At 34.7% G+C, this 70,992-nt stretch overlaps 8 protein-coding genes across 10 annotated transcripts; 4 read left to right on the top strand and 4 right to left on the bottom strand.

The window, feature by feature from the left end:
• Nucleotides 1-13,597: 13,597 nt before the first annotated feature.
• LOC132628838 (uncharacterized) lies at nt 13,598-14,832 on the bottom strand. The gene is made up of 4 exons (XM_060344602.1): nt 14,743-14,832; nt 14,280-14,662; nt 14,025-14,196; nt 13,598-13,936 (listed from the first exon to the last, which is right to left on the bottom strand). The coding sequence occupies exons 1-4, from the start codon at nt 14,830-14,832 to the stop codon at nt 13,598-13,600; spliced, it is 984 nt and encodes a 327-aa protein (XP_060200585.1).
• A 42-nt stretch (nt 14,833-14,874) lies between these two features.
• On the bottom strand, nt 14,875-15,543 carry LOC132628837 (uncharacterized). The gene has a single exon (XM_060344601.1). It carries the CDS (start codon nt 15,541-15,543, stop codon nt 14,875-14,877), a length of 669 nt encoding a protein of 222 aa, XP_060200584.1.
• Nucleotides 15,544-22,708: 7,165 nt separating this feature from the next.
• On the top strand, nt 22,709-27,085 carry LOC132627006 (lysM domain-containing GPI-anchored protein 1-like). The gene is made up of 5 exons (XM_060342054.1): nt 22,709-23,642; nt 25,734-25,851; nt 25,927-26,088; nt 26,197-26,228; nt 26,570-27,085. The coding sequence occupies exons 1-5, from the start codon at nt 22,991-22,993 to the stop codon at nt 26,845-26,847; spliced, it is 1,242 nt and encodes a 413-aa protein (XP_060198037.1). The 5' UTR covers nt 22,709-22,990; the 3' UTR covers nt 26,848-27,085.
• Nucleotides 27,086-32,575: 5,490 nt separating this feature from the next.
• On the top strand, nt 32,576-37,641 carry LOC132627005 (filament-like plant protein). 3 transcript variants are annotated; one of them, XM_060342052.1, is made up of 5 exons: nt 32,576-32,727; nt 33,593-33,750; nt 34,966-35,161; nt 35,628-36,928; nt 37,028-37,641. In XM_060342052.1, the coding sequence occupies exons 2-5, from the start codon at nt 33,628-33,630 to the stop codon at nt 37,430-37,432; spliced, it is 2,025 nt and encodes a 674-aa protein (XP_060198035.1). In that variant the 5' UTR covers nt 32,576-32,727; nt 33,593-33,627; the 3' UTR covers nt 37,433-37,641. The 3 variants fall into 3 exon arrangements, with proteins under 3 accessions (XP_060198035.1, XP_060198034.1, XP_060198036.1); XM_060342051.1 differs by having other exon boundaries at nt 32,579-32,883; XM_060342053.1 differs by having other exon boundaries at nt 32,581-32,883; nt 34,969-35,161.
• A 1,945-nt stretch (nt 37,642-39,586) lies between these two features.
• Nucleotides 39,587-43,788, top strand: LOC132627004 (chlorophyllide a oxygenase, chloroplastic-like). Its single transcript, XM_060342050.1, has 9 exons — nt 39,587-39,745; nt 40,497-40,739; nt 40,866-40,970; nt 41,174-41,449; nt 41,891-42,038; nt 42,167-42,351; nt 42,444-42,556; nt 42,718-43,012; nt 43,133-43,788. The coding sequence occupies exons 1-9, from the start codon at nt 39,665-39,667 to the stop codon at nt 43,295-43,297; spliced, it is 1,611 nt and encodes a 536-aa protein (XP_060198033.1). The 5' UTR covers nt 39,587-39,664; the 3' UTR covers nt 43,298-43,788.
• An 888-nt stretch (nt 43,789-44,676) lies between these two features.
• Nucleotides 44,677-48,569, bottom strand: LOC132627003 (BTB/POZ domain-containing protein At1g21780). The gene is made up of 4 exons (XM_060342049.1): nt 48,322-48,569; nt 48,077-48,231; nt 45,803-45,918; nt 44,677-45,480 (listed from the first exon to the last, which is right to left on the bottom strand). Exons 1-4 carry the CDS (start codon nt 48,432-48,434, stop codon nt 44,875-44,877), a joined length of 990 nt encoding a protein of 329 aa, XP_060198032.1. The 5' UTR covers nt 48,435-48,569; the 3' UTR covers nt 44,677-44,874.
• Nucleotides 48,570-49,636: 1,067 nt separating this feature from the next.
• LOC132628836 (F-box/kelch-repeat protein At3g23880-like) lies at nt 49,637-50,716 on the top strand. The gene has a single exon (XM_060344600.1). The coding sequence runs from the start codon at nt 49,637-49,639 to the stop codon at nt 50,714-50,716; it is 1,080 nt and encodes a 359-aa protein (XP_060200583.1).
• Nucleotides 50,717-52,158: 1,442 nt separating this feature from the next.
• Nucleotides 52,159-60,496, bottom strand: LOC132627002 (F-box protein 7). Its single transcript, XM_060342048.1, has 11 exons — nt 60,363-60,496; nt 58,679-58,765; nt 58,382-58,494; nt 57,675-57,791; nt 57,490-57,586; nt 56,434-56,507; nt 54,727-54,780; nt 54,525-54,626; nt 54,286-54,344; nt 53,122-53,332; nt 52,159-52,400 (listed from the first exon to the last, which is right to left on the bottom strand). Exons 1-11 carry the CDS (start codon nt 60,370-60,372, stop codon nt 52,341-52,343), a joined length of 984 nt encoding a protein of 327 aa, XP_060198031.1. The 5' UTR covers nt 60,373-60,496; the 3' UTR covers nt 52,159-52,340.
• Between the last annotated feature and the right edge of the window lie 10,496 nt (nt 60,497-70,992).

Raw genomic sequence — 70,992 nt, 5'->3', positions numbered from 1 at the left:
ACTTGAGAGTCTAATACCAATCCTGAAACCTTGTTATCTAGACCTTAAAGTGCCCTTTCTTAATAAACATACAAGTTCATTCACATGCCACACAACTATTCAAAGATAATGACATAAAGAGTGAAAAAATAACCTTAAGGTTGAATCAAGGTACTAAGATTTCAGGAGAGAATTAGGCTCCAAAATTATCAACATTAGAGATGCCATATATAATTTTGGAGACTTAGTGAGAGTTGAAGCTCCAGAGCCTAATACCAATCCTAAAACCTTGTTATCTTGATCCACTCATGCCTTAAAGTGTCCTTTCATGAAAAACATACAATTTAGACTCACATGCCACACAACTATTCAAAGATATGACATAAAGAAAGAAAAAACAAGTTTAAAGTTGAATCAAGGCACTAAAATTTCAGGAGAGAATTAGGCTCCAAAATTTCCAACCTTGGAGATGCAATGCATAATTTTTGAGACTTGGCGAAAGTTGAAACTTCAGAGTCTAATACCAATCCTGGAAAAAATTTATAGTGGGTGAGGCATGTCATGTCATAATTGTGTGAGGGTTTCATTAATTGACAAGTGTACATTATAGGTCCCACTCCATTATCACTTTTCCTTCTCTTTTTACCCACCACCTTCTTCCAGTCACCCTATCAATACCCCACCCATAACTTACCCTAACAATCCTTAATTACTCATCTACATTTGTCTAAAGCTTGACAAAACATAACTTTTTATTCTTTTTAGTTTGTTAACACAAGTCATTTAATTGTACAAATTTAAATAAGACACTAAGACATGGAAAGCATTACTAATTTTTTGAGATTTGTATTTTCGTAATTAATTAATGAAAGTCATTTAAAAAGGAGAAGGATAATGACAAGAAAAAAAATGTTCGAATTACTCTTAAGTATAAGTTATATCTGAGCAAGTATAAACATCAACTAAAGTAACCTTCCAGTCCTTATGCTAACGCAGTGCACCGAAGTGCCATTGTACGCAATGTGTTGAATTCCTTTGAACTCAGTATTTTTAACGTAAAGTATAAATTTATATGTAAGAATCAACTAAAAGATTACAACAAATAGTAGATAAAACCCATAATTTAGATATCCAATGAGTTCAATGTTAAGAACCTTAAAAAGTGAACACATAAAATTTAAATATTCAAAATCTTTACGAAAAATACTACTCCATTAGTTGCAAATTTTTTTCATCTTAATATGATGAAAAAAATAACATTCTAAAATATTTCAAAGTTCACTTAATTTAAATCTTGAAAAACAAAAATATTACATAAATTGAGGCGGAAGGTGTATATTTTTTATGCAGGCGTTTATGACTTCTTTTTGTTTCAGAATTTCATAAAAATAGTGTCAAAACTTTATGTAATTATTTGTCAGGATAACCAACGTGCTCTTTTCTTTATATTTTTTTTTTGGAGAGTATTTGATGGATTTAAATGTCTTTTGAAAAATGATGGAATTACAAAGAGAACGAATTAATTTTATAGTGTAAGAATGTTAGAAATAGAAGAGTTTGGCGAGAAATAATAAGGACTTTCAGTAAATAGAAATATTAAAGAAGGGAAGAAACAGTTTGTTAGTAAATAATAAATAAGTAAAGCATTTGTTTAAGGGGGAAAAAAACAAGCAACTGAACCGAATGGAAAGGAAAGAAACAGAGAGAGAAATAGGGAATCTGACCCACTTTTCTGAAAGTGGGACCCAAGATTTCACTTGGTAAAATATTGAGAGGAATCTCACACAAGTTTTGTCTGCCACCTACTACTTGTGCCGCACCCACCATAAAAAATTTCCCAATCCTGAAACCTTATTATCTTGACCCATGTATGCCAGAAAGTGTCCTTGTTTGATAAACATACAAGTTGACTCACACACATGCCACACAACTATTCAAAAAAATGACATAAAAAAATAAAAAATAAGTTTAAAGTTGAATCAAGGTACTAAGATTTCATGAGAGAATTAAGCTCCAAAATTATCAACCTTGGAGATGCTATACATAATTTTGGAGACTTGATGAAAGTTGAAACTTCAGAGTCTAATGTCAATCCTAAAACCTTGTTATCTAGACCTATTTATGCCTTAAAGTATCATTTCTTGATAAACATACAAGTTCACTCACATGTCACATAACTATTCAAAGATAATGACATAAAGAGTGAACAAACAACTTTAAGGTTGAATCAAGGTACTAAGATTTCAGGAGAGAATTAGGCTAAAAAATTATCAACATTAGAGATGCCTTATATAATTTTGGAGACTCAGTGAAAATTGAAGCTCCAGAGCCTAATACCAACCCTGAAACCTTGTTATCTTGATCCACTCATGCCTTAAAGTTCCCTTTCATGAAAAACATACAAGTTAGACTCGCATGCCACACAACTATTCAAAGATATGACATAAAGAAAGAAAAAACAAGTTTAAAGTTGAATCAAGGTACTAAGATTTCAGGAAAGAATTAGGCTCCAAAATTTCCAACCTTGGAGATGCTATGCATAATTTTGGAGACTTGGTGAAAGTTGAAACTTTAGAGTCTAATACCAATGCTAAAACATTGTTATCTTTACTCATTTATGCCTTAAAGTGTTTGTTCTTAATAAATATACAAGTTGACTCACATGTTACAACAATTCAAAGATGATGACATAAATGAAGAAAAACAACTTTAAGTTTGAATCAGGTACTAAGATTTCAGGAGAGAATTAGGCTCCAAAATCATCCACTTGGAGATGCCATATATAATTTTGAGACTTGATGAAAGTTGAAGCTTTGGAGCCTAATACCAATCCTGAAATTTTGTTATCTTGACTCATTTATGCCTTAGAGTGCCCTTTCTTGATAAACATACAAGTTGACTCACATGTCACACAACTATTCAAAGATATGACATAAAAAAAAATAAGAAAAAACAACAACTTTAAAGTTGAATCAATGTACTAAGATTTCAGGAGAGGATTAGGCTCTAAAATTATCAACCTTGGAAATGCCACTTATATTTTTGCAGACTTGATGAAAGTTGAAACTTCAGAGCCTAATACAAGTTGACTCACATGGCACGACTATTCAAAGATAATGACATAAAGGAAGAAAAAATAAGCTTCAAGGTTGAATCAAGGTCCTAAGATTTCAGAAAAGGACTAAGCTCCAAAATTATCAACCTTGGAGTTGTCATATATAATTTTGAAGACTTAGTGAAAGTTGAGATTTCAAAGCTTAATATCAATCCTGATATCTTATTTTCTTGACCCATTTATGCTTTAAAGTGTCCTTTCTTAAAAAACATACAAGTTGACTCACATGCCACAATTATTAAAAAATAATGGCATAAAGAAAGAAAAATAAGATAAAAAATATGTTGATGAAGGTAATAAAAAAAAAACTGATCAATTATAACCAAGAATAAGAATTCATAAGCTTGTACCTTTTAAAAACAATTAAAGTGATTATGCAATTTTTTACATCAATTGATTCAATATATCAATAATCCAGCTGTAAACTTTAGCCAAAGTGTAGTCACTCAATCGCAAAACATAGTTGGTGACTGAATTATGATCTATTATTTAATTCATCTTGATTCAAGTAAACTTTAAATAAAGTTAATATCATAACTTATTTATTGGCTCAATTTATTTTAATTACTCACCAAAACTTAGTTAGATTCAGTTATTTTTGCACTCTAAATGTGACAATTTTGACCCATAAACTGTACGTTGTCCGTCCTATAAAAAATATATTATTGCAGATTTTACTATGACCAATACTTGATCCAACAAATTTCAACGCAACAAATTTCGATCTAGTTAATCATGACTCATGTTTTACTTGATTCATTTTGATTTATTCAAACTTATCCTAAACAGTTGTCACCCAATGAGGCGTCATTTATTTATAATTTATAAAAGGGATAAGGCACTACTATCCCCCTAAACTATACGAATCCGCGACTTTTTTAGCACAAAAAAAAAAGTTGAACCAAACTAGTATAAAAAAAAACACATTAGTAGGTTTCACGCACGAATTTCGTGCGTGAAAGGACCAACCTGCAAAAATGCAGCTTGGGCCTTTCACGCACGAAATTCGTGTGTGAAAGGGCCAACTTGCAAAAATGTAACCTGGGCCTTTCACGTACGAATTCAGGAGGCCTAACATCTAAAAGTGTCAGGAAAATTAACCTTTCACGCACAGAAACTGTGCGCGAAAGGCTTTTATCCTTTCACGCAGTAATTTCGTGCGTGAAAAGGCCTCCCTCCCCCAGCACCTTGATTTGACAATGCATTATTTGACCGTTTTAACACGACTTGTATTGCGCACCATTTTAATGCGCAATGTAACACCACGCATGATAATTTCAGGAATCTATGACACATAAAGCCTTGATTTGACAATACGTTGCTGCATTATTTGACCGTTTTAACACGACTTGTATTGCGCACCATTTTAATGCGCAATCTAAGTGTTGATTTGACAACACACTACGCATTACAATTTTGAGTGGTCTATTTAACTTGAAGGCTTGACGAGCGAAAAACTCATCAACTTCTAAGTCTTACAAGTCATTCAAAAAAAAATCAAACTTCATAGAAAAAATGTCTCAAAATGCTTCAACTGTTAAGGTTTCACTATTTTGGGATGGAGATATCGTCGAGGACAATTACTCCATTCGTTATAGTATTAAACCAAAAGCCCATGTTAAATTTCCAACAACTTTAAATTATGAAACACTAGTCAGTTACATCCACAAAAGAATGAAAACTACACCCATTGAGTTTGGAATCTTAATAGCTGGCAGATATCCACAAACAATATCAAACGGTGTAGTGCGTTATGGCATGCACAATATCAACGATGATGAATCTTTGAGTGATTATTTGGGATCGCCAGAAGAATATCATGATTTAGTATTCATTAATGTTTTTGAGATGTATGTTGAAAAGATACCTCGAGAAGAAGTCCCTCAAGTCCAGCCTATTCATGGTATCACTTATGGGGACTTTAGTTCTTATGGAGACATTTTGAGTGGTCAAGTCCCTCAAGTCCAGCCTATTCATAGTAACACTGATATCCATAGATGGTACGCATGTATATGGTGCCTACGACATCAAGCTCCTAATTGCAATAGGAATGGATGCCAATGGGTCAATATTTCCTCTTGCTTTCGCAATTGCCGCTAACGAGAGCAACGACACATGGGACATCTTTTTGACCCATTTGAAAACTCATGTTATTAAGGATCGTACCGGCATATGCGTGTTGTCTAATCGTCATAAAGGCATATTGCACAATATGGATAATTTACCGGGGTGGCAGCCTCCCTTTGTTTACCATCGCTATTGTTTAAGGCACTTGAAGGCAAATTTGCAATCAACGTTTCACAATGGCACTCTAAACAAATTGATGTGGGGGGCTGCGATGGAGCATCAACAACGAAAATGGGCTGCAAAAATGGATCTGATCAGGGCAGTGAGTGAACCCGCATATGTTTGGTTGATGAAGCTCGAAGTTGAAAAATGGACGCTTCATGCTGATGGAGGCAAAAGATGGGGCATGCTCACAACAAACAGCTCAGAGTCTTTCAATGGCTTGCTGAAATCTGCTCGAGGACTACCTGTCACCGCAATGGTGAGAATGACTTTCAAGCAGGTTGTGCAGCGATTTGTTGTTAGGACAAGGCAGGCTAGAGCGATATTAGCCGACGGCAGGACATGGATGCCAAAGCCCTTCAAAAATATGGAGCATTATAGAAAAAAAAGTGAGCATCACCAAATGACCGAGTATGACCCAATTCAACATGTGTATGAAGTTAGGACGGGTTATCGCAACGGTAAGGGTGGAAACGTGCATACCGTTTATGAGGCAACAAGAACATGCACTTGCGGTAAGTGGCAAACGTACCACATGCCGTGTTCTCATGCTGTCAAGTGCTTCGAGAGAATGAAAAAAACGGTAACAAGTTATGTGGCGGGGGAAGCAATATGGCCATGACAAGCGTTCGTGTGGGCAACAAGGCCGTGGTAGTACAAGCACTTCTCGAAGCAATAGAGCCTCTAGAACTTGAAGATTGTATTATTATTGTAATTTATTATTGTATTGCTTTGAATTAGTATTGTAATTAAATGAAATGAATTATTTTTTAATTAGTATAAACCTCTCGTATTGGATGAATTATTATTAAATCAAATATTTATATTTGTACATTCAAATATAATAAAACACTTAAATCAAAACCCTATAAATATGACAAGTTTCAAAACTTACTTCGGGGCACTTTAGAACCCCTAAAACGACGATCCAAACGTTTAGGTGAACTTGATGTAATGAGCCGACATTATTGTACGCAAAAAAAAAATATTAAGTTTTATATAAAATATTGATATTTTGGGGTTTTGAAACATGACTAATCTTTGCCCAAAGTATGAAAAAAAAATGTGATTTGAAAGGTAACACCAAAAAAAAAAAAAAACAGAAGAGCCTTAACGCACGAATTTCGTGCGTGAAAGGCCCAAGCTGCATTTTTGCAGGTTGGTCCTTTCACGCACGAAATTCGTGCGTGAAACCTACTAATGTGTGTATGTTTTTTTTTTGTACTAGTTTGGTTCAACTTTTTTTTTTGTTTTAGAAAAGTCGTGGATTCTAAATTATACCCGAAATTGCTACGACACACCTTACCTTTTCCTAGGTCCCATTACCCCCCTAAACTTATTTAAAACAGAATATTTACCCCCTTAAATGCTGACGTGGCAAGGAGAGTGTGTTTCACTCTCTTTGAGAGTCAGAAACATAAAAAAGGGGAAAACTTAATTTTTTTCTAAAAAATCTGTATTTTCTTAAAATATGAAAAACTGAATTGTTTGTTAAAAAATATGGAAAATCCGTTTCTTTTTAGAAAATAAATCTGGAAAACTTAGTCTTCTTATTAAAAAATTTGGACATTTTTTAAATCTGAAAAACTGATTATTTTTTTCTATATATGAAAATAAATCTAGTTTTTCAAATTTAGTTTTAAAAACGGGTTTTTCACATTTTAAAAAAATAATTAATTTTTCCAAAATTTTAGAAAAATTCAGTTTTTTCACATTTTGACAAGAAAAACACTTTTCCGGATTTTATTTGAAAAATAAAAGTGTCCTATGAAAATGAAATCATGAAAATCAAGTTTTTTAAAGACATCTTAAAAATATAATCAAGTTTTCCATATTTTAAAAAAATCCGTTTTTCCATATTTTAAAAAAATTCATGTTTTCATTTTTTAAACGGGTTTTAAAAAATATTAAATTTTCATTTTTTTTTTTAAAATGGGTTTTAAAAATCATTTTTTTAATCCATGTTTTTAGCCTCTTTTTTTTTTTAAAAAAAGGTTTCAAAAATCTTTTTTTTTAAAAGAAAATTCAGTTTTTTTTTTAAATTGACACTCTCCCATATGAGAGTGGGCATCAGCATTTAGGGGAATAAATATTTTGTTTTAAATAAATTTAGGGGGGTAATAGGACCCAGGGAAAGGTAAAGTGTGTCGTAGCAACTTCAGATATAGTTCATGGGGATAATAGTGCCTTATTCCTATAAATAAAGAAAAATTTTAAAATGACAAAGATACAGATGAGCCCACACACAACACACATCTCACATAGAAAAATGAGAGAAAGAATAGATGTAGAACTTACTTGAATCCATTTTGCAAGGAGATCTAATTGAATAAATCTCCAAATGGTTCATAAGTGGCGATGACATGATAAAAAGTATGAGTACATAAAAAGGAAAGGACAGGGCAGAACAACAAATCGGTTTCAAAAATCCTAATTAATCTTTGCTCTCAATTTAAGAAGGTATTCTACTATGTCTCTCCTGCTTTATATAAAGGGTTCCGAGTGCGAGGGTTAAACCCTAATTTTGTATTTTCCATGCGAATTTATATAAAGTTCCTTCCACCTTTTTTAAGGCCAAATGTATAGATAGCCCCCAACTTGACACCAAATGTTATTTAGACATCTTAATTTTAAATGTGATCAATTAAACACCATTAATTGATAAAAATATATCTCGTGAATTCATCAACCAACAATATCAAACAAAATCAAGCATGTGGCTTTTTACACACTAATAATTTGTCAATGACTTAACATAACGACACGTGTGATTTCAAGAAAAAAATATGTCTTGCAAACTCCGAAAAGACAAATGTTCCACTCCATTCTCTCCTCCCCAAAACAAACTAACGAACCACCATTTAAGAAATGTTCAATTGAACACATTAACTAAAAAGATGTGGAGTTGAACTTCATATTCCTAACATTTTGTTTAAACTGTACCAACATTTTGACCACTAAAATTAAATAATTGTAAGGTTCAAGTTTGCAAACTTAATTAGAGGCAGCGCAACAACGACCTGGAGCCAATTTTTGGTTGGATATGGCTCGCTTCTCCTCCTGTATGATGGTCTTCTCACGAAGTTGGGCATGGGTGGCCTTTCTTGGGTTCTACTCTGTCGTTCTTTGAATAACGAGCCCTTCTACAACCTGCTTACTTCTTTCGCTTTGCTTATCATATATTTGAAGCACCGCCAGTGCCCAATTGTCAATTCTTTATACAGAGTTTCGTCTTTACAATACGTCTGAAGGATTGTAAATGCTTTGTTCATCACAACAGGTGGGAATATAAATCTTTTCTTGAGTGAACCATTTCATTATTCCCTGATCAACTCATTGGGGCATTGGACGATGTGGTCCAACTCCAAAGGTCTTTTCTTGCTGTTGGTGAATTGGGTGAGGAAAGTATCCATCAATGTTGCAAAGGAACCTATGGGTCTCAGAGGCAAAATTATGTCCTAATCCAAGGTGGTCCTCGCAGATTGGATCTGAACTCTTTGCACATAGACACCTCATTTGCTTGCATTGGGATGTCTAAGGTTATCATTCGTTGTTGATATTAAGCCACATGATCAATCAGGTCCGTTATTCCTTCTTATTGTTTCATCTTTGGCAGAACGAACTTTGGTGACAATGCGGTGGTAGCTATTGGATCCTGAATGGTCCTTCCGCATAGCTATGGACTGACATCTTCTTTTTAGGAGGTGGCACGATAAGAAAGCATTCTAGTCATGCCTCCAATTCCTCAAATTTGCCGAGGATTCTCGTATGGAGGATATTCATGGGGCGTGGCTTACGAGCCACACATTTGGTTAGGCCATTGCTGTGGTTGGATCTTGCCTCTCGTGTGCCTCGCACCCCGTTGGCCGTCAGGATATATAGTAAAGTCATGGACCTCCGCTAGTCGCTACTGCACAGTTGGTCTTGTCAGGGTCTGGATCTTTTGTTAGAGTTTCGAGTTTTGCTACTTTAGGATGTTAGACTATTCGAGTATTTTCAACATCAATTCTGCCTTAGCTAGCCTTTGCTTCTCCGTCTCGTCATTTTGGAGCTTGAAGAAAGTTTGGAGGTCTTTTAGTTTTTCCTCCACCACTTCTATGTCGATTTTGATGTGCTCAGGGGACAAAGATGTTAGAAAAGCGTATGTCATTTTAGCGCTGAGAAACAAAAAGCACGAAAAAAAATTAACGAAATTATATTAAAAAAAACCTAAGGTTAAGGAACGAGGCCTATAGCGGAAGTAAGTACGAACAATAAGTAAATGGTAGATAATAACGAAATGGAAAGAAAAAGCATAGAAGTCTTATTGATATCCTTTGAATTTGTTAGGTACGACGTAATGTTCACGAGTTAGAGAATTAAATTTAACACTAGGGATCGTTTCATAGGGAATGTCGTGGGTACAAACTATCAAAATATAAGTTGGAGCTCTCAAAGAACAAAGTGTAATGCTTTTTCAAAAAAGGAAATACGATCTCGTGAGAGAAAAAATAGATAGTGAAAGACTAAGTGTACAGTAGACTTGGTTGGGATTCAATTCCTTGAAGCTTGCTTACATTTATAGTCGTTAGGGTGCTTGGGGTTCAAGGCTTCGGTTAGTCTTCTAAACTACATCGACTATAATATCGTCTACCCGATCCTCGCAAAGACTACTGAGGAAGCTGGTTAGATGTGTGTTCTATCCCTTAAGACTTGATCAAAGACAGTTAGACGGATCCGTAACATCGCTCATAGGATGGATGCTCTGCCTGCGGGGGTTGGTATGCAGGTTATGGCCCTCGTCTCCTTTGTATGGGGTTGTAGATTATGGTACGACTGAGGGACGAGCAAATTTAATGCTTGGTCCATGGAGTGGGGGCCATCTCCGGGCAATCGTATGTCCGAGTCACACTCTTTCAGCCAGGCTAAGTTAGTTTCAGGTGCGTGTCATTTTTGACCACCACATACTTCATAGGAGCCTTACATAACCTTTGTATGTTAGGGGTGCTAGCTGAATCTGAATAGAGGATCACAATTTAATATCGTTACACTTGTGTGATAATATCCCACCAAACAAAGATCAACTGGTATTATTTTGAGCTCGTCAAAAATATATTTTAAACTGTAAGCGCATAATTCAACATAGTAAGTGTGTAAATATCTCATAATAAGTAAATCATGCTTACTTAAATAACATTACATTATGCTATCATACCCAAAATGCAGTCAATTTCAACATAATTACTAAATCATAGGCCAAAAGTGAAAACATCATATCAAGGTAGACATGTATTTATCCACACACAGGCAAGATTATCTGAAATCACATTATGGGGAATTAGCGTGTATTTGGTAAGGAAGGAAAATGTTTTCACGGAAAATGAAAAATAAGTGGTTTTCTTACTTATTTTTTAGTATTTGGTAATTAGTAAATAAAGAATATTATCCAAAAGCATTTATACATAATCTACGCAAACACTATATATATGATCAGAGACGGATCCATGATTTAAACTTTATGGGTTCAACCTTTTAAGATTCTTAGTTGAACTCCTTATATTTTATAAGTTATGGGTTCATGTCTACTACTTATTGTAATTTTTCTTTTTACACATAAATTTATGCTTTGTTTCGAAAGTTGGGGGTTCTATTGATTATTGAACCCCCGCCATCAAGGCTACATATGCCCCTGTATGTGATGGGACAGGAGTAGGGGTGAAAAAGAGATCGGCGAAGGCTCAAATATGCCCCTAACCTTTGCGAAATTGCACACATATACCCGTCGTTAAAAGCTTGGCTCGAGTATGCCCCCAACGATTTATTTGCACCAAATCTGCCCTTATACTAACGGTGCCCAAAAATCGGGTCCCCCTCTTTTTTTTGACCCGTACCCGAGCCCCGCCCGAACCCAACAAATTAATACCCATTCTCAGCCTTTTTCTCTCATTTCACTCTCTCTTCTTCACCTCCTCTTCAATGGAGACCGACCCATTTCACCAAAAAATTAGGGTTGTAAATTCCTCTTAGATTGAATGATATTTTAACTAGTTTAGCTTTATTTTTTGATTTTGTTCATTATTGCTCTTGAAATGTCTGAAAATTCGAGCTCGTCAACTGGTCGGGTTTGTGGTTGTGGAGTTGCTGCACTCCATTTGACTTCGTGGACTCCAAATAACCCCGGTAGACGCTTTTTCAGGTGCCATAAGCCCGATGTAAGCTAGCTCTTTTCTTTTTCATGGTGTAATTTGTTTTGTGGTTAATTTTCATTTTTTTTTATTTTGCCGTTAATTTTCTGTTTGTCGAAGGCATTATCTTGTGGATACTGGGTATGGGAAGACAAAAAAAATTCAACAAGAGCTATCCAAGTGATCAACAAATTGAAATGTGAAAAGGATGCTCTCCTTAGTGAAAACAATATTTTGAGGAGTGAAAACAAGTTTTTGAAGGATAAAGTTGAGTTTCTTCAACTTGAAGCTTTGAAGGAAATTGTGGATGAACTTGAGGCGAACTCTTCAACAATTCATAATGATGATTTTAAGGAAATTGTTGATGAACTTGAGGCCAATTCTTCAACTATTGATAATGTGACTTTTAAAGACGTTGTGCATGAGCTTGAGGCTTCTTCTATTGATAATGAAGATTTTAAAGAAGTAGTGGACGTGGTTGATGCTTCTTGTATTGGCGGAAGTGTTTGGAATTTGTCGATAAAATTTTATGTTGTATTATTGTGTTGCTTTGTGTTTAGTTACATGTTATGAGGGAAGATTTGAAAAATTGATCTAATGTAAGGGTTGGAACATTTGGTTTGTGGCTTTAGTAGTTCTGCTATTTAGATGCAATGCGATGCAATGGTTTCGTTGCTAGTGTTAGGTAATGTTTTCGTTACAAGTGTTTTTGATGTTAGGTAATCTTATGTCATGGTTTCGTTGCAACTCTTTTGACGTTTGGAATGTAATGAAAGTTTGATCCCTATTGTCAGGTCGTTAGCGTCGAGAAATTTTTTCCAGCCTTTACATAAGCGCTTGTATCTGCCAACCTTGTACTTCATGTAGTATGCGCCACCGTTGTAAAGCACGACTGCTTCGCGGTTTTATCTTGGTAGAAATTGAAAAGCATCAGGAGGAAAGATGAAATCGTCATTTTCAACGTACGATTTGGTTAATTTTTTGTCAAACGTCACTAGAATGTTGGTCATTTTTGTTGGAGATAGGGCTGCCTAGAATGCGAGAGACAAAATGAATTTTGTGGGGTGTGTTAACAAATCTGAGCAAGGCCCACTAATTTATAGTGCATTGTGAGTTATTACCTTCACCAAATAAATGAGTAATTGCCAACATCTAACCCTCCAACCAACTATTTAATGGTTTGACCACATAAATGTCCCTATCTACACGGTCTTGGCAACATACATCCATAAAGGTTCAAAGTACCAAGACATTGGCCACTGATATTCATATTCACATTCACATTCGCATCCACTTTCATAATCACATTCACATCCACATGTCAACAGTAACAGTCAACTGAAATTCATATTCACATTCACATTTAACCTGAAATTCATAATCACATTCACATGTCAACAGTCGACATGTCAAATGTGTCAATGAATTCACAAAAAAACAATCTGCTACAGCAGCTAAGATAAGCTAAGATAAGCTTAAAGGTTGTCCATCAACCATCATTAAACACTTGTCCAAAAAGGTAACCAAAAAGTTGCAACACATGTTATACTCCAGAATCTGCTACAGCAGCTGCATTCCCTTTTGATCCAATCTTCTTCCTCTTTCTTCTTGCTTGAGTTTCAAGCTGCCTGGGTGTAAGTGCCGCATTGCCTCCCCAAGTTGTTTTAGTTGGTGAATATGGCAAGTCTGTGGGCATTGACACTCCATCAGCACCTTCAATAAACTGAATTCTTCTTCTACCAGTTGGTGGCCTCACTTGCAGCTTTCTTGCCTTCAGTATTGTTTGTGACTCAGAGATAAGTAAGGGCCGCAGCACTGGATCTTCCTCATGGCCAATATCTGGACCATAGGCTTGTGATTGTTGTGTGGTGGCTTGAGAAGAGTCTTGTGTCATATCTTCAGTTGCAGCATCAGTGTGGAAGAAATCTTCCAACCAGTCATCAAAGTCTTGAGCTTCGGGTTGTGTGGAGGATGATGCAATGTTTTAGGCACCCTTTTGCTTTGTTTTATCAACCTTTTGTTGTTAACAAAGGATAAATGTTTAAGAATTTTACATGAATAAATTCTGAATGGAGAAATTAAAAGACTGTCTTACCACCTTGAAACAGCCTCTAGCATTATGGTTCTCTCCACCACATTTGCTGCATGTCATAACCAATCCCCTTCTTGATAGACTCCACTCTCCCTTCCTTTTCCTTGCTTCATCAGGTTCTCTATTTCTTCTCTCTTTAGGCCTGCCCACAGTCTTGGCAATATCAGATGGTTCCATGGCTTGAGCTTCAGTAATCTTCCAGAACTGTTGTCCTCTAACAGGTTGCAACTTGTTCTTGTAAGTCAAGGAATATGCCTCCTTGCTGTAGAACCAGTGCATTTCATCCATATGTTCACCCTTCAAAACATATAAATACTACCAAGTAGTTAACTAGAAAAAACTTCTAAACCAAAAACAAAAAACTTGCATTACACTAATTTGATACCTTGTCATACAGGATAGCTTTGATAGCATGGGGGCAAGGGATTCCAGATAATTTCCAAACTCTACATGTGCATCTTTTCTGTGAAAGATCAACAATATGCCTATCTTCACCTTCAGATATTTCGTAGCCATAGTCACCATTATACTCAACCTTGCAGTAGTGAGCAATTGCCCTGTAGTCATTATACAACTTCAGAGATTCTGGACTAAAGTCACATCCCATTTCCTGATTTCATCTTCATTTTTAACCAACAACCTCATAACCTTTGTCCTAATTTCCTCCAGCATCCTAATGATTGGAATTCTTCTAGCTTCAAGAATCCATGAATTAAATGACTCAGTGAAATTATTGTCAACCATCATGTTTTTACACTTAGTGTCTAAATATGCTCTACACCAAGATTGCGGAGGATAGTGTAACAAATCCTTGGCAGCAGAATAATTATCTTCCTTGGATAATTCACCCAACTTTTTGAGTTGGTCTTTGAAATCTTCTTCATAAGTGCTCCAAGCACACCACCACATCAACTTCTTCATTTGTCCACTTCTCCACTTCTTTTGCCAATTGGCCTCAATGTGTCTCACACAGTATCTATGGTGTGAGTTAGGCAATGTATGCTTCACAGCATCAACCAATCCCTATGACAAAAACAGAAACACACAGTGAATAATTTGATACTAAATCAAAAGGAAAACACTCAAAAAACTGAAAATGTTACCTTTTGCATATCTGAGATGAAAGTCACCCCTAGTCCATCTTTTAGTTCCAAAGACATCTTCAAACACTCAAAAAACCAAGTCCAAGTCATGGTTGTTTCTTTGTATACCACAGCCCAAGCAAGGGGATAAAATTAGTTCATGGAGTCTTGAGCAAGGGCCACTAACATCTGACCCTTATATCTACCCTTCAGAAATGTACCATCAACTCCTATCAATGGTCTCAACCCACCTTTCCAACCCTTCTTTAATGCATTGAAGCATATGTACATCCTCAAAAATTTTCTTTTACCTTCTTCAAGAGCACTTCTTGATATATTTATCACAACATCAGTGCCAGGATTAGATTGTCTAACTTCTTGCCCATAAGCCTCAAGTTTCTTGTAATCATCAACAAAACTGCCCTCTAACTTCTGAAGAGTTAACAACTTGGCCCTTTTGAGCTTAGCCTTAGTCACATTTAAATCAAAATTATTCTCCAACTCCCCTCTCAAGTCTTTCACCTTGTACTTAGGATTGCATTGAACCTTTTTCTTAAACAACTGAGCTAAAGTATTCTGATCAGCCCTAGGATTCTTGAAAGCTGGTTGACATGTGTGTTTATCAATAAAGGTCTTAATGCTCAAGCAAGTACTATTTTTTTTGTTATCTGTTGAGATATACAACCTAAAGGGGCAACCCTCCTGACATTTGTAACTAGCCCTAGTTCTATCTGTTTTTTTTTTTAAAACCAACCCTCTCTTATTGACCAGTGCATAAAAGTTAACTGCAGATCTAGCTTCATAAACATCCTTGAAAGTCATACCTATCTCTAACTCTTGAAACTGTTCCAACTTATCAGTTACAACCCTCTTTTTTTATTTCACTGACACTTCATTATCTGCAGAATCAGATTCAGAAGAATCATCTGATTTTTCTTCATCACATTCAGAGGCTACATCAAAGTCTATGGAAAAGGTTTCTGTGTGGTGAGTGATATTTCGAGCAAAAACCTTTAGTTCAGATGCATCAACAGCAAAGAAGTTAATATCCTTGAATTCTTTAGAGAATAAGCATTGTAGAGTCCTTATACCCTCATCAGCAGTAACCAAGTAATACCTCCCGGAGGGGCCAGTCACTAGAAGCTGCTTAGCAACTCTAAACCCACAATGTTTTGTAAATTCTTCACAAACAGATTTATAAGTAATCATACAAGCTTCACAACCAGCCAAAGTGTGCATCAACTTCCTATTATAGACTATGTCATGTGAAAAGATCCAATTACCCCATAGTGGAAGACCAGATCCACTTTCTCAATCATCTTCACGGACAGCACATGAAAACAATAGAAAAAGCGGACACAAATGGGGGACCACATCAGTAAATAAAGCCATAAAACATCAAAACCAGACAAAGTGTTCCCAACTACCAAAACATCACCACCTTTAAAGGACCACACCAGCTAAAAAAACACACCTTTAATGACCAAATATTTGTTCTTTAGTATATAAAGGTACACAAACAGCTAAAAGAGGAATACTTTACTTGATTATGAACCACAACAACCTAAAAAAAATCAACTTTAAACGTACACAAACAACTATAAACAAGAATAAAATACTCGAATCTCAATTACTACATAAAACCCTAACTGAACCCACACACAAACACTAGAAAAAAACACTAACGGGCATATTTAAATCAGAAATAGATGCCTAAAAACACAATAAAATACTAGAATCTCTCTTACTATATAAAACCCTAACTTAATCCACTCACAAGCAGTTCAGAAAAACCCTAACTAGCATACAAAATGATAAATAGATGAAATAAAAACTCAGACTTTAGCTAATACGACCGGAAAACAACAACGACGACCCTTCTCCGATCAAACAGCAACTCAGACCTTAGCTAATACGACGGGTCGGTCTCCATTGAACAGGAGGTGAAGAAGAGAGAGTGAAATGAGAGAAAAAAACTGAGAATGGGTATTAATTTGTTGGGTTCGGGCGGGGCTCGGGTACGGGTAAAAAAAAAAGGGGACCCGATTTTTGTGGGCACCGTTAGTATAAGGGCAGATTTGGTGCAAAAAAAAACGTTGGGGCATACTCGAGCCAAGCTTTTAACGACGGGTATATGTGTGCAATTTCGCAAAGGTTAGGAACATATTTGAGCCTTCGCCAAAAAGAGATCAACGTGAAATGCCACTTAAAAAAGTTGTTTTCTCTGCCCCACAAAAGAAGTCATTTTTCTCATTTTCTCATCAACCAGTCACGCCTTATTACTCGCTTTTAAGTCTTTCTCTTTTATTCAATTAAACACTTACTGCAGTTCAGTTCAGTTCAGTTCAATTACCGTGTTTTCATTATTCCTCAACATGTACAAGTTCCTTTACCAACTTTCATTTGTTATTTGCAAATGTCGTGAGTTTCACTATATATAAGTAATTTTAAAAAATCATAATCGGAAAACAGATTCCGGTCCTTGTGTAATTGTCTTAAGAAAACTGAGAATTATAAGTTGATAATGCAATAATTAGCTAACTCAGCAGACAAAATCTTTTGCCAATAGTTATTAAAAGCCCTTTTTTGTTGGCATGAAGAGGAAAATTAAAGAAAAAAAAAACAAAAAAAACCTGTGAAGTCTGCCCATCTGGGAATTTGAAGTGGTCATAATATGAGCATGGACTCATGGATTTTCTGCTGTCTCCTGGTCTATGGAGCATTTGATTTGGATTAAAGTAGGGGTTTCGAAAACATATGGCTGCCACAAAAAACTACTCCCCTAGGATAAAAAATAAAAAATAAAAAAAAGTTCATTTAGCCTATTTTTTGGGTAAAAAAAAATGTACACTTATTCAATCAAGAAACAATAAATTTTATCTTTTCAGATTTATCCCTATTAAGTGTTACGTGATCGGATCTTAATGCCTATTTAATTAGGGGTAGTTTAGTCAATTTACATATTTTTTTTCTTGGAATGAGTTGTTTCTTAAGAGGTGTGCAAATGACTGAGTGGACTCTATTTTCGATCCGGAGGGAGTATTGTTGTTTGGCAGCTGGTTTAATCGTTTAGAAGCGAGTTATGCAAGTATTAAATTTTGTATAAGTAATATTGTTGGGCTTCTTTAAAGACCATTAAATTGTTGGACTTTAAAGATGAAGTGTACACGAATGCCCCTATTCGGGGGTGATCTTTAATTTTTGCCCCTCAAATTGTCGGTCTTTAATTTTTATTCTTTAGTACTTTAAGTAACAAAAACGTGGCTAAAAATATCCTTGACATTTGGATCCTGGGTTCGAACCCCAACTGTCACGACCCAAATCTGACACTTAGGCCGTGACCGGGCACCTGACGAGCTTCTACCCATAAGGTGAACCCTCTAAGCAAATCATGCGAAAATTAACGAATAATATAAATAATACGCAAAGTCTCATAATATAAAGAAAAGTGCGGAAGCGAAATACAAATACTGAGTCTTGCCCATAAACCCCATAAAAATGTCTAAGTCATGGAACTACTAGTCTGAATATAAAAGTACGAGACGTAGCTCGGAATACTACTAAGTCAACTAAAGAAGAAGAGGCCGCCATGATCTAATGGGTCTTTGAAATGTCAAATTCTCTTCAAACCATCTCCAATAGCCTCAATCTATTTAATAAGATAAATAATGGGTTCAAAATTAGTCTAGGAAAACTAATCCCATTATTATTATAAAATACCTCGGATTCAAAGTCCGATAACTGTCCTGCTATTAGTCAACTAACCCTTTTAATCACCGACATAGTCAAAAACTCAATTGTTCTAAGAACGTTTCTCGGCAAGATATGATAGGGATCCAATTTCATTAACCATTCATGTCCCAATACGTGAGTTATATGGTCCATGCCTTATAATACTAATTCAATAATATTTGCAGATGCCAAACTAATTCCCTAAGTTTAAAAAGAATGCAATCTAAAAGGTATTGTTCATTGTTAAATAGTATTTCTATTACCAAAGCCCAATAAACACATTCATGGCTTCCGCAATCATTTTGTCCCCTCAGGATGTTTTTTTTTTTTTTTTTTTGGCATTATTCTACAAGGAATTAACTGTAGGCACTACCCATTCTAGATCCATTAATGAAACATAGCTATGGAAGGAATGAAGTGTAGTACCTGAATGTGATTGTTCGGAATGAATGAAGTGTAGTACCTGAATATGATTGTTGGGAATTCTACTCTTCCTCGCCCTCACGATGCTAATTCTCTCGTATGATGCTTCCTGTTTTCCCCTCGTAGCATTTACTTTTCTTTTTCTCTCTAGAATGAATAGTTTCCTCTATTCACCACATATTTCTAAGGGCAATTCGCAGAATTGCCCTTTTTTTGGGGTGGTATTTAAATTTTGCCCCTCATATTTGTGGTCTTTAAATTTTTCCATTCGGCTAAAACCCATTGGTTTCGGGTTCGAACCCCCGCTCAGTCAAAAATTTTAAAAAAATTTGTAAAGCAGAGTTTAAATTTCGCTCTGCCCCCTCTGGCAGACTTTTAGTCATGTTTAACTAAAAATCTGCCGGAGGGGGCAGACTTTGCCTTGAAACATATATACGTATTTTTTTTTTAACTTTTCAAGGTAAACTTTTAGTAATGCCTTAACTAAAAGTGTGCCCCATAAAACATAACTAAAAGTATGCCCCATAAGGTGTAAGTTTTACTTAAGGCATAACTAAAAGTTTGCCTTATAAGACAAAGTTTAAATTTTGCTATGCCCCCTCCGGCAGACTTTTAGTTGTGTTTAACTAGAAGTCTGTCGGAGGGGGCAGACTTTTAGTTGTGTTTAACTAAAAGTCTGCCCCCTCCGGCAGACTTTGCCTTGAAGCATATATATATATATATATATTTTATTTTATTTTTTACTTTTCAAGGTAAATTTTTAGTTATGCCTTAACTAAAAAGTGTGCTCCAAAGACATAACTAAAAGTATGCCCATAATGCGGAACTTTTCCTTAAGGCATAACTTAAACTTTGCCTTATAAGGCAAAGTTTATGCCTTAAGAAAAGTTCTTGCCTTATGGGGCATAATTTTGTTATACCTTAACTAAACTATGTCTTAGGAAAAATTCTGCCTTATAGGGCAGACTTTTAGTTATGCCGGATCCGGCATAACTTTAGCTTTTCCGTAAAGATTGTATGCTGGATCCGGCATACACTCCCCCAGTCCTGCCTGGCGAAATTATTTTTTTATTTTATGCCTGAGCGGGGGTTCGAACCCAGAACTTCATGTATTCGCCCACCTTTCCAAGCAAAGGGCAAAACTTAAAGACCACAAATATGAGGGGCAAAATTTAAAGACCACAAATTTAAAGGGCAAAATTTAAAGACCACCCCAAAAGAAGGGCAATCCGCGCAAAAAAATGTATTTCTAAGGCCAATTAAGTGAATAGCAGGGATGGTGGGCTTAGCCCATTACTCTTACCATTTATTAATAATTAAAAATTTTCCCTTAACTAAATAATCCTTTAACCCTCTGACCAAGTAAACTAATAATTCATCTCATACCTTATTATACTTATAAATGACTCTTAACTGTAAACATATAAATACACATGTAATTTGTACTTACCCACTTAAGTAAGCCATACTTAAAGAGTTAACTCTAAAATTCACTCGTAAAATATCAGGTTGTTACACCAACAGAGTTAAAAAAAAATCGCAATGCATAAGTTGTTATGAAATTATACCTATTCGCTATGTAGTTACATAGAAACTATGCCGGACACGACAAAGGTTTCTATGAAACTACATAGAACCTATGCCTATAGGCATAGTTGCGAAATTAAGGCAGAATTTCATTTTCACGAACCTTTGCCGGACAAGGCACAGATTCAATGTAACTTCGGTCGAATAAGCATAGGTTCATAGAAACCAACCTATGCCTTGCGAAAATTAAAGACCAACGAATTGAGGGGAAAAGATTAAAGACTAGTCCATATGAAGGGAAGTCCACGCAATTTTTTGATTTGGGAAATATTGAGAAATAGAAAACAGGGAATTGCAATTTGAAAAAGTTATTTTTTACAAGTGAACTTTATTCCTAGTTAGTGAGGAAAAGCAAAACTTGTGTGCTTATACATAGAAACACTTCTTCTAGAAGAGAGTCTCCCTCGGCTATCGTAGCTCGGCTCGATTTCAGCTTTAATCGAATGATGTGCCTTAAGAACACACAATAAATTATGTGGTCTGAGATATTTTCTTACATATATGTCTTTTCCAGTTTACGATTTACTGGGTTTGAACAAGATTACTAACGAATATCGCATTTGGTAGCTGGTTAGGAAGTAAGTTATTTATATATAAAATTTATACGATGTTTGGTTTGTAATTTAGAAACCCGCACAACTAATACATGTATAATTATGAAGGAATCTATGATTATTGAGTGAAATAACTAAGACATAAATAACTAAACTTTGCATAAAATAACACATCAATTCTCTGATATCAATACATATATTACTAATACCAGGGGCGAATCTACCCATTAAAAATGGATCACGAGAGCACATGGTCACCCGATTAAACTCGGTATATTATATAATTTTTAAAATATATCTAATATTAACTGAAGGAACACATGATCAAACTAAATTGAGTAGGGCATTGGTTACTTATACATACACAACTCTAACCGGTACTCAGTGACCCCAAATTCTTAGCAGATTCCGAACCGAAGGAAACCAAACGCGGTAAATAAGGAGTGGGCCACAAAGAGCTCTCAGGTGTTCTTTTTTCAATTGATTACAGCGTGGATCTTCGATTACCCAAAGTGGCCCCTCTCTTTCTTGTATAATTGCATTAAGTCCTCATAAGTTGTCACTTGTCAATATTCACTACTTACCCTTCTCTTTATCCTTCGGGGTCAATCTAGTTGGTGAACTAGTTTAATTTTATTGAATTACTTTAACGGGAGATCATGAGTTACCTAAGTTAGATTTCATAATGTACTTGATAAATAGCGATATACACTTAGATTACACCCCATGAATCGTACGGGTGATATTTTTCTTAAGAAGCACTGTTGATATATGTAGCTTCATATTAGGAAATTTTAAAATTAGAAGCAATGTAGCCCTATGAAATCTAAACTCCAGAATTTTGATAAGGATCCAACTTGACGAAGTTAAGTCCATCATCTAATTTGGATCATGAAAGATTTTTAATAAGTTAATTCATTTTAAATTGCGATCTCTAAAATATTAGTCCTTGAAAGACTGAAGTAGCATCCCTAGATCACGTATTCTGTGACTTTATTTAATTATAATCCAAAATATCATTCCATTAATTTTTTATACATAAAAGTTATGGAATGCAGATTTCTAACAAAGAAAGGAATACCATAAGCTGTACACTAGTCCATCCGTTTCCATTTAAGTATCTTATTTTCTTTTTTTATTTGTCTCAAAACGAGTACCTCTTTTTATATATAATAAGTTGACAATTCAAACATTCTTCATGACGAGTTTATAACTACAAGATTCAAATTATACACATTTTTAATTTAAAACCACAAAATTCAAAAGTCACTCTTTATTTCTTAAATTCCATACATAATCAAACTAAGACACTTAAATTGAGACGGAGAGAGTGCTTTTTCCTTGTAAGACAAAAATTGAGAAAGTATAAGGGCTCGTTTCGTATGAGAGATAAGGAATAATTAATTCTGGAATTAAATTTGGGATGAGTTATCCCATTTTTGGTTGGGATAACAATCATGAGATAATTAATCCCGAAATAATTAATCCGCGGATAGCTTATTCCCAGCCAAACGAGCCCTAAGTGATAAGTACCAAAACACACGAAGGGTAAAATAGTCAAAGCAAGAAATGGTAAGAAAACCCAAGGACCAAGATTCTGATTAATGTCTGTCTAGATTAACCCGCGCACACTTTATGCTACACCTTTGTCTCCACCATTGGCTTTTCCCACGTTACAAACCTCACTTTGCCTCACTTTCTTTCAAATAAAAACTATACTTTCCTTTCTCCCCTTACCAAAAAACACCCCCCAGGCTACCCCACCCCCTCGTCACCACCCCACCCCACTATTCAAGAAAACCCTTTACTGTCTTCACTCTCTCAAACCCCAAATCCTCCCATTTTTTCTACTAAAACAGAAAAGAATCCTTTTTGTTGTTGTTGTTGTTGTTGTTGTGTTTCTGCAACTTCTTGCTGTGGAACCAAGAAAAGTAGTGTAGTGAGGTAAGAGGGAAAAAGGGTATCTTGAAAAAATGCTACATTTCTTGTTCCTACTGTTGAGCTTGAACTTCATCTATCCAACAACCTCAAAATCCACCATCGAGCCATGTTCCAACTCTGACACTTGTTCATCTCTTCTTGGTTACTCTCTTTACACTGACCTTAAAGTTTCTGAAGTTGCTTCACTTTTTGAAACAGACCCAATCTCTCTTCTAACTACAAATGCTATAGACATCTCATATCCAGATGTTGAAAACCACATACTTCCAGCTAAACTCTTCCTTAAAGTACCTGTTAAATGCTCTTGTGTTGATGGGATCTTTAAGTCTGCTTTTGTTCATTACAAGAGTAGACCTTCAGATACTTTGTCTTTAATTGCTGATACTATCTATGGTAGTCTTGTTTCTGCTGACCAGATCAAGGAGGGGAATCCTAATGCTGTTGGTCCTGACCCTTCAGTGTTAAATGTTGGGACTAATCTTTGGATTCCACTTCCTTGCACTTGCTTTAATGGGACTGATAATAATCTTCCTGCTATTTATATGTCATATGTTGTTAGACCTGTGGATACTCTTGCAGGGCTTGCTGCTAGGTATTCTACCACTCTTACTGACCTTATGAATGTTAATGCATTGGGTGGTCCTTCTATTAAGGAGGGTGACATTCTTTCCATTCCCTTGTCTGGTGAGCAACCCACTCTTTTTCCCTTTGTTTTTCTGTTTTTGTGTGTGTGTGTTTATGCTATGTAGGGGGTCAAACTGTTTGATTTCCATCTATAATATTCAACTTTATGTATATTGTATGTGTATCTGTGCTTAATTGGATCTTCAGATACTTAGTAGGCGTTTGGCCATAACTTCCAAATATTTTTCACTTTATTTGGAACTTGTGAAGTTAGAATTGTGTTTGGTTATACTTTTTGCAAAGGAGAGAAGAGAGCACTTTATTTGGAACTTATGAAGATGGAGTTGGAGGACAGGTTTTGGAGCACTTTTCTAAATTTGGAATCCAATTCCAAGTTGGATTTGGAAATTTTATAACCAAACACTGATTTTGAAATAAAGTGAAAAGTTTTTCCGGAAAAAAGTGAATAATTCTCATGGCCGAACGGTTTGAAAGAAACTTGGATTATTCAAGCTATATAAGTAATTTTGAATGGGTTGGAAACATATTATGAAGCATGTGCATCTACATTTAATGTAGCTTCTTGGAACTCAACTTTTGAAGGGCCAATTTGGTGAAGGAGGCATGCATGTCATGCTATTGGAAAATATGTTCAATGTGGGTTTGTGGATGTTGTACATATGAAAGAAGGTTCCCTATAACCTTCTAATGAATATATAGGATGTAATTTGAACCAGTGTTATCAAAGACGAAAAGTGCAAAAAAATTCTAAGGTCCGTTGGGCCTTTAGGTGAAAAGTCAAAATAAAGTGTGAGCTTTAATGATGAAAGGCGCAAATGGAGGAAAAAATACAAATATGTATGTATAGTCCAAGACTAATAATTATAAGCATGAATAACAAATATATAGGCAAAGTAATTGGAGAAAAATACGATAAAGTGAAATATCAATTGCTTAGTGTCGTTTCTTCACTGTTATGCTCATTGGCAAGGAAAAAGCATGCCTTAGAGCCTTAATGACAACATTGAAGCGCCTGCTGAGCTAGGCGAAGCGCTCAACAAGATTTACGCCTTGGTTCAGGGCTTAACGCCTTTTTTTTTTTTGATGACATGGGAACCTGCAGCCGCTACCCTTTGTTGGGTGCGCACAGGATAAACCCAGCTCCTGTGCAATAGCTCGCAAACCACACTGGAGGGGTAACCCGCACTAGGCAAGCTCCGTGCGACCAGCTCGACCCAAAAGGCAAATCCCTTGCTGTCGTAGGCAGGGGGTTTCGAACCTGAGACCTCCATTATGAAAGCCCCATGCTCAACCAACTGAGCCACCCTTGCGGGTAGGGCTTAAAGCCTTTGATAACACTGATTTGAACTAAAAAAGATTTCATGTCCTACATAAGAACCCTTCTTTGTGTCTACCTTTTTTCCCTTCTGTAATCTAATAAAGCAATCAGTGACAATGGTTATAACTGACGTTTAATGGTTATAACTGACGTTTCTTTTAATAGTTGATGTTATGATAAGGCTTATAAAGCAAATCTGAATACAAGTTTGATATGTTTTTGGGCAATTTCGTTTTTTCCTCTTAAAAGGACATGATCTTTCTTTGATATTCTTGGTGAGAACTGCTTAGAATGACCGGTGTGGTTAGACTTCATAATTCTAGGTCAGCAGTTGAGTGTCACCTGTAACACTCTTTTCTCTTCTTCTTGACACAAGATGTAAGTGAAATACTTAAAGTTCTTGAAAAGACATGTTACAGTAGCATAAGCCTAGAGTAGCATGTTGAGAGTTTTTCTTGTCCATTTTAGGTGTGAACATGAATCCTTATTCGTAGATTGGATATAACCTTTCTCAATTGAGTAATATATCGTTTCTGGTTAAATCAGACAGATACTCTTTCCATTTTTTATAGTTCAGAAGTATTTCTTCTTCTGAGTTTTCATTGTTTTGTGTTCTTAATTCTTCTTGAGTACTCTGGTTGGAACTGCTTTATAAGAGACTCCATAACAATGCTCTGCCATAATATTTTAGTGTTTGTAAACAAGGATATAACTTAAATTATGTTAACTTAGCAGCAGCATTGCAGTAAGCTACTAGATTTCTTTGATGATAGATGTTTGATAATGATAGATGCTGTTTCTTCTCTCTGCAGCGTGTGCATCTAGCTTCTCGAGAGCTGCCTCAGATTATGCCTTATCTGTTGCGAACGGGAGCTATGCTATTACAGCTGGCCACTGTGTGCAATGCAGTTGTGGACCAGGGAATCGGAAGTAAGTCACAATTTCTTTTGCAGTTATCCATGTCTTTTGGAAGCTGTGATCATGATATTGCTGGTTGTTTTGCAGTTTGTACTGCACGCCAGCTTCCTTAGCAGTTTCTTGCTCAAGCATGCAGTGCAAGAACAGCAATCTCATGCTCGGAAATGTTACTGTACAACAGACTGGCGGTGGTTGCAATGTGACTTCTTGCAATTACGGTGGCCTTATTAATGGAACCATCATTACTACGTGAGCATCGTACTTCAATTTTCTGCTCTTAATTGCTTAGCTATTATGGTCTCTGATTTCTGCTGCTTATGGCCTTTTAACACTTTGTATGTCTTGTGCTGGATGCAGATTATCCTCATCTCTTCAACCTCGATGCCCTGGTAAATATTCAATTGATAATCCTTTTTATTTGGTGTTTTATGAAATATAGAGACCAAACACAAATCTGTGCAGCACATGCATTATGCTACAAATTTCTATACGAATATTATAATATGCCGCATGAAAGACAACTTATAAGTCAGTCAGTTATATTAGGTGCTGAGGCATTTCATTTAAAATTTAGAACTCCATCTGCGAAACATACTTGTGGCTTGTTATGACATCTTTTCAGCAGTTCATTTCACTAGACTGTGCAACAAATGTTCTTTTGTTTCTTTTGCTTAACACAACAAATGTTTTTCCCAATTTCATTATTCTGCAATCAACTTTTTTTTTTCAGGACCCCAGCAATTTCCTCCACTTGTTGCCCCACCTACATCAGTGGGCCCAGACTTAATGTTTGCTCCTGCCCCTTCACCTTCTGAATCTGGTGGTGCTCCCATGAATGGTCCACATTCTCCTGTGGTGCCCCAATCTGGCTCAGTCATAGCGTTTCCACCTTCAGGTGGACCAAGTGGAAGTTCATCTTCTGCTTGCTCGTTGGACCCTTTTGCTAGTTTTCCGATTGCAGTTTTCTTGTATTTGTCTATGAAGTACGCGATCTCACTTCCATTATAATCCTCATGTGTTGTGGATGACCAGGTGAGGGAGTTTTCCCCTATTAGATTAAAGAGGAAGGATGTGGAATTTTTGTGTAGTGTATTTTTCACTTGAAGATTGTCGGGTTTACTATTTATTGCTCCCAAATTGTGAATTAATTTTGTGATTTTCTATTTTTTTTTGTTGTTGTGTGAATTGTAATTCTAACCCTCATGTATGACCATTGATATCTGTGTATCTGGTTTTGCATTGTCTATTCTTACGCTTCGCACAATACCTTGTTATAATGAAGATGCAGAAAAAAAAAAATTAAGGGACCAGCTTCAACAAAGTTTTCTTCATAAACTTAAGAGTTGGAGGTATCATATATTATTGAAATTACATGTCTTTGGACAGAGATGATATTCCCTTGAAGTTATCTGTCTTCTTTGCGTCTTTTTGATCTTCTTGCTGTTAGATTTGAACTTATACTGCATGGAGCTACATATAGCTTTTTTAATCCCTCTTTGATTATAAATGTTAAGGAAATGTTTTAGAGAACCAATTTCATCTCCAATGGTGGGGCTCGTGTTAAGGTTCTTTAAGATTTTCCCATTGTAAGTTAGGGTTGGTAGACTCATTTTAGAGAAAATGTAGGGTTGGTAGACTCATTTTAGAGAAAATGAGGAGAGGTAGGTGAATTCTGCACATTAAGCCTTTTTCTGATTCCTGAATAAGAAAGCATCAACATTTCTCTTAAGCCCTTGTTTGGTTATAGAATTACTTCTCCATAGTTGTGGAGAAGAGGTAGGACTTAGAGATCACAAGTTACCAAAGGCGGATTCAGGATTTAAACTCTAGTTTGTGTTCGAAATTCTACTATAGCCTGTCTGGTTATACTAGGTTTGAAATCTATTATTTGAGTTAAAACTACTGCTCCGGATGAACCCCTACAAGTTACTGAGAAACAGGGAGGAGAGGAATTCAACTTTTTAGTCAAGAAGCTAAATTAGTTTGATGTTTTTATAGCACAATTTGACTCTAGTTTAGTAGAAGATTTGATTGCCAGTGACGTCTTCACCCTGTTTAAAAGGGCAGGCCGGTGCACTAAGCTCCCGCTATGCACGGGGTCTGGGGAAGGGCCGGATCACAAGGGTCTATTGTATGCCGCCTTACTGGTTTTTAAGCTAGTTGTTACTGGGATTTGACACCTGTTTGCTGGCTGCTGTTACTTCTTGCTTCTCAACTGGTAAAATATTGACGTCTTTCAACTTGTAATATGTAGAAATAGGAACGACATGCTGTAACTAGTAAAATCTAACTAGGCATTCTCTCTTGCAGCTGTGCTTATTTGTACTATCTTAGTGCGTTTCCATATTAGTGCTAACCTTATTCTAAAGAGAAACGGGTAAATGTGATTTTAGAACACTGTCCTGGAAAATTAACGTCGTACATATGTGTCTGCCTGTTACAGACCGTATCCTGCATCAATTTGCCTTTTGTCAATGATCCTGACAATGTTTTTTTTTTTTTTTTCTTAATCGTGTTTGTTCATGTTAAATATGCTTGATTATCTTTAATATGCTCTATGTTCTTGATTGTAAAATCTGCGTTAGTTTGCAGCTGTAGTTATTCTGAACGAGAAGTGCTGATAATGCATAGGTTACTTCATACTTGTGTCCATTTTTCGTGTGTTCGTCGTACTTTGATTGAATTTACATGGTTGGGCAGTCTTCATTACTTTAGTCGTAATCTTTTTAACCGCTTCTTTTGGGTGGGATGGGGTGGGGTTTTCTGCACAGAGTAAAAACTGGCAATGTAAAAATCATTACAAAACGAAATTACTCGTAATTACAGGAAACTCTATTTAATACTAGCATTGATCGATAATATATAATAACATGTAAGTGGTGTAATATGGTAAATTACACGAATAGTTTAAACAATATCTTGTAAGACTATAATTTAAATATTTTGTAAATTCTTGAATCAGAAAGATAGCATGATGGTTCGAGTTCAAGTTTAATCTGTAAACCAGAGGATTTCGCAAGACCACAAAGTATTAGGCATATGGGTAACACGTATATCTAAATGTGTACCCTCAATTGATTCTTCATTGAACGTGGAGATTGTGACAAGGACCTCTAAAACGGTACGCTGACTCAAAATTCCACAAGCTGTCGTTTTCAGTAGGCCAGCGGTGTGACAGTATAGAAACGTGAAAATCAACACTGCCCAATGTGTTACTAGCAAAAGTGTATTCAAGATTTAGAATTTTATTACAATATTTTAATTATTGAATTTGAAAATATTATTTGTGTTTAGTAAATCCAAAAATCTATATATAATATAAAGCTAGGCATAAACAATCCTATGTGACACCTATCTATGGCTTCCATTGACATTTATCTTTTTTCTCATTTTTTTGAGTTTTTCTCCCTATTTCTTATTTATTTTATTGTGACAATGAATATCTTAATTCTCATAATACTAATAATAGCATTTATTACCCTGTAATTAGCATTTGTTAATATTTATTAATATCTATGCATGCACGAATTCAAATTCTGTCAAGAGAAATAACTCATTGTCTTGATAACTTTTCTCCTTTCCTATAATTTAATACTAATAATAAATGATAGTACTAATACTGGATCTTTAATACCTATGCATTTATCCTGCCAATTATCTCTGGCCTTTGATTTCCCTAACGTTACCCTTTCCGATGTCTTTTTGTATTATATGCATTATGGGTGTAAATAAATTTTGTTGTAAATGGGTACATAAATCCCTCTATTAAGAGGTGTTCAAAGTCGGTAGAACTTTTTTGCAATGAACTTTTATTCATTCGTGATGGAACGTAAGCAGGCTTACACGTGAGCTGATCATATCTTCTACGAATCCTAATTCAGTAAGGTAAGGAAAATGATCCATCCGACTATATACTGCAAATATATTTAAATGAATGATTTTTATCAGGCAAATGTTTAGAAATCTGTTGCTAACTCATTATTTATTAATATGATATGAAGGTGATAATAAGTTGTTCAGAGACAAAATATTGATTTTACGCCACGTTTGGAATCTTCTTTTTTTCGTATCTTTTGTCTTTTCGTAATTTTTAGCTTAGAATATTATTATTTTGATGTAAGTTATATACTCTAATTTTCTTTTAGGATAATAAAGATATGTTAGTTTGTTGCTGATAATAATTGTCTTCGAATGCGGTTTGTTTTCTTCTAATTCTCTTATTTGGTGGATGCAATTTTATTTACTTTTTATTTTTATTTTTTTGGTGATTCATTGAAATGGCGCATTTTACTGATCATAATTATAATTTTGAATTGATGTTATTTTCTTCTTTTTTGTTTCATTATGTTTAGGACATTTGGATGTTTACAAAAGAGACGCAAAGATTGTTGATAATTTTTAGGTTAATGTATATATTCTTTTAGTTAAAGTTTTTCACAAGCTTAAACTCTCTCATCATTTTTAATTTTCCCAATTAATGAACCAATAACAAACTTTTTACTATTATAACAAACTTTATAACTAGGTTAGATATTTTCAGAAATAATTCTATTGCCGAAGTTTGCTCAACTCTTTAGAAATTAAACTATATAATTCATACGCTCGATAATGCGAGTGATATTTGTTCGCAATTTCAAATAAATCTAAGGACACAGTTATTGTCGCGGTTAGTCTGCCAACAAGCGACTAATCCTGCCAACAGTGATAGAACGGTTATTTATTTTTTCTCGATTTTGATGGATAACAATAAAATGTAGTTTCATTGTTTGTGATTTAGTGCAGCTACTGATGTATGGTTCTTTATTTGGGTTTTGAAAGAAAAATTAACTGAAATATTTTTAAAAGGTTGAAATATGTTAGACAATAATAATAATAAATAAATAGATAAATACGATTTAATTATAACAATAATAATTATTATGTTAGCCATAATTAATATATCACAATTATGGCAAGTAGAAAAACTAATCTTCTACTTCACTTAAAGATAACAAGACATAATTTTTCTTGGTTTGACGTTTAATGGATATATTTTTTATTTTTTTTTATTTTTTATATGATTAAAGACACAAATAGAAAAAGGTTATTCACATCCTTCGCTGATTTAATATATTCTTACACATTTGATTTTATCTTTCAATAATTTATATATGGATGTCTTTTATAGTATGTCTATTTTTTAAGATTTCTATTATATATTTTTGTATCTCTTTTTGTCAAGAAAATTTATAAAATATGTGTCTAACCGCGCGAAGCACGGACAAGTTAACTAGTTGAGATATAAATTTTGAGTCAAAGTTTCGAGTTCGGATGAACCCAAAACTTATACACTAATCCGTCCCTGTAAAAGTGATAATTAATACTGAACATGAATATAGAGATCAGGAGCACCAATCACGGAAAAACAAGAGAAAGTTCCAAGAGAATCACATGAATATCCAATTATTGAAGCAGAATATTGTGTCATGGCTAATACGCTTGCTAAAGATATTGTGGATGTTACTTTTCCAATTTCAAGAGATAAAGGTCCGAACCGGAAATATCACAAGAGACCATATTTTTGTAGAATACGCTTCACAGCATATTTGAGCCGAACCAGCACTAATGTTTGCTTTAGGATAAGTTATTTATATCGCATCCCTTAGGGTGCGACTCTTCCCAAATCCTGCTAACGCGGAATGTTTTATATACCCAGTTGTCCTATTCTTTTTTTTTTTTTAATGCTTCACAAAATCAGAAAGATTGAGAGAATGAACTCACGGATCGACTAGCGGAATTGACAGCAAATGCAATGTCCGAACAAGTCAAATTTACATATTGGTAGACTACAATGTAGGAGACATCAATTGAAGCAGAAGAAGAATCTTCCACATCTCGCAATGAAGCCATAGTACGGGTAGAAATATTTCTAATACTTTAGTTGAAAGTGTCTAATAAAATTATTTATCATATGTCCAGGTGACGGAACGAATCATAAGTGTCTAAATAAAATTTAATGACAAATTCAAAGGAATTATGTGTTCAACCTTTTTTTTTATTATATAAAAATACAAGACAAGCATAATAAGAGGAAACTTATGTTGCTCGAACTCTTCAAAAATGTCGCAGGGTGCGTATGTAATCTTCAAAAATTGTACTACTATTCCGACACGAGTGTGGCAATATTTTGAATTCCGAGCAGCATAGGAGGAACCATCGAAGTTCTGGTACTAACAAACAGAAAAAACATTAGTCAGGTGTCTCAATTTACTGCCTCTCTTCACAACTACCATATGGTAATTTAATACTCCACTTCTAGATATTGAATCACTTCATATGGAGCCTGTTTTGATGGGCTTAAAATAAGCAGCTTATAAGCCAAAAAAAAAAAGTTGGGTTAGGCTAACTTTTTTTTTTTTTTGCTTATAAGCTGCTTTAGATAAGCTAAGCCAAAAGGCCCAATTATTTTTTTTGGGCTTATTTTATGCACAAAATAGTTTTAAGTTGATCAGCCAAACACTCAAAAAAACTGAAAACAGCTTGTAGGCAACTTATAAGCTAATCCAAACGGCCTCATAATATAATAATAATAAAAAAATAACTTTCGTCTTTCCTGCGCGGGAATTGAATATTAATCTTTAAATTTTCAAACAAACCAAGAGTACCCCACCTACCCTAAAAAAAAAGGACGAAAAAGGAAAAAAACAGAAGAGCATTAAGAAAGCTGAAAAAGTGTTTCCAAAAAGTCTCATTCTTCCGTTTGTTCCATTTCAGCATATCACATGCGCTCCCCCTCCTGGGTCCCACTTCCTATTTCAAAATTCTCCACTTCATTTCAAACCCACAAAAAAATAAAAAATAAAATAAAAAACAGCATACATTAAAAAAAGGATTTGAATGAATATAGAGGTCTTGGTTTTGGATATAATTGAGTGTACTTGTTGTTCTCTGACAATTCACAGCACATATATTTGACTTGCTTTGTTTTGTTTATTGCTTCACCAATCTTGAATTCCCACAAACTCCAATTCTTGTTATTGGTTTCCCTTATGGCTTTACACTAATGTATGTGGATTTTATTTCTTTTTCATTTTGGGTTGAAACAGTAGATTTATGTAACCTGTTTGTATTTGATCTTGGAGACAATAAACTGAAATGGACTAGCAATGGATCTTGTTTTTTTTTTTTTTTTTTTTGCTTGTGTTTTTTAAGGTGAGGTCATTTTGTATTGCAAAGGAAATGTTACTTTGGTCTGCCATTGATAGTTTTGAGTGGGGTTTGGTTTTGAATTTTGGAGGATTTTGATGGTTTGCTTTAGAGTAATGGTAAAGTTTGGTTTTTGTTTTATCTATAGTTCAAAATGCTTCGCTTTGAATCTCTTAGTCGTATCTGACCTCTTTTTATGTTTTTATTGAGTCGAGGGTCTCTCGGAAACAGCCATCCTACCTTGGTAGGAGTAAGGTCTGCGTATACTCTACCCTCCCCAGACCCCACGTTGTGGGATTTCACTGGGTTGTTGTTGTTGTTGTTGTTGTTGTTGTATAGTTCAAAATGCTTATTCTTGAGTTTAGACGGCTAGTTGAGTGGATTAGAAGGAAAGTCTAAAGAATGTGAAGCCAAGCTTAGTTGTTGTTAAATGACAATGTGTTTGGACAACTTGTTCTTTCTCTCTTGGGCATATGTATATTATTTGTTTCTTTGCATTTTTGGATTGGTGTTTGTTGGCTAATGTGTCTTTGTGTTGTTATTGATTGAGGGTCTCAATTGTATGCAGGTGGACATTGGTGCTATGAGCATTTAGGAGATTAAATGGTTGTTGAGATGGAAAAGAGGAAATGGTTGTGGAAGAGGAGACCTTCCGATAAGAGCCCTGGTGAAACCGAGAGTTCTGGTTCTTTGTCTTCATATTCAGAGAGATACTCTGATGAGCAGGTAAATGGCAAAAACAGAAAGAGGTTTCTTTTTTGGTCTTTCAGTGAGTTGTGGTGATATGGAATTATCTGATATCACATGCTTGGAAAAAATAAACTGCTTATCTTCACTTGTACCCTGATTTTTTAAATTGATAATGGTTGAGCTAAATATGTTGTTCGTCTCTGTATTTGCTTTGTACTTGCAAATACCAGCTTTGATTTCTGAAATATTTGGAAGTTCGTTGGTCTTTATTTTGATCATTATTAGGCTTTCCCTATTGGTATTCAAGTGGGAATATAGTTTTGTGCTTTCTGAGTATATGTGGTATCCTTTTATATCTTGCAACTCCTGAAATAGCCCAGGAAAAGAGCAAGAATTATAAGAGAACATGTGATTCATGGATGTAATTTGCATGTAAACCTGATGTTAATGTGGTCATGGAAATGGTTTCTCCCTTACATTTTAAACGAGATGTCTTGGAATGATAGCTTGTATGTTGAGAGTCTTCTCAACTGTTAGTTGAATATGTTCTTTAAATGGGAAGACAAACTTTATCCCTTACTTGGAACAACTTCTCATAAATGAATTGTACAATTGCTTGCGGATTATCAGTGCCCTTCTCCCTAGCTCTTATCTATTACCAGATGTTAAAGTTTCACCATTACCTAAAGATTGGATTAGTATAAATTTCCAGCTTTTAAAGTGCTTGGGCTGAATTCTGTTCCATGACTTTATAGAACACCTAAGTTCCTCATAGAAGGGATTTATTACAACAACAACAACAACAATATACCCAGTGAAATCCCACAAAATGGGGTCCGGGGAGGGTAGAATGAATGCAGACCTTACCTCTACCATTGTAGAGAGGTTGTTTCTATAAAATTAAGATGGTATATTCTATTTTGCTGTTTCATGAATCTTAGGAATTAGTTTTTTTAAGAGTTGAAGGTTTTATTAAATCAAGTGTCCAATCCAAGATTGTAGTTAATTCACAATTCTCAGATCTCTGAGGCAAAAAGCAACATAAAAGAGATGGTTGTGATAGGATTGAGTATTTCAGATCATATTAATTGGGCGCCAAACCATTCAATATATTCCTTTAGTGACTAGCTGCCAGAGGAGCAACTCTGTGTAATTTAGTTTTCTTTTTAAGAAAGCCTTTATCATTTTTAGCTATTGTATTACTTTGGTTTTCGACAAAAAGGATCACCTGTTCTATTCCTTTCATTGAAGCAGGATGCAATAAAAGAATTTGCTGACCATGAGAAGCAGTCACCAGAGGTAACCTCAAAAGCTGCAACCATTGATGATGAATCCAATGAAAGCTTGAGATGTTTGACAGAGAAATTATCAGCTGCTCTTGTTAATGTTAGCGCCAAAGAAGATTTAGTTAAGCAGCATGCTAAAGTTGCTGAAGAAGCTATTGCAGGTATCTTCTTCCACTCCCTTTCTTCCTCAGCTGTGATTGCAAATTTGCAATCTAAGTAGGCATTTGGACATTAAAAAAATGTGATGTGATATTTGAAAAAAAGTTTAAAAAGAGTATTTGGAAGTTGAAGTTGTGTTTGGACATGCATTTAACTTGGAAAAACCAATTTTTCAAACTTGAAATTCATCTTCTTACTTCTTTTCAAAATATCAGTACAATGTATAACCAAACAGTGTTTAGAAATTCCTTCTCTTTTTTTTTTTTTCGGGAAAAAAGGAAAAAATATTCATGTCAGAACGGGAGCTAGCATTTGTCTCTTCACTTTCTCTTTTATGTACACCCCTTTTTCTGTATGTGTTTCACGTGCTGAAACAATTTTGTGGAAGTATGCTTCTTCTATCACCTTCCAAGAAAGAATGATTTTTGGTCTGATAATTTCCTGTATTCTTTTTTATCATCTTGATAGGCTGGGAAAAGGCAGAAAATGAAGTTGGAGTTCTAAAGCAACAACTAGATGCAGCTGTTCAGCAGAACTTGACTTTAGAAGTTCGTGTTAGCCATCTTGATGGTGCACTTAAGGAATGCGTCAGGCAGTTAAGACAAGCTAGAGATGAGCAAGGGAAAAGAATTCAAGATACTACAGCAGAGAAAAATGAATGGGAATCTGAAAAAACTGCACTTGAGAAACAGCTACTTAAGCTCCAGATACAAGTGGAGGCTGGTAATAAAGCTGAAACGGCGCCTACTTCTACTGATCCTGATACCCTTGTCAGGCTTAAGTGTCTAGAGAAGGAGAACACAGCTCTCAAAATTGAGCTTCTGACTTGTTCAGAAGTGTTGGGAATTAGGACAATCGAGAGGGATTTGAGCACTCAAGCAGCAGAATCTGCTAGCAAGCAGCAGCTGGAAAGCATAAAAAAGGTGACCAAACTTGAAGCTGAGTGTCGAAAGCTACAGGCCATGGCTCGCAAATCTTCCCCATTCAATGATCAACGCTCCTCTGCTGTTTCCTCTTTCTATGTGGACTCCGTCACAGATAGTCAGTCTGACAGCGGAGAGCGGTTAAATACAGTCGACAACGATGGCCTCAAGATGAGTAAACTGGAAACAAGAGAATATGAACCAAGTTGCTCAAATTCATGGGCTTCAGCACTCATTGCTGAGCTTGATCAATTTAAGAATGAAAAGGTCATGCCTAAAACTCTACCTGCCTGTTCAATAGAAATTGATATGATGGATGATTTTTTGGAGATGGAGCAACTTGCTGCATTATCTGAAACTGCAAACAAGACACCTTCAGTTACATCTGATGCCGTTCCTCATGATTCCCCCAATGTTGTGAACCCTTTGGCAGCAGAATATGATTCCATTTCACAAAGGGTGGCTGAATTAGAACAAAAGCTGGAGAAGATCGAAGCAGAGAAAGCTGAACTGGGGAATGCTTTAACCGAGAGTCAAGATGCACTTAAGGTGTCCTCTGTGCAGCTTGAGGAAACTAAAACCAGGATGGAGGAGCTGCAAAAGGAGCTAGATGTGGTGAATGAGTCAAAAGAGTTGCTTGAGTTTCAACTCTATGGCATGGAGGTAGAAGCACGGACCATGTCTGTGAATATTGATTCTTTGAAGACGCAAGTTGAAAGAGAAAAATCCTTGTCATCAGACATGGAAGCCAAGTGTCATGAATTGGAAAACGAGCTGAGGAAAAGATCCCAGGAAGTTGAGCTTCAGCAAACTTCTGGTTCAAATGGTGAAATGAAAATAAAACAGGTAGCTCTTTCTCTCAACCTATCTTGTGTTGTTTGTCATTCCTGTGTCTATACACGTCGATGAAAATTGGTTACTGTATGTGAACTTTCTCATTTGCAGGAGGATTTAGCAGTTGCTGCTGACAAGCTTGCAGAATGCCAGAAAACAATTGCATCGCTCGGGAAACAGCTACAATCCCTTGCCACTCTGGAAGATTTCCTGATAGACACTGCAAATCTTCCTGGTGGAGAATCAGTTGTTGCTAAAGCAGGAGGAGAACTATGGAAGTTGCGCGTAAATGAGACATTTACCCCAAAACGCGATTCTGATCCTTCCAAGGTCGAGGAAGAGAATGCAAATCATTCTACTAATGGAAATGAAGGGGAATCTTCAGCATCTTCAGCTTCATCATCTACTTCATCCACTACTCAGGCAACCACTGCCAAAGGCAAAAATGGTTTCGGGAAATTGTTTTCTCGGAGTAAGAATGCACTCACGTCACTAAAAGTTAATGAGGATAAATAAATAGAGGAAGAATGTTCAGAAGCTGGAACATAGTTTTGCTGGCCATCAAGTTTATCAGATACATGGCTGACCAAATTCTGTTTGATAAGCAAACTGTTTGCTTCATAGTTATGAAAATGTTCAGAAGCTTCAAATAGCATTAGACACCTTGAATTTACACTGCTTTGGCTGTTCTCCCTCTTTATTTAATCCCTTTCAGCAGATTCTTATATCCATTTCTAGCTTCCTTTCCCTGTTAACCACATTTTTGAGCAAAAATAACTATCCCCTTGAGAAAATAATCTTGTTGGTTTGTTTAGTTAGGTTATGAAGTAGGAGAGGTTATTGAGGCTATTTTTTCGTGGGATGAACACTACTCCCACTTTTAGTTAGAGGATCAGATTTAGTTGTAGTTGGAAATGAGAACTTAGTATAAAACTAATAAAACTCTTTCTCATCTTCAATTTTGTTTTTTGAAAGAGAACTTAAGGGGTCTTTTAGTAATTGGAAGTAGGAAAATAATTCTGCCATAAAATACAATTACGACATTCGGTTGATATTTGTTCAGTAAAAGTAATATGGATATAATTTTATATCATAATTTGATATTGTTTTACAGGAAAATTAATGGGAATGTCCATGTGGCAAAAATAGTTACATGTAAATATCTATTTTGAAAAATATTATTACTACGTTTCATACCTATTTAGGGAAAAATATTGACAAATACTACTAATAGGGTATGTACGTATTTGAAAAATATTATTGCTACGTTTCATACCTATTTAGGGAAAAATATTGACAAATACTACTAATAGGGTATGTATATATTTGAAAAATATTATTGCTACGTTTCATACCTATTTAGGGAAAAATATTGACAAATACTACTAATAGGGTATCTACGTAGTATATCTTTCTTACCTTGTGGGGTATACTATTTTTGCTGTTGCATCCCTTTGGGGACTGGGATATATAATTACATAATCATATATTCATGACCTAATGTGCCTAAGCTTTGATGACACCTAACTTTAACCCGTTAGGCCAGCCTGAAAGCATAAAATTTCTATATTAGTTATGAAAAAATAATAATAAATTATATTTGATGTTTTATAAATTATTCTTTGATCAATTGCACTCTAAAAGCTAGTGGCGATAGTTGGAGGTGGTAGTGGTCACAATGATAGTTTTATGATGGTAGCTAGTGATGGTCGTGGTTGTATGAAGGAGATCAATGATAGGGTTGTACAGTGGTGGTTGATGGTGATTGTGTTAGTGGTGACTAGGGGTGATGAATGTGAGGTGGTGGTTGGCGACAATGATGGTTTTATGATAGAAGTTGGTGATATAGGTAGACAATGAAGGTGACTAGTGGTGAAGGTGGTTAGTGATGGTGATCGTGCGATAGAAATGGTGATAGAGGATCATCGCAGTGACTAATAGTGATTGGTGAAGGGAGTTGGTGATGGTTGTTGTTGGTAATCATATAGTAGAGTTTGTGGTGGTTGCAGTAATAATGTTTGATGGTTGTGGAGGTGGCTGATCGTGGCAGGATGTGGAGGTGTGGTGGTGATGAAGCTAAGTGGTCGGTGATAGTAATAAATATAATAGTAATAAATGGTTATATTCAGTTTTTCACATTAATTTTTAAACGAACGTCTTAATGATATTAAAACTCTCTATAAAATTTGAATTGTTCAGGCCTATTCAGACGTGATCGTGACCGACCAAAAACCAAAAAACAAATGACATTTAAATGATTCATTAAGACAAATAAATAAAGCGTAGTGTCTCATTCAAAATGTGAAGGCAACATTGTTTCCAAACCCAAAAGATCCAAAGAAGTAAAACTTTAAATTTTTTCAGCCACACATAAAGTAGGACTGTTCACTAAAACAGGAAGATTTTCAGGAAAAAAAATCAAAGAGATAAGAGTGAGATATCTCCCAGCATCCATGCTGGCACCTTCAACGTATACAGAGAGAAGGTCAAGATACCTCTTTTGGAAATGGCATTAGTAGTAAATATAAATAAATCATGTGGAAATGGAAAGTGCCACGTGTGAATGAGATGGAGCCCACTTATTTCCACATGGCAATCCATGGCAGGTCAGTGGAGATTGCACAGAACAACAACCTCTTATCAAGAAAACCTTAGAAAAACAGAAAAATCTCTTTCCAATGTTGTTTACAGCATGTTTCTTAAATAAATAGGCGGACAGAAGGAATACAAAAAAAAAATATTTTTGCCATGACAGCCATTGCTACTGCTACTGCTATTTCTCTTCCTTTCTCTTTGTGCCGCTCTACCAAGTCTTATACTACTAGAAAGGTACCCTTTTCTTGATTTATTTTGGATATTTTTGCAAAACATTGAAAAGCTTGCTTCTTTGTCTTAATTAAGCTTGTTTGTGGAGACCCTTTTGAAATTGTAGTAAAAAAGTAGAAAAAGGAAAACAAAATTCAGTTTCTTGATGTTGGTTATCTATATAGAGACTTTAAAACACTAAGGATCATGATATTTTGCATTTAGTGAACTCTGAATGGTCACTAGCTGGTAATTTGAAGTATGTTATGCTAAAGTGGATTAATTTTGAGTAGTGATCTTGTGGATGGTAAGATTTGTTGCATAGGTTGCTGAGTTAGCCAATAAAGCTTGCTGCACTCTGGTGGCTTTGATTCTTCACTATAGTTGAAATTGATTTGATTGTCGTGTAATCAAGTACTCTTTTAGGCTATTGTTTATGCTACTCCCTATGTGCCAATTTATGCGAACTATTTGATTGGGCACAGAGTTTAAGAGTAAATAAAGACTTTTGAAACTTGTGGTCTAAAACGAGCCATATAAATTTTTGTGGCCGGAAGTCCTCTCATTAAGGGTAAAATGGAAATGTTTAACGTTAAATTGTTACTAACCATAGAAAGATGTCATTTTTTTTAGGATTGACTAAAAAGGAAAGAGTGTCACATAAATTGGGACGGAGGGAGTATATTAGAATGGAGATCCATACATAACTTGCATTTTCTATGTGTGAGCAATAATTGTTGACTGGCTTCTGAATATGCATCTTGTTCACTATCAGTTTGTCAGAGGGAGCTTTGGAGTATTTGCAGTGTATGGGGAGGAGGGAGGGGGGATTCCAGATAAGAAAGATTCCTGGTTGACACTCTTTAATGTGGAAGATCCCAGGACTAAAGTTCCACAATGTAAAGAAGGCAAGTTCTTGGATGTGAATCAAGCTTTAGAAGTTGCTAGATATGATCTACAGTACTGTGATTGGCGAGCTCGCCAAGATGTACTTACTATAATGCTCCTACACGAAAAGGTACATGGTTGATCTAATGTGGAGTTCCCTTTTTATCTAGTGTGACTTCCTTAGAGTCGTTTCAAATTTTCCTAGTCTTCATCGTATTCTACGATGTGTTCTGATCAGTGAATATTATGTAGCTAGGTTGTGGAAGTATTAAACCCTCTAGCACGTGATTACAAATCTATTGGAACCATGAAGAAGGAACTTGCAGAGTTGCAAGATGAACTTTCTCAGGCTCACAACCAGGTATGGAAAATTCTGACCTATTTAAGATAGTGACTATTTTTTACAAATTGCATTTTCTGGTTTCCATTTCCCTTTGATATGTCAAACTTATTGAAACAAGTCTTGTTAAAAATAAACGGGAAGTTATATAGAAAAACAGTTCTAGGATCTTGCTTATTTTTCATAAGAATAAATTTCTACATCTGAAGTACCAATACAAACAGGTCCACATATCTGAGGCCCGGGTTTCTACTGCTTTAGATAAGCTAGCTTACATGGAAGAGTTGGTTAACGATAGGCTTCTGCAAGAGAGAAGCACAGAAGAATCAGGTTACACGTCTTCCTCTGCCAGCACGTCAACAGGATTATTAGATACTGTTAAAAGCAAGCAACCTCGAAGAACCCTGAATGTGTCAGGTCCTGTGCAAGATTACAGTTCCCATTTGAAGAACTTCTGGTATCCTGTTGCTTTCTCCGCAGATCTTAAGGATGACACCATGGTGAGTAAATTATCTCATATCTGCAATAGTCTCACTTGCATAAAAGAAAGAAAACATTTGGTTCAACACACAAAACCATTTAGATGCAAAATTATGATGCCAAAACCAATCAACATGCTATAGTATCCTCTCTCCTACTTTATGAGATAGAAAAGAATTATGATAAGGAAATTCAGATAGGGATGTGACTTTAATATGGATAATTACATTTTTGAACCGCTCAAAAGAATAATAGCCAACAAATGTATAGGTCTTGTATATTAAGTATAAATATGCATATAATATACATATTATATACACAAAGTATAGATATAATATACATAATCAGTGTATAGGTTTTATATATTTGGCCGACGGGCCAAAAATGAAAAGAGGCCCAATTGGTCATCTATTAAATCTTCTGGTTCACCTATCTGATGGCCATATACTTTATTGTTTCAGTTACCAATTGATTGCTTTGAGAAACCGTGGGTGATTTTCCGTGGGAATGATGGAAAACCTGGATGTGTCCGGAATACATGTGCACATCGAGCCTGCCCCCTTGATCTTGGCTCAGTGAATGAAGGTCGAATCCAATGCCCTTATCACGGTGAGTTAAATTTGAATCTTACCATTCTTTAGAGTTCATATTTGGAATATGGACACAACATTCAAATGAGTTTGTAGAGGACATGAAATAGGTGACACTAAGTTTGATGTTTTATTTAATGAATTTAGGATGGGAGTATTCCACTGACGGGAAGTGTGAGAAAATGCCATCAACAAAATTACTGAATGTAAAGATCAAAGCACTGCCCTGCTTTGAGAAAGAAGGAATGATATGGATTTGGCCAGGAAATGATCCACCTGCAGCTACCCTTCCTTCTTTGCTACCACCTTCTGGATTTCAAATCCATGCAGAGGTTCGAAATCACTAACGTTAGATTTTCATTTGTTTATCTTACAACACATGTTTGAGTATTTTGCCTTACAACTTTTTTCACTGAAACTGCAGATAGTTATGGAACTTCCGGTGGAACATGGACTACTTTTAGACAATCTTTTGGATCTTGCACATGCTCCTTTCACTCATACATCAACCTTTGCTAAAGGATGGAGTGTCCCAAGGTAGTTATGGTCATAGCAATAAATCAATAGTTATTAAAAGAGTGGATTGTTTTCTATTTATTTTCATATGGTTTTCGGGAAAACTTGATAAAAAGTGCTTTCAATTGTGTAGTATATGAAGGTCTATGTACTTATAATTTGCCTTTTTATTTTTATTTCAGCTTGGTAAAGTTTTTGACTCCTGCATCTGGTCTGGAAGGATATTGGGATCCGTATCCAATAGACATGGAATTTAGACCACCTTGTATGGTTTTATCCACCATTGGAATCTCAAAGCCAGGTAAATTGGAGGGTCAGAGCACCAAGCAGTGTTCTACGCACCTTCATCAACTTCACGTTTGCTTACCTGCATCACGAAACAAGACACGGTTATTATATAGAATGTCACTGGATTTTGCTCCCCTTCTGAAACACATCCCCTTCATGCAATATGTTTGGAGACATTTTGCTGAGCAGGTTAGATTCTCTCCTGAACTTTGTCAATGGCGGTGATTACATTAACAACTTATGGAAGTTATTAGTCAATGAAAGATATGTTCTAACATTTTTCTTTCTTCTTTGTAAAATTTTGTACAGGTTTTAAATGAAGACCTACGGCTTGTACTTGGGCAGCAGGATCGCATGCTCAATGGAGCCAATATATGGAACCTGCCAGTGTCTTACGATAAGCTAGGTGTGAGGTATAGAATATGGAGAGATGCTGTAGATAGTGGAGCAAAGCAGCTACCGTTCAGCAAATGAATATACAACTATTTCATCAAGTACCGGGCTTACTACTCAAGATGATATTGATCTCTTCATTGTCAGCTTGTGGCAAAGTTCAGTTCAGTTGCTGAGAAGCTCTCTTATCCCTTCTGTAAATATAGCTGTACACAATTTTTTTGTAGGTTCGTGTACAGTCTGAGTAACCTTACATCCCTCACCAACAATTCTATCCTGTCCTGTTTGCCACTTAGAGAAGTTCATAGGCTGAGTCCTAGAAATGGCGCTCCATTCTTGTCATAGCATAATTACTGATCTCAGATTGCATTTAAGAGTATTCTTTTTGCCAACATGAAGCCATAGGCATTTTGATCTTTGCTAGCAGTTTGAGCCAAGTTGTATCAGTATGACAGTATTGAAATATTGTCCAACATGAAGCCATAGCCATTTTGATCTTTGCTAGCAGTTTGAGCCAAGTTGTATCAGTATGGCAGTATTGAAATATTATCCTTGTATATTATTGTTGTCGATGTTCCTATGCTGAACAAGAGGCAAGGCTTGTTGAAACAGTTTCATGCCATTTTTGAGTATTGGCAAGGAGATACAGAGCTCAAAGTTATCCAAAAGTGTTTCCTAATACAAACATTGTATAAACTGCTGATATAGTGTAGATGACCACATCACTTCATACTACTGAGAGGTCAAATTTTTATTCATTTAAGCAGCCAATGGTATAAATGACAAATCTACTCGGGCAAGACCCAAACAAAAGTTGGTGTTAACCTGTGAACTACTTTTTGAGAGAGAGCTTAAGACTTGAGAGTTTATAGAGCAAATTTAGGTAGACGCAGCAGCACCCTTGCTGAGTCTTGTGAAAACTTATTACAGATATAAAATAACATAATCAAGGAAAAAATTTCATTAAGGAAACCAAATTCCAAAAAATAACTTGCACAGTAAGAACATTACTCTACAATTACAAATAATTATCTACTAATTCCCGTTTTAAGATTCCACTAAGAATATTGGACTTTTGGATGGTTTCTACCAACTTAACGGGTTCACACCACAATTACCAGAGAAATCCAAATCAAAGATGCTTGCAAACAGAACACTAACCATTTATATAACTTTACCAGATTACACACTTACTAGTACAACAAAATTTACACAGGACTAGCATAATACTACACAAATTCATTAGATGTAATATAAAAAAGAAACACATTTTTTACTTTTGGGTAATTAGAATTATAGAAAAAAAAGATTTAGAATAATATAAAAAGGAAAGTTAAAAAGCTGCTTTAGAAAATAAAAGCATAAAATGTGCAGGAGCTCATGTTCAATCACAAGACCCTGAGGAAATAAACACAACCCTTAACCAGTGCTCCACTCAGTCTGGTTTGACCATGTGTCCCTTCAGTTAATATTAGATATATTTGCAGAATTATACACATAATATATCGAGTTTAGTCGAGTGACATGTGTTCACGTGACCCACATTTCATACATAAATTCGCCTCTGGTGCTACATACAACACGGCTTTCTTAGAAATCTAAAGCTTAGTAATAGCTAGAGTTATTCCATATACAACTATGGCAAAAACCTCATCAGATTATGCAGGCTTCCAGATCGCGAGCACTTCTTGAAACATCTCTAGCATCAGATCTCGGTCTGCCTGTCTGAAGAAGCTGTTAATTTCATCCCTGACATCATAAATCTTGCCAAAATCGAACAAATACATCAAGCAACCTTTCTTCAATTTATTTAGCTGGTAAAGCCAGGCCTCTTGCAATCTTTCGAGGACATTCCCCGAGTTGATGTCTTCTAGGAGACTTTCCTCGCAAGCATTCTTCAAATCGACAATGTCATACTTGTTTGCCGCACCCAGCAGTGACAACCGGTGCTTCCAGAAATCCTCTTGTTTTATGGTCCCATACAAGTAACTGAGAAGGGCTGTGCATGATTCTGTTGACATGTCTTCTATGTCAATCATAGAGGACTCTTTCTCCCTGAGATCGTGAAGGAACATGCTGTGGAATACAGGAGAACTAGCAGACAGTATCGCTCTGTGAGCTTTCACTGATCCATCAGCCGTATTAATGGTAACATCAGCATGGATGGACTCATCAAGCATGCGAGAGAGACATCGGAGAGTACTTTGGGTAGCTAAAGATTGCAAAATCATGTCATTGGGCCATACAGATTTTCCTTCTCCACCCTAAAGGTTCAATTACCACAGGTTACTAAGAGAAGCAACATGAGTTCAAAAACATAATCAAGGTTGTTTTGGTAAATGCTGAGAAGATACTTTCCATTCTTTTTCATTTTCTGTAAAATGAAATATTTGGAAAATTTCATTCTTTTTAGTTCAAATCTGCTGAAAGGAACAACCAAAGAAGTCAATTACATAGGCCTATACACAAGCCCTATCTGTTACCACTAGAAAGGTATTTTATCAACGAATCATTTCAATTAGCAATCTCATACAGTAATACATATTAAACATACATTTGAACACTGCAGAATGTCAAGAAACTCACATTTGGTGAGTAGATCTTCAGGTCAAGGAACTCGACGTCAATGATGAATCGGCCTTGTAAACAAGAATCAATAGGCCACACAAAGTCATCACTTGTTCGAAGCAGCTTCTCATACACTGCAATATGGAGCGCCAAAGAATTATACATGCAACTTAACATGTCGAATATAGTTAATGCAGAATTGTTAATGAAATCCAACTGTGATAGAGGTGGCAAGGTGTGTGATGGACAATAGTTGCACGCTCTTTATCCGGACAAACGAAGGAAATATGCAAGCTAGCACAAGAGTCTACAATTCCATGTGTCAGCACATGCAGCTGAAGAATATTCAATGCGCAACTAAAAATCGTAACAATCCTTAACTAAAAATTGTAAATAGCACACAGCAGTTAGGCTAGCAATTATTGCTTAATATATTAGAATGAGGAATTTAAGAACATAAGATGAGTAGGAGATGAGTCCAATAATTCCTTTTCAAGGAAACCACAAGTTTTAGAACCGGGCATATGTGTACTGCATGTTTCCTTTTCAGATATGAGCACAACAACTGACTTGATAAATTTATTAAGGAAAAATGTCTGAATTTCCACCCCTACAGGATGACAGGAATGGACATTTTTTATGACATTCCAAGAGAACGTTTGAACACTATACAAGTAAATTCATCTCTTGTCGCTCAGCATAGTACAAATCAATTTCCAAATCATCAATGGTAGATGTAAATAACCATGGTGACAATTGACGATCGCTGTCCAGACTTGGTATTTATAGATAAGTTACACTTCCATGGAAATATATAAGATTTGCAACCAGACCGCTCTGAACAGAGAGAGGAGTTAAGAATTTGAGAAAGAAACATTACGACCTAACCCAACTAGCTTTCTGCTGGAAGGACATGAGAATTCTAGTGAAAAAGAGAAATGAAACCGATACCTGCAGCACGACACCCATCAGTTCAATTAGTATGGGATCTGCTAATATGTAAGTTTAAATGCTAGGAGGATAACTTTTGTTCTTTTTCTCCTTTTTCCCTTTTCATGAACGATAAAAAGGGGTCAGCATCACGAGTCTAGTCAATCACCAATGGTGCAACAACAGAATGTCCTAATATTTAATTACATTTCTGCTATACTATTAGAGTGATGACATGTAGCCAGCAGAGGCGGATCGAAAATATATATGTATGTATGTATTCCGTCGAAATACTGGGTTCAACTTAACTCATATTTAACAGGTTGCTTCCGCCTATGGTAAACAGATGTATGCCATTCTGCGAAACAAATTGAAGAATCTAACCATCCACCAAACAGATCAGTACCTAAAGAAGAAAACAATTTCAAGAATGATAATAGCCTCTCTTTTTTTGGTTCACATTTTTATTTATTTTTGGGGTTAGAGAGCATAGCATCATGAGCCAAAACATTTGAGAGTTGATGCATCCTACAGATATTTAATTGCACTACTTCTTGACGCCAATAGCCTTAGTCACACGTTATATGACAATGCCTCAATTTTCACAGGTGAGGTGAATATGTAATAGTAATATTTGTGTCCTGAGGACATATTTTATAAAGGGTATACAGATATATCTAAAAATTCAAACTAAGATAAGTTTCTCTGAAATCAGTGACCTTTGCCAGAACAAAAATACAAATTACATCAAACAAAATGGTGTGAAAGGGATGGGAATACAACACAATAATAATAACAAATGACCAGATATCCACCAAACTAGCAAAAACAAATCAAGAATATATCTTCGAACTTCAACTTTTTTTTCCTTCTTTGCTAGTTAAATCGGCCTCTACAAATTGCAATAACGAATATACTCGAATAGGTACACACCTAAACATACAATCAAAACACAGACAAAAACAATATACCCAGTGTAATCTCACTAGTGGGGTCTGGGAGGGTAGGATGTACACAGACCACCTTTGCGGGATAGAGAGCCCAGTGTAATCTCACTAGTGGGGTCTGGGAGGGTAGGATATACGCAGACCACCTTTGAAGGATAAAGAGAGTGTTTCTGAACGACCCCCAGGCTCAAAAAAGTGTAATTGAAAGGAAAATAACAACAACATACCCAGTATAATCCAACCAGTTGGGGTTGTTAAAGAATGGATCTTGGGCCTAACTCCAAGAGGAGGAGATCATATATCCTTTCACCCACTGATGTGGGACTGGTCTGGGGAGGGTAGACCTTTCTAAAGGTCTTGAAAGGAAAGAAACACAAGAATAGCTAAGAAAGAAGAGATGAAGTAGAGTGTTTACCAGGAGATATAAGAGGTCTACGATTGGTTCCAGTAGCTGTGACACGAAGCATAAACCGAGCAAAAGGAGGAGGAGGAAGTTGCTCTTTAGAAAGCCGAGATGGTTCAGGAAACAATCGAATATACCAATACCTATTCTTTTCGATTGACAAGTGCCTTAATCAAACATCAAGAAAACATCAGAAAAAAGAAAGTTGATCATAATAATAATAATAATAATAGAGTAAAGTTTGTAGTACAAGATACCAATTCCAGAGACCAATTTTAAAAGGGTCGGATCTTTTGTAAGTGGATGCTCCGAAATTATCGATCCTCCATTGAGCTAACCTCGATAAAGTCTCTACTTTCGTGTCTGCCATTCTTCTTCTTGCTGTTCTATGTTTTGGGGAACAAGTTGAGCTAGTCGACTGTTTTTTGGAAAGTCAGTCGACTCTTTTCTCTAAAGTCTTTCTTGATTGTATTTTAGATTTTAATTTGTCGGCATGAAATATCTGCTTACAAAATAGATAGTTTATCAGGACCGGATTATCCTTTATTTGTCTTTCTCGCTAAAAATAGATAGTTTAAAACTAGTTGTCATTTAAAAAAATTAAAGCACAATTAAGTACCTTTTATTTTTATTTCACTCTTACTTAATAAATATTTGGAGAGATTGATGTGGTGACCAAAAAAGTCGAATTAAATTGAGATCAAGAAATAAATAGTCATAATTTAACTCAATTACTCTTTTAGTTTATATTTTTTTAATGGACGTGTAAAAGAAAAAATGATAAGTAAAATGAACCAAAGGGATTAGGGAGTACTTCCTTTTGTCCCAATTTATTTGATTTAAAGTTTATTTTATTTTTAATGAGATTATTTATAACTAAACAAATATTTATGACGTACTTTGAATTATAAATTTAAATTTTTTAAACATTTTCTTTTATTCTTAAGTTTTATGTTTAATTAAATACCTTCATATAAATTGACATTCATAATAAGTAAGAGAGAAAGCTAGGAGGGAAGGTTTAGTTTATGGGAGTAAAAACTTAAGTGAGAAGTCTTTGCTTTTGAAGGGGTTGAAAAAGGGATCTTTAGCACAAAAACATCTTCTTTTTCCTTTTTACTATTACTAATGCTGATTTCATCCAACATCTCTCTATATAAATTTCTTGTTTTTAAATGTTTACAAAGTGACACTTGAATTTTTTAATTGAAAGTTTACTTGCGACCGACATTAATCAAATTAACATTGTTGGACTCCAGAGAATTATAAAATCAATAATACTAACAAAAAAACAAATCAACACAAATATCTTTTGGATATAAAATTGGATTGGCTTTAAGGACTTGAATAGCGCGTTTGGTTTAATTGAAGGCCAATTGTATGGGGTCGAATAATCCAAGGAAGGACTAAAAAGAGAAACGCGCAGTAACTCAGGGCTAAAATCGTTATTTTCCCAAAACTAGATATTAATATGCAGTAAGACCCTAGTAATAAAGCCTTTTACCCCTCCTCTACAACATACCACCTAACAGTTTTCTCCAACTAAAGCAAACGATAACCGACATTACAATCATGTCAAACAAGAAAGCACAAGAGAGGCTAGCCATTAATCTTCCATTTGACATCATATTTTCCATATTTACTAGGCTTCCAGTTCAATCTTTGTTACGTTTTGAATCTGTTTCTAAATCATGGAATGCTATATTATCTGAACAAATATTCAAGAAAGCTCAACTTGATCAATCCAAAGCGTTGGGCCGTGAAAAGCTCATGCTACAAAGAATTACTGGGCATGTCGAGTTTAGAGACCTTGAAAGTTGTCCTGAATTCAGTTTGATGGAAGAGCAACTATTTCCAAGATTTCAATGTGCTGAAATCTTGTGCTCATGTGATGGTTTGATACTTTTAAAAGGCTTTAAGGATTACAAAGAGTATGTTTTGTGGAATCCATCTACCAGAGAATATCGGGTTCTTGAATCATGTCCTTATATGAATGGATGCCCTAAAGCTTGTGGGCTGTGCTATGATTCGAATCTTGATGAGTACAAGGTTATATTGATGTGTAGCTCGTTTTCTGTTGTTTACTCTTCCAATAAGAGTTGTTGGACAAAGAAAACAAGTTTCCCTTGTCCGGTACAACTATTTAATAATCGTTGCTCTGAGGGGATTAGCACGGGAGGTTGTGTATTTTGGTCTTTGAATTGGAGTTTAATCAACCAATATGTAGATAGCAGTACTTCTTTTATCATATACCTAGACGTGAAGTCGGATGATGTGAAAAAGCTTTCTGTACCAGAATTTGTAGGTGCGAATGGTTTCTTTGGTTTGAGTAGTTTGAACGGTTGCCTTTGTTTATATGGAGGAACATACCATTATAAAGAATTAGACATATGGACTATGGAACAAGACGGCTGGAAATGGTTAATGAACGTGTGCAACTTGCCCAATATTTGCATAAGGTTTGTACAAGATAGAAAGCTTTTGTGGCGCGGAAAAAATGGTGAAATTCTCTTTTACGGGCAATGGAATCAACAACTTTGCATCTATTATCCTAAAACGAAACAGTTTGTTACAGTACATTCCGTAGCTGATATATCCGAAGATTCCAAGAATGCCATGGCGTTAATATGTTTGGACAGTTCATATTTCTAGGGACTCAAATGTTAAGAGGTAGTAACAGTCCCCAGCCTGATCGTTGAGACAGGCGAGACTGTGCTCCTGATGCCACACAGCTGCTTCCTTATCGTTTTTCTGAAACTTAACATGGAAAGAAAGTAGATCAATGTACTGGAATTTCTATATTTTGTGAGTTATGTGCAAATCAGACTTGCGAATGTGGCTATGACCCCTTCGTGTACTTTTACCGTCATTATAATTCGAAATAGACCTTAATGAACATGCCTTTACAGTCCGAATAAGGGATGCAGCTCTTGCACCATCTGCTGGAATATAAGTCTATCCTAAAGTTCTCAAAGTAATGTATGAAGCTCTTGGTGCATCAGTTGATTCATAGACCAAGTCCCTATGAATTAGTAAGAAGTTATACCTGACTTTTATACCAAAGAAGGGTCCTACTAAGAGGGCTTTATATGCTGAAAAGGTTTGAAATTAACAACTTTTGTACCTTACCAATTTTTAATAAAAAGGTTGAAAGTCACCATCTATTCAACTAGATGTGTCTTAATACATAGATGGTTATAATCATGTAGGAAAAGAGAACATCTAATAATTGGGGTGTGTGCTGACCATCATCTCTAGAAAATTAGCAGAACCTATAAAAAATACAAAAGTATGGGAACACAGAGTCTGTAACATCACAAAAGGGACAGCTAAAGAAAGTTCAGATGGAACATTCATCTCTTTATCCTGCTGCAGTGATCAAGTGTTCTCGTCAGTTTTAAAAGTCAGAATCAAGTCAAGACCACTAACGTTGTGATCTCATAGTGGTAGACTTGAACTTTTCTCCCTGCTATTTCAATATCAAGTGTTTTAACAAGACTTCACAGTCAGAATTAAGTAAAAACCATTTATGTTTGGTCTCAATAATAGGTTATTCGAACCTAGCTACCTGCTATTTTGTTTACTATCCCCGTATCACCACCATATGTTTATAGACTAACATAGTCTGCTTATTATACTTTTATGTTTTGCCAATTCTAGTTCTAGCTAGAGAAATAAGGATATAGCTGTCCAAGGGTAAGAGGAACAACAGAAGAAAATCAGCAGTAGCAGCTCTACAAATACAGTAGAAATAGCAACAAAACTCAATAGCAGGTCTACTCTCACCAATGTAAAGTAAAGACGCGTCCGCGAGTCTTTCTGGTGTCCCCACATTTTCAATGCCGTGAATGTTAAAATTTGGAAACAGTAGATACTTCATTCAAATCTAGAGAGAAACAGAAGAAATATTATAACCAATGATCTCACTTATCCGCGAACCAAGAGATCCCTATGTAGTTACCACACTGGGGAATCAAGTGACATGAGCTGCTCAAACCATCCACTTTTTGTGGAGCTTCACATTTAAAAAAGGTAATACTATGCCACTTCCCATTTCCGCAAAAGCAATACTTAAACAGGTTCCAACCTGAACATATTCAAACTGCCATATATTATACAAACAGAGACAATACTACACTTGTCTTTTATCGCTCGATAGAAACCTGCTCGCAACAAATTAATAACTTTTCAATTATAGATGTCAAAAATAAAAGAGATGCAAACAACAGCAGTATTACATATTCACAGCCAATGGATTGTCTATCAGTTCCAGTTCTTAACCAGGAACATAATAATCCATCTTTTCCACAGGGAGGTTCAGAACTGAAGTTTCCACCTATATACAGGAAAAAGGATAAGAAGCAAAGTGTTAGTGTTCAATCATATGTGCATGTGATAGAAATGCTAAATATCTGGAATCTCTATCAAACAGAAAAATTTAGAAGTTGATTCCAGCGTAATCACACGATAGAAGATGTTAAATACGGATCGTTTATCAAGGATGAAAGCATGAAACAATTAAAACTAATTCTAGTGAATGGAAAATAAAGTAATGGTTTGGTGCTCATGGTTCATAGCATCGAATAGAGCTAAAATCATCAAGATTGTAAACAACAAACATAATGATGAAAATCGCGAGACATTGTAGGCAAGCCAGGAGGAGATATCCTAATTAGATAGGACACTCAGTAGCGACTCAATGCATCTATATGTAGCACAGCTGATTTGGATATTTGAATAATGAAGAAACCAAATATTCTTGTATCTTCCGATAGAATTAATATGCCAAGTGACTCAGCCAATTTTTCTTTTACTTATTTGGTATAAGACCTATACCAGCTGTTGAAGATTATACATAAATATAGTGCAAGCTTCAAATAGAAGAAACTATTTTTTTCAACCAGAAGACACCACATCACATTCAATCATAAAAAGAAATTTGCCACCTATTAAAATTGGCTCATTAGACATACTAATTGTTAGAGGTGAAATTGGATTTTCGTTTTTGTTTGACGTAAAAAGGGACTCCTTTGCACAAATGTGAATGATAAACTCACCTCCTCAAATGGAATAAAGACAAAAGGTGTTAGACCCCTCTTATGTGAGATTGCTGGAACATCTGGATTATGTGTTTCATCCTCTCCCCACCTCTCGACAACCCCAAGAACGTCTTCCTCGGGGCCATTAACCTCATTATCATTCACACCACTTGTAAGCAGTGCAAGTAGATCCATTCTGTTATTGGCACCTTGGATTGTACCCCTCAACCTAATCGAAAAGTGATGTCATACATAAATTATACAAGGTAGAATATAGAGATTATACCAAATAGAGAAACCAGCATTATAGGTTCGTGAAGATTCTACATAATTTTCACTCTACACCACAAACTTCAGGTTTATCATATAATTCAAACTTCACATATTTATCAGGTAAATATAATTTAAACTTTACATGTAATGTAGTGATTGGAGTGACAAAATAAATTACTATACATAATTTTCACTCTACACCACAAACTTCAGGTTTATCATATAATTCAAACTTCACATATTTATCAGGTAAATATAATTTAAACTTTACATGTAATGTAGTGATTGGAGTGACAAAATAAATTACTATAACTGATATATATATATATATATATATATATGAAACGCAAATGTCATCTGCAAGTGAAAAATAGCAGAATGTTCACAGAAGTTTGGAAGCTTTTAAGACTACTCCATGAAAATCTCGCAGGTATTAATTGTTCATTTAATCTACAAGAGAAATTCCAGCAACTAGCAACCACAAAATCCGCACATTACATTTAGAAACCTGCTAAGATGGTTCATCGCAAGGATGAAAATTAGCCAGCATTGCTTGCACCAAGGAATAAGGTGGGAACTGTCATAAGTGTTCACATTTAGTCAAAATGCACAACTTAACTTCTAGAGTTAATAGGATCTGAAAAGATAGCCTGCTGCTTCCGAATTTGAGTTTAAAGATCCTCAACTTTACACTTGGCATCAATATATAGCTTGAGTTTGCAAGCTTACAGATGGTCATTTTTATTATTCTTTTGCTTAAAAGCTAGTTTCGCTTAGAGAAAAGTTTAAGAACTAATATGGTGACTTTGAAAGGGCCAGAGAAGAAGCACCCAAACTTTCAATGATTTAGTTTACGATAGCTCAGCATAAGAACTCAAAATACAAATAAATTGTCCTGTCATAAAGTACCTTAAACGGAATCTCAACACAGTTGGACGCGCTCCAGGGTACAAAAGAGCAGCTTCAACCTGCAAATGAGAGAGCAGTGAGCTGTCTGTTCAAAATTATCTTCACATAAATCAACAACACGCCAAATGCATTACCAACTTAACCAAGGAGGAATGAACCACTATTTAGATTTGACTGTATATAACCAACTTGCTGCCAAAATCAAATTGAGTTACATGCGAAGATTAGATTTGACTTACTTTATCCTCTGATAGAGTGTAATTCCCCTTAAACACACAATCAGCTCTTGAGGCACGGAAGTTCAGGTATTTTGCGACATCTTTGACTTTTTGTGATGAATTCTAGTTAAAAAAAACCCACAAAAGTTATAAACCAGGTATAGCAAGAACGTGAAAAGACCTTCTAGTATGTCACAAGAGCTGAACAACCACTGATTAATACCTTATAAAGGAATCTGCCTGATGGATAAAATCTCATATAGCGATAGTAACACACCTACAATCAAAGAATTGTGATGTTATTAAATGCCATGGACGACTAAATGCTATAGGATGCAAAGTGAAAAAAAGAAAGCAATGGGAGGAAACTAAACACACTCGAAGAGGTAAATTCTGCTTAGAATCCAAAGATGGATTTATCAGATGAAGGAAACATCCTCAAGCAGAACAAATCTATTTGAAGTAGCCCATAACTTTCAGCTTTCTGGAGTTCCAGGCAGAACAAGTCGGTCTACTTATAGTAGCCCACAACTATGATTGTATTAGGAATTATTCAGTGTTTGGCATTCTATGCTTTAGAGTTTTCAGTTATCAATTATCTTCAGTTTTTAGTATGAGCTTTCAGTTTCAAATGTATTCGGGCTACCTGTGCATTTCATGTTCTATTTAAATCTTGTCCCACCACTCAGTAGGCTTACTAAGTATTGCGACGTGTGCTCAGCTCGCTCAGGCCTGCTTATTGTTTTTGGTGCAGAGACAGGCACAACTGAGTTTGGTACCACCAGCTAGATCTTGCACCCTCTTCAACATCTCCCGCTCGTCTTTCGGTGGGAGCTTCTATATGTTTTACAAGTCTTTCCTTTATTAGAGGTATGTCCCGTAGACCTATGTAGCACTTATGTTGTCTAGATGGCTCATCACTAGTTTCAGACTTAGCCAGTTTGCAGTGTGGTTGGGATACGTGGACTGTTGTTTTACACTTTACAGTTGAGACTTATATTCAGATATTTCAGTGTTATGCAGTATGTTTGATTATGATTGCCAGTTTACAGTTGTGAGTTTAGTGGTTTGCTTGACAGGAGTAGTTAGTGGGGTGCCGATCATTCATCCCTAAATTTGGGTCTTGACATTTGGTTGGATATAAAGAACATTGTGGCACAAGATATTACTAGGAAGGTGGGAAATGGAGAAAGGGTCTCTCATTTGATGGCGTTCTAAGTAGAGAACCCTTACTATTCACATCTATACCTCACCTTCCATTGTATATGTGAAGCTTCGCTTGGTGAGCACACTCGCATCTTCCACCTTGGTGAAAAATTCAATCCACAGAAGTAGCATTCTTCTACACCCACCAACCCACCCACCCCAAAATAAAAATAAAAAAGTAGATCAAGAAAGAAAAGGGTAGTTGTAGAGGAAAATGATCTGCCATTTAGTGATGCAAGTTCTTTTTTTCCATTTGATGTAAATACTTTTCTGGACAAAAAAATCTTCAATAACTTACAACAAGCACCACTGATCAGAAATTGATTCCCTCAAAGATAAAATCTCCCAGACATAGTCAACCCATACCAAAGCACCTTTCCTTTTTCTCTCTCTTCCTTCTGGGGTTGAGGGTACAGCAATGGCTCAACTGATCATAAACCTTTACGAGAAATAAGAAACAATAATTTACCAAGCTCCTAGCTCTGATGAACTAGGAACCTCTCTATCCTAAGAAAAAGAGGAAGTTGTAGTTGTCTAATTTGTCAACTTTTCTAAACTTTCTTCCTTCATGAAATTTACTAGGCAAAAGATGAATTAGTGTAATGGACAATTTGCTTTCTCCTACAAGCATCATCCAGTATTCACCAGCACTAGCTCATCTCTCAACATACAATCAAGAACTGTGTGACAAGTTTAACTACGGGGAGAACAAGAATAAACATACAATATGAACTGGATTAGTGATCTTCCACTCAGCTACTCCTGCACGAATATATGTGTTTCGACTGACATAAATACCTGTGAAAAAAATTAAAAAGTCAAGACCGCTTACTACCTTCAAAATTTTCAACTTAGACTTATAGATATAAATAAACCAAATTTTTTACAGGCTATAACAGAAACATACTGATAGGAAAAAAATTGTTCTCTTGCTCAGATGGGATAAGTAAATTTAAGACGAATACCTTGGTATGTGGTACACCACTTTATGTCGTATATTGTTCATAGAGAAATTTATTTTGGAAAATACAGTCGCTACATCCCTACCACTACACTATACCCAGATTTAAGACACTTCATCAAACACTTTATTCCAGCTTTTCCCAAATACTGAATGCTCTATAGTAAAATTCTAATTATGCTACTAGGAGCAACCAGAATTTCCAAAATGGTGAATCAGCAACTCTTAACTCTTGTTTTCGATTGTTCAGCAACTCGTAACTCTTACCATTATTCTTTAGTAGAAAGCTATGTCGAAATGATTATCAAAAAATACTGTTTTTCAGAAACACATACAAATAGGTACCACAATTTCTCTTACACGTGATGCACCATTTAGGCGTAGGTCTTGAAAACATGAGGTTCCTCCAGAATACATAAACGACTCGTATTAATCCAGCGACCAGTTACCAAATAACAGATCTGATTTAAGGATAATCCAAAATTCAGCTTTAGAATAACGAATAATCTGAGAATTTTACAATACGTGGTCGCCAGTCTTTTTTAAAAGTAACAATCAGACGTTAAAGTATCAGCATACTAGTGTCTTGAGAAAAGTATCCATTTCATTTGTCACCAAAATCAAGAATCAGGATTCATAAAATTGCAGCGCCCCCATGAAAGAAAAAATATAGCCAACCATCCCTATACATCCTCAAGCTGCTCTCCCTCACAAAATAATAATTTTCCTAAAGTATTTTACAATTAATAAGGAACTTCTTGTCATAGAAACAGGTGTAACTATAGTATATTTCGAAGTAATTGTGCAACTATATCTTACCGTCTGTGCGAATCCTTGGTCTTAAAAGCCACATTTTTCTCCATGAACCACCATACTTTAACTGAAGGACCTTATAGTTTTCTACCACTCCGGCAATCTTCAAAGAAAGAGGCACAATTTCTAATGATCAGTAATCAGTCTTACTAGTTGTTCTATTAAACAACCAGATCCAGTAACGATGGTACCTGCCAAGCCTTTAGGCATGCATTGCGCCAAAATACAGGGTTCCGAATTGTATACCTCCACTTTCGACAAACACAAGCTGCCCTACCCATGGCATATGGAGTCATTCTTGAGAAGATCTGCATAACATCAATCATATCTTAGTAAGTTGCCAACTTCATCGCCTTAGCTATAGAGATCGGAAGGGAAGACTAAAAAGCCAATTTTTCAATCTACAAACGGCTTAGTTTTTTCTCAAGCAGACATCAGCACTTTATATTTGATTGCCTTTAGTTCTCCACATATGTAACCTCACCCCACCCCCTAGAAGGGAAACAACAAGAACTTTGGAGGGAGAGGAGGGGGGCTGAAGGTTAATTAGTTAAGCTTCCATGAAAACCTGTTAACCAGCCATAAAAAGAATCAAACGAAAAGGTCACCGTTATGCTTGGCTGTAAAGCTTGACTCGGGTACTACAATGAGATGATAGAGTCCAACATGCCTAGTCTCCAATAAAGAAAGAGATGACATCCAAATTTTCTACTAAAGAAAATACCTCTCATACCTCTGATACCTAATAATTAATTTAGCAAAATCAGCTCTGTTATAAGTCTTATCAATATGCTTCAGCTTCCCAGCGTAACAAAGCATTTCCAGCACTTACCAAATATTTACATGCCGATAAGAAGATTACAAGAGTAAAAATTAATCGATATCCAGAAAGGCATACCTCAAAAAGCAGTTCATCAGGTAGTACCCGGTGTATCAATGCAGGATCAACAAACTGCTTGCTACTAGCACTTCCAAAAGGAGCGACAGGTCTAACATTAATCCCATACAAATCTGAAAGAGAAAAGCAAGGTGAGTTGAAATTAGTGCGTTCCACACAAATTCATCATCAAAAACCAAATGTCAATAAAAAGAATCCAAGAAATGATTAAATTTTATACAGCTAGGAGCAAGGAATTTTGTAACAAATAGGAATGAGGTACTTAAAGTAAACAATGACAAACTGCTAAGAAAATACCAAGCCATGGCCTTTGAGGTACAATGAACCGAGAAGCCCTCAACCGTGCAGCAGTTTCAAGTTCCACAGCAAGTTCCACTGTGTAATCTGCAAGATATGAGCCATTTTCAATGACTAATAACCAAAACTACAAGAACATGACAACACCAAAAAGGACAATTTTCTAGTTGTGTAATTAACCCAAGAAGTTGGTATAACAAAATTTCCGAAAGCTGATCAACCCTCAGGTGACAAGACTAAACAGATTTACTCATGAAACCAGTAAACTGAGGCAAAAAAACGAAAACATAGAGATTGAAAAAAAACCTACAGTTTCTCCATAATTTTGAAACAAATACTTCCACTACTCAAAGAACTTAAAAATATTAGTAAGATAAGGCTAAAAAAAACTAAGGAAAATTATTGCAAGATTGGGTTAGTCACATAAAATCACTCCTGAATCAATGATATCAACTTCTCAAATGAGCAATGAGTAGAGAGCAGAAAGATTTATCAAAATGCTGACCGGCAAAAATATACATGAGTCTGCTCTTTTATTTATAATAGATTTGAACATAAACAGACCTCAATTTTTTTCTTATAACAGTAGTATCAGACCCCTTCGCACCTCAACTAATCCACTGGATACATACTAATCACCTAGTGTTTTGGGGGATTTTAACCGTGTCTACCATGGTCTATTTCAGCCCCCATTGAGGACAACACAATACACTATATGATACATCAAAAGCTGAAAAGAATATAAAAATAAGCAACACAAATATTTAAAACAATTGCTTAACTGTTTTGTTACTTTTCCCAGCAATTAACACCCTTTTTTTGATAACTTGAAACACCAGAAAAATCCAACTAAAAATTTGAACTTCACTATCATACAACTGAGTTTCTCAATCACAAACAACCATACATTCACAGTCGGCCTGTATTAAATTGTTTTTAATGGGAAATGGGGGACAATCAAATTACTATAAAAACTAAACAAAGTTCAGATTTAAACCCCAACAATATAATAATAAATTCTTTAATTATACTTTCCTCATTTTGGTTTTAAAAATTCAGACTTCCATTGAGTAAATCCACTAAAACTGATCATTTTGATAAAGTAATAGCAACACTTTTCAAGTTCAAGTTAAATTCATACCTTTCCAACTTTAAGAATTCTTATCAATTGAGTAAGAGGGTGTTTGGATTGGCTTTTTAAAATTAGCTTATAAGCTAAAAAACCATACCCAACTTTTTCCTTTTGGCTTATTTCGTACCCACTCCATTAAGTGTGTTACTTTCCTTTTTGTCCAAAAAAGGGCGTATCTTTCTATGTTTAATAAGTTTTGATAAGTTTTAGACCACAAGATGTAAAGAACTATACACATTTCTAATTTAAGATCATAAGATTCACAAATCTCCCTTTATTTCGTAAACTCTATGACCAGTCAAACTAAGACATTTAAATTGAGACGGAGGGGGTACTTTTTTGCACTTTTTATCTTTTTCAAATGGCACAAAAAGTAGAAAAGAGCTTAAAATAAGCCAATCCAAACACCCTATAAATAACCCAAAATCCAAGGAAGAGTTTAACCAGAGAAATTGAATTTACAAAAACCCAAATGGTAAACACCAATTCTAGAACACAATAATTATGAAATTGAGAAAAAAGGTAACATTTTTGGAGAATGTCATAGCTTACCTGAAGACATTTTTCTTGATTTTGAATGTGGTGTATGAGGAAAATACAAGATTTTGTTTGTGTTCCTCCACAATTTGGATATACATGGAAATTGAAGGAAGAAATGAGAAGGGGAAAATCTTAGAGTAAATGAATTTTACCAATTTATATTTAGGCGTTTACCCAAACATCGACTAAACTGTTGTTTCTCTTTGCCGGGTCACAATCCTCTTTTCTCTGCCGGGTCACAATCCTCTTTTCTCTTTGGATAATTAGGATTTTTGGTCCCTAAATTATATTTTTATTTTTATTTTGGTCATTGTGACATCTGGCGAAGCATTTTTTACCTTCAATTAATGACATATGTACTTTTAGTAGGCGTTTGGCCGTGAAAATTAAATATTTTTCATTTTATTTGGAATTTTGAAGTTGGAATTATGTTTGGTTATAGTTTTTGTAAGGAATATTTGATTGTTTGAATGTAATATTTGATTGTTTGAATGTGTAGAAAGTGAAAACAATATTTTTGGTGTTTTTCAAATTTTAAATACAACTTCAAGCTGTATTTGGAATTTTCATGGCCAAATATTAATTTTCAAATAAAGTGAAATAATTTTCAGGAAAAAAGTGAAAAATTCTCATGGCCAAGAAGTATATTGTATTTGAACTACTTTTAGAATTATATTACCATCAAATATGAAGTAACAGTACAAGCTTTACATAATATATTGGGTAATTAGGTGGAGAAACGAGATAATTATGCTAAATTTGTGAATATTCAGAAGCAAGGGAATCAAAAATGTACATTTCTATTAATTGAAGATTAAATATGCTTATTCAAATATTATATAGCAGTTGATGGACCAAAAGGGTTATTAACCCTTTCTTTTTTTATGCCGGGTTGCTGCACTTCTGATCATTAGTTTTTTTGTTTTTCTTTTTTTGGGTTCTTTTATATGGAGTGTAGTATTTTTCATGCAAAATCTGAGAGGTGTGGTATTATTCAATGATAACAATTTTCCTTTCCTTGTCACATGCAAGGAAATATCGTCAAAGGCCTATAGAAAATATAAGAAATAAAAATTGGGAGGATAATTAGTATAGAGGATTAACCATTGCTATAATTGATGCGCCCACTTTTAAATTTTATATTAGGGAAAAGGTGTAAATATACTTCTCGACTTTGTAATTTTTAGAACAAATATACTTCTCGTTAAAAAAATGGTGCATATGTACCCCTACGGTTACACAAATAATGCAAATATACTTTTTTCGCTGACAGATTTTTTTTAAAAAAAAAAATCAATTAGCTTGTTTTTTAATTAAAACAATACCACATAGCTTTAAAAAGAAAAATTCTACCCACTTTTTAGTAGACTTATTTTTTTAAAGCCACGTGACAATTTTTTTATGATTCGGGTCTGATTTGTTTAAAAAATAGGTGGATTTATTTTTTCTTAAAAGCACGGATATATTTTTTATTAAAACCAACCAGACAACCCGCTAAAGAAAATTATATGTGGCTTTAATAAAATAAGTCTACTAAAAAAATGGGTAGAATATTTTTTTAAAAGTCACGTGACACTTTTTAAATTATAAAATAAGCTAAATAATTTTAAAAAAAATTGTCAGCGAAAAGGGTATATATGCACCACTTTTTTAACAAGGGATATATATGCTCTAAATCGCAAAGTTGAGAGGTATATTTACACCTTTGCCCTTTATATTATGATATTTGATTGAATAGAAATTTTAAGAAATTAATTTGATCTATATATTATATGTAGCGGAAGAGAAAATTATAAGACAATGGTTGAAAAGTTAAATTGATTAAAAAATATAATCGAATATAATTTTTTTAAAAGTTATGAAATTTGTTTAGAATAATATTATTAACGAAACAATATAAGATAATTTCAGAACGTTTTTTTCATTAATCATTTAGAGTTGTTTCTATTTTGGTGGTTCGCTCGACGGAGTAGTTAAATGTCAATCACTGTTAGAACAAATTGGATAATGACACGCTCGTTAAGTTCAACTTAGAAACTCTCTTTATCAAAACCAAGAAAAATGCAATATAAGCTTGAGGAATAATGAAAAGTGACATTGATTATTTATAGTCCAAAATATTTCCACATAATCGAGATGGTAGTAACATATTCCATAATTTGGTATGATGGCAACAGAAAATAGGGCACCGATCTTCGTAATTGGCCAAAATCATAGATGGACTCCTGAACTTCTCTTGATTTTCCATCTAGACCCCCTAACTGAAACGTTGATCATCTGAACTTCCGAACATAAGATAAAATTTGCCATTTGAACCCCTCGTGCCAGCTGGGCACACGCATGAAGCTCACTTGCTGTGACATGAAAAAATAGACCAGTGACATGGAGCCATGTCATGTTACCTGTTTTTTTTTTAAAAAAAATAAGCCATGTCAACAAAAACAATTAATTTTAACAAAAACTCTATTTTAAAATCTATTTAAATAATTAAAAAATTTGAAAAACCCAACCAATCCTCTCCGATAGCCCATCTTGCCACCACCATTGCCGCCGCCGCTTTCTTTTTTTAAATTTTTAATCATTAAAAATTAATTTTAACAAAAACTCTATTTTAAAATCTATTTAAATAATTAAAAAAAATTGAAAAACCCAACCCATCCTCTCCGATAGCCCACTTCACCGCCGCCACTGCCCCCGCCGCCGCCGCTTCAAAATCTATTTAAATAGCGTTTTTGTTAAAATTAATTTTTAATGATTAAAAATTTTAAAAAAGAAAGCAGCGATGGCGGCGGAGGAGGCGTCGGCGGCAGAGGAGGCAGCGACGGCAGTGGCGGCGGTGAAGTGGGCTATCGGAGAGGATGGGTTGGGTTGTTCAATTTTTTTTAATTATTTAAATAGATTTTAAAATAGAGTTTTTGTTAAAATTAATTTTTAATGATTAAAAAAGAAAAATAAATTGGTCTCTCACGCTCTATTTAAAGCAGTGAGCTTCACGCGTGTGCCAGCTGGCACGAGGGGGTTCAAATGGCACAGTTTATCTTATGTTCGGGGGTTCAGATGGTCAACGTTTCAGTTGGGGGGTCTAGATGAAAAATCAGGACAAGTTCAGGGGTCCATCTATGACTTTGGCCTTTTTAAATTTTCAATTAATTTCGTACAAGTACTATAACAACATTGTTAATATATTGATTTGAAAAATTCTATTTACGAAAAAGAAATATTAGAAAACTCAAACTGTTCATTGCAAATTTTTATGTATATAAGAGAGAGAGTGTGTGTAATATTTACTACTCCTAATTAATTAACATATCAACCATAAAAAAATTCCGAAGAAAACAAAGACAAATAATAATTCATGTTTTGTAAATGCTTATTAAGAATAAATTCTGCTCCCCCCCACCCCCTGCTGCGGCCCCTGTGACCTTTACCAGTTGAACAATAATATTCTTTCACTTTTTGAATGAGAATGATAATCCCCCATTTTCCTATAAACTTTAAATATGAATAAAAAAAACAATATTGCTGCCATTAATTACCTACTTATCCTAAAGCGTCTAACGGTGAAACAATGATATCTGACAATAGCATAAGAACTACAAAGATTAAATTGATATAACATGCACTATTATATTTATGTTTGCTAGGCACTGTTATATACGGTGAAACAATATGTTTATATTTTCCCCCTTAATGTATTGAATTTCTTTGTGAATGTCACACCACCATTCATGTTTATGTTCTGAGATGAACATTAAATAACATAACAAAGTTTGTTCATCATCATTTTTAGTTTATCTTGTAATCAAGTTGTTATCACGTTTCATTAATTCCGGCAGAAGTTTTAGGATAAGTAATTAATGTCATATACTATGTTTATTGAATTGAACCTTTAAGTAAAAGAAAAAAAAATTATCAATATTTTTCTTGTAGTATAAAATTCTAAAACCCACCGGAAAATATTGTTCAAAGAGTTATCGTTTTCATTCAAAGGTGGAGTTATATTGCTTCCCAATCATTAAAGATTAAGGGCTAAGTGAAATTTTACTCGTTCTTCTTTCTCTATTTTGAAAGCTTACATAGAAATCTTACTTACTCTAGAATGGGGGCTGTCCCATTACAAGTAGGTGTAGGAAGGTAGTCCTTCACTGACCAGTAACTTCATTTTGCATTCAATACAAGACATCCACCCTCAACAGAGTTGGGGTTGGGTGGTTGTTTTTTTTTTTTTTTAATATATTTTTTAAGTGAAATTTTACTCGTCATATTATGACAAACAAAAATGACAAATATCATAGAACAAGTTTTCAACACAATTATATTAGACTATTGTAAATGCTCCCTGAGGTTTAGTCTTACTCTAATTTCAGGCATTGTACCTTTCTTTGTTAACGAAATAAAAAGTCCTCGCCTCCTTAAGGTGTAAATTATATATATATAAAAACACAATTATATTTCTGTTTTATCAACATTATCCTTATTGTTGTTAAAGACTGTTCAAAACCGAATCGCTATCGATAACCCAACCGTAAAATTGGCTTATTGGTATTGGGTTATCGAATTAGCGGTTGGAGAATGGATTAAATTTTTATAGTTAACGGCTTATCGATGCGGGGGTGGATTACTCAATTTTCTTATTGGGTAAACCGTTAACCCGTTAAGAATTTGTCATATTTATATTCTTACCCCTAACATATAAAATCGGTATTGTGAAATTGTAAACCTAAAGCTAAAGCCTCAACCTAAAATATTTATCTCTGTTTCTGTTAAATGTGAAAGCTGGTTGTTTTCTATCAATTAGTTCATTCCCTATTTCTTGTTAGCATATATTGTAGTTTGCTAATTTTCTTGGAAAAATATTGCTACTTGCTACGTTATTGTTACTAATATTGAATCCAACATTTCAATCTTCTTGGTTATATTCCTATCCATTTTTTTGGGGATATATCAGTATCTTCTTTTATAACCCAGACAGTGTAAAATAAGGTGAAACTATTACATTTTGAGTCACTTTAAAGGCAGATAATTTCCTTGACTACATGTGATTTTATCATTCATTTTTCTCTTAGATTTAACCGATACACCGCCCGATAACCGTCCGATAATTGCTAACCCGATATCGAACCAACTGATATCTTATAGGTTGGCTAGCGGATTAGTACTTTTAAAAGCCGACAACCGTTAAGCCGAACCGTTAAGCGTAATTATCCGTCCGATCCGTCCGATAAGCAGCCCTAATTGTTGTTATTATTGTTATTTTGGGTTGCAGCAAGTCCCTAGTCAAAAGGAAAGTCTAGAAAACTTAATTGGTCGGACACCAATGAAGCGAGCAGGAGAGCCGAGTGAAGTTTCGTCACTGGTGACATATCTATGCCTTCCAACTGCTTCTTATATTACTGGTCAGATTATCTGCGTAGATGGTGGATTCACAGTTAACGGTTTCGTGTAATTGTAATACTCGTAACAACGAACGTACTTTGTATGTTCTTTTATTTAATTTGAAGCACTTTTTAATACTGTAATTGGCATTTTATATTATATACGAGTATCAAATATGGCAACGTTATTTGATACCACATAAGGTATAGAACGAGCAATTTCTTGAAGAGCGAATTCAATCCTAGAATCGTTTTCTTTATATTCGAAAAATGCACGGTGGAAAGTAATGTTAGTCGGCTCGATAAAGTTTTAGCCTTTAATTACTTGAAGATTAATACTGAGCACGTGTGGGCTAAGCAGTATGCCACGTTAACGTACACACCCCTTGTTTTCATTAGAGAAAGTTCAAGAACTTTTTTTTTTATGTACACATTACTACTATTAAGAAGAGTTAGTTAGGCTCACTTTCTCGTCGTCCGTCCCAATTTAATAAAAGGCTCACTTTCTTGTCGTCCGTCCTAATTTAATAATTTAAAAAAATTATGGGCCCCATTTAGACAATAACTAATATTAAAAAAAATTGTGGATCCCATAATTCTAATATATATATATATATATATATATATATATATATATATATATATATATATATATATATATATATATATATATATATATCCGTTCCAATTTAATAAAAAAAATTGTGAGCCCCATATATATTAAACAACAACTAATATTAAAAAAATAGTGCAAATTAATAATGTAAAAAAAAATGCACCCTGTATTAAAAAATCAAACAATATTCATGTAATTTCCAAAATATCTCATTAAGTCAATAATGATGGATTCATTGCCACATGCGTATTTGTAGCAAACACTAATATAATAAAGTTTTAAATACGGAGCACAAACAACAATATTATATTAATCGTGTTTTGAACATAGTATCCCATATTGACAAAATCAAGCAATATATATATATAAAAAAAGTGAATCCCATATTAAAAAAACAAACAATGTCAAAAAAAAAAAGGTGCAGACTTTGTATTCGTAGCAAACACTAATATAATAAAGTTTTAGATACGGAGCACAAACTACAATGTTATATCAATCGTGTTTTGAACATAGTCTATATATATATATATATATATATATATATATATATATATATATATATATATAGTATATGCATAAAAATAGTGCAAACTAATAATGTCCAAAAGGGTGGGCCTCATACTAAACAACACCAAGCAATATAAAAAATAAAAAATAAAAATAAAAAAAACTATATAAAGCATGGGTTTAGACCCATGCTTCGTCGTCCGTTGTCTCTTAAAAAAAAGAGTGGGCCCCATACTAAATAACACCGAGCAATAAAAAAAAAAAGAAAAAAAAAGTGGAACTCACCATCTCCAAACTCATGGAAAAAAAAAAAGTGGACCCTATATTATCAAAATCAAGCAATATAAAAAATATAAAAAATAAAAAGGGTGAACCCCATATTTAAAAAAATATAATGTTAAAAAAAAAGTGCTGGCTTTATATTCGTAACAAACACTAATATAATAAAGTTTTAGATACGGAGCACAAACTACAATGTTATATTAATCGTGTTTTGAACATAGTATATGTATATATATAATATGCATAAAATGGTACAAACTGATAATGTCCAAAAAAAAGAAGTGCACCCCATAAAGATGGACCTCATACTAAACAACATCAAGCAATATAAAAAAAATGTGGAACCCACCATCTCCAAACTCACTTTAAAAAAAAAGTGGACCCCATATTAACAAAATCATGTAATATCAAAAAAAAAAAAGTGAACCCCATATTATAAAAAAAAATAATGTAAAAAAAAAAGGTGCAGACTTTGTATTCGTATTAAACACTAATATACTAAAGTTTTAGATACGGAGTACAAACTACAATGTTATATTAATCGTGTTTTGAACATAGTATATATATATATATATATATATATATATATATATATATATATATATATATATATATATATATATATATATATATAAGCATAAAAATAGTGCAAATTAATAATGTCAAAAAAAAAGTGCACTCCATATTAAAAAATCAAACAATATTCATGTAATTTCCAAAGTATCTCATTAAGTCATTAATGATGGATTCATTGCCGCGTGCGTATCAATCCATTAGTGCTAGCAAATGAAATTGTTTTTCTTCAAAAAGTTAAGTAGTCAAACCATACAGTTTTTTTGTATATTAGCCTGAGATCTAATCTAGATATTAAACTGTTGTATTTGCTATTCCGCCATGTCATTTTTTTATGTTCACTAAAATAAATATACTTAAAATATTTATATTTTAAAATAAGATAGAATTTAATTACTTTTTTATTTTTATTCTTACTCTAATAAATGTGAAAAGAGATTAATGTCGTAAAAACAATATATCAAATGGAGATCAAATAATGAATAAGGTAAATTACTCAAATTATAATTCTAATCGACGTTTTCTTAAAAAATCATGCAAGACAACATGACAAGTAAAATGAGCTAAACCGAGAATATTTACCAAAAACTAAAAAATAGTATTTCTTTGTTTAAATAGAAAATCAATTTCTACTTTGTTTCATTTTAAACATGTAAAATTAATTTAATAATTTGAATTACAATTATCCAAATCAAAATTTGATAAAAAATAATAAGTATTTTACACCTTTAAATTAATCGAATGAAAATTGAAAGTATCAACTGATGCTTAAATATTGCTATTATTTTATCTCAAAGAGAGGAAAATAGTTTCCTTTTAAACAAGTCTTCTCTTTTAAAAAATATTAATAAATTTGCCGATTTTGTATTCGTAGCAAACATTAATATAATAAAATTTTAGATACGGAGCACAAACTACAATGTTATATTAATCGTGTTTTAAACATAATGTATACTCTCTCTCTCTCTCTCTCTCTCTCTATATATATATATATATATATATATATATATTATCACGATTTAAAGATAACTACATATACATAGATGCACTATAATTTAAAGTATTGGGCCCGTGCGCAGCACGGGCATAGGTCGTCTAGTGTTATCACACGAGCGACTAGATAAAATACTAGAGAAGATTTGGAATCAAGCCATTTTGAAAATTTATTTGTCAAAAAGATCACTCAACTTCTTTGAATTTTTTTACTAATAAGGTGTATATGCTTTAGCACTTTCATTTTGCAACAAATAAATATTATATTCTACATTTAATACGAGTAATCAAGCTAGTCTTTTATTATTATTTTTTTCTTTCAGAAGAAATTTATAAGATCACCAATCTTTTTTGTTAAGAAAAAACTTTTAAGTGGTAATGTGAAGTTATGAAAAAGAGTGAGAAATATTTACCTTTAATTTTTTATGCACTCAAAACATAAAAAATCATTAAATTGATAGAAAGAGAATGAAATTAAAAATTTGCATTTTACTTTTTCATGAAAGGCATAATTGGCACAAAAAAATAGAAAGTGTCAGTAATACCCATAATCCACGTGAATTGTCTTAAATATCTTCATTCTGACCATTCTGCCCAAAAAATATTTTTCTTATTTTAAATCATTCCCTGAAAATGATTTTAATTTAGAATAACATGGCCTCATTAATTGTATGACTTGGTTTACTCTTGCAGCGTCGACTTAAATTTTGTCTAACATCAGACATGTTATTTATTATTCTCGTATTTTTGGAAAACCGCGTGAATTAGAGCACAACAAATGGCGCACCAAGGCGACGGCAGAGGAGGCAGCGGCGGCGGTGAAGTGGGCTATCGGAGAGGATGGGTTGGGTTTTTCAAATTTTTTTAATTATTTAAATAGATTTTAAAATAGAGTTTTTGTTAAAATTATTTTTTAATGATTAAAAATTCAAAAAAAAAAGAAAAAAATTGGTCTCTCACGCTCTGTTTAAAGCAGTGAGCTTCACGCGTGTGCCAGCTGGCACGAGGGGGTTCAAATGACATAGTTTATCTTATGTTCGGGGGTTCAGATGGTCAACGTTTCAGTTGGGGGGTCTAGATGAAAAATCAGGACAAGTTCAGGGGTCCATCTATGACTTTGGCCATCGTAATTTGGCCAATTACATCTATGTCAATGCACAAGGATGAAGAATTTCACTGTATCAAATATATACATAGAGTACAAATTAAAAATTTCACTCTATTTTATTAAGAGAAAATACCTAGGCGAACATCTCACGAGTTCACTCCAAAGTATTTTCAGACAAAAAAAAGAATAATTCAACACATTTAATATTTTCTAGCAAGGCTTTTTATCTCAATATATTTTGTTTACAAAACCAAAATGAACTTAATAGCTTGATGAAAAATGAGAAGTGACTTTGTAACCAACAAATTTCCGAGTCTTTAGAAAAATAAATAATCAAGACAGGAAAATTGAGTAACAAAATGTAGTGTTTGATTTCAAGTATGTTGAGTGTTACAATCTCTATATAATCCTCTTATTCTCCAACAATAATGCAAACTATGTTGAAACTTGAATTTGATTTAGATTCAAGAGCTTCAACAGCTTGATCTTGAATCTTCGTATTTGAATTTGGATTTGGTTTTTGCCACGAACAAGTAACTTGATCTTGAACGCCTTGATATTTGTCTTCGTTCTTAATCTTGAACTTGAACTTGAACTTGAGCTTGAACTTGATTGCTTGGATGCTTGAACTTGTAGCTTGTAGAGAAATATGTAGACTTTGATCCACAAGCTCTATTTGTGCTTCTTGTTCTTAATTCCTCCCCCTTTTATGAGTTATGAGGACCCCTATTTATAGTTTTTAGGAAAGGTGTAGCCTTGTCATTTGATTGGTTAGAGCATATCATCCATACACTTGGCATGATTTCATTAGCCCATTAATTTGACTTGGATTGCCACCTCATTTGACACGTGGCGCGGGCTTGCATTTCAAGATGGGCTTGGACCTTGGGCTATTAAAGTGGACTCATCATTTGGAGCCCAATCAAATGGACTAGCCCAATATCTTTAAGATTAGATGATTAATCCAACCATATTAGCCACATTATTTGAACTATTTTCTTAAATTTAATATAGTCCAAATTAATATATTGATTTAAATCCAATAAAATTTAAATGACTACAAATGCCCCCTACTTCAAGGCTTGTCGTATTTGATTTTTTATTTTTATTTTTTTTAGACTAGGCTTGAAGTACAATAAAAGATGAAAAACACATTTAGAGACTTGAGACGTTTTTTTTTTTGTCCAG

Source organism: Lycium barbarum, chromosome 2 (genome assembly GCF_019175385.1).
Source record: "Lycium barbarum isolate Lr01 chromosome 2, ASM1917538v2, whole genome shotgun sequence".
NCBI classification, from domain to species: domain Eukaryota; kingdom Viridiplantae; phylum Streptophyta; class Magnoliopsida; order Solanales; family Solanaceae; genus Lycium; species Lycium barbarum.
The sequence above is the reverse complement of the archived record's forward strand: the minus strand, read 5'-3'. Positions and strand labels throughout refer to the sequence as shown.

Bases quoted from the DNA above. Each gene is read 5' to 3' on its own strand.
- LOC132627002 (XM_060342048.1), bottom strand. The intron at 53,333-54,285 runs GTACTTTATGAC...CTTTTCGATTAG, and splicing joins GTGTTGAGATTCCGTTTAAG to GTTGAGGGGTACAATCCAAG. The intron at 52,401-53,121 runs GTGAGTTTATCA...TCCTGTATATAG, and splicing joins TCTTTATTCCATTTGAGGAG to GTGGAAACTTCAGTTCTGAA.
- LOC132627005 (XM_060342052.1), top strand. From the start codon at position 33,628: ATGGTTGTTGAGATGGAAAAGAGGAAATGGTTGTGGAAGAGGAGACCT. The intron at 35,162-35,627 runs GTATCTTCTTCC...TCATCTTGATAG, and splicing joins TGCTGAAGAAGCTATTGCAG to GCTGGGAAAAGGCAGAAAAT. The intron at 36,929-37,027 runs GTAGCTCTTTCT...TCTCATTTGCAG, and splicing joins GTGAAATGAAAATAAAACAG to GAGGATTTAGCAGTTGCTGC.
- LOC132628838 (XM_060344602.1), bottom strand. From the start codon at position 14,832: ATGACTTGGACTTGGTTTTTTGAGTGTTTGAAGATGTCTTTGGAACTA. The intron at 14,663-14,742 runs GTAACATTTTCA...TTTTTGTCATAG, and splicing joins TCATCTCAGATATGCAAAAG to GGATTGGTTGATGCTGTGAA. The intron at 14,197-14,279 runs GTTGTTGGTTAA...TAATGACTACAG, and splicing joins ATTAGGACAAAGGTTATGAG to GGCAATTGCTCACTACTGCA.
- LOC132628837 (XM_060344601.1), bottom strand. From the start codon at position 15,543: ATGACTTTCAAGGATGTTTATGAAGCTAGATCTGCAGTTAACTTTTAT.
- LOC132627004 (XM_060342050.1), top strand. From the start codon at position 39,665: ATGACAGCCATTGCTACTGCTACTGCTATTTCTCTTCCTTTCTCTTTG. The intron at 39,746-40,496 runs GTACCCTTTTCT...GTTCACTATCAG, and splicing joins AGTCTTATACTACTAGAAAG to TTTGTCAGAGGGAGCTTTGG. The intron at 42,557-42,717 runs GTAGTTATGGTC...TTTTTATTTCAG, and splicing joins AAAGGATGGAGTGTCCCAAG to CTTGGTAAAGTTTTTGACTC.
- LOC132627003 (XM_060342049.1), bottom strand. From the start codon at position 48,434: ATGGCAGACACGAAAGTAGAGACTTTATCGAGGTTAGCTCAATGGAGG. The intron at 48,232-48,321 runs GTATCTTGTACT...TGTTTGATTAAG, and splicing joins AAAATTGGTCTCTGGAATTG to GCACTTGTCAATCGAAAAGA. The intron at 45,481-45,802 runs GTGAGTTTCTTG...TTGAACCTTTAG, and splicing joins TGAAGATCTACTCACCAAAT to GGTGGAGAAGGAAAATCTGT.
- LOC132627006 (XM_060342054.1), top strand. From the start codon at position 22,991: ATGCTACATTTCTTGTTCCTACTGTTGAGCTTGAACTTCATCTATCCA. The intron at 25,852-25,926 runs GTAAGTCACAAT...GTTGTTTTGCAG, and splicing joins TGTGGACCAGGGAATCGGAA to TTTGTACTGCACGCCAGCTT. The intron at 26,089-26,196 runs GTGAGCATCGTA...TGCTGGATGCAG, and splicing joins AATGGAACCATCATTACTAC to ATTATCCTCATCTCTTCAAC.
- LOC132628836 (XM_060344600.1), top strand. From the start codon at position 49,637: ATGTCAAACAAGAAAGCACAAGAGAGGCTAGCCATTAATCTTCCATTT.